General features: G+C 46.7%; 1 protein-coding gene across 1 annotated transcript; it reads right to left on the reverse strand.

Moving 5' to 3' along the window:
- Positions 1–29,451: 29,451 nt before the first annotated feature.
- Positions 29,452–55,273, reverse strand: Sec13 (secretory 13). The gene is made up of 9 exons (XM_055077574.2): positions 55,187–55,273; positions 55,015–55,126; positions 54,774–54,818; positions 54,433–54,700; positions 54,244–54,377; positions 51,760–51,893; positions 40,264–40,441; positions 36,196–36,282; positions 29,452–29,647 (listed from the first exon to the last, which is right to left on the reverse strand). The coding sequence occupies exons 2-9, from the start codon at positions 55,015–55,017 to the stop codon at positions 29,537–29,539; spliced, it is 960 nt and encodes a 319-aa protein (XP_054933549.1). The 5' UTR covers positions 55,018–55,126; positions 55,187–55,273; the 3' UTR covers positions 29,452–29,536.
- Between the last annotated feature and the right edge of the window lie 7,056 nt (positions 55,274–62,329).

A 62,329-nucleotide genomic window follows, 5' to 3' on the forward strand; every position in this document is an offset into this window, starting at 1 on the left:
GGCAGATTCCGCACACTTCGATCTTCTTCTTGTACAGAAGACATCGGTACGCAGTATTTCGGTAGTTGATGTAGTGTGGTACTTTTTCACCTTGAAAAACGATGATGCGCCTGGCACGCAGGACCCGGGGGCTATTACGCGCCAAACTTCTAATAATGTCTTCTTCTGTGTCGTAATCCGGAATTCCATGGATGATTCCCATGGCGGACTTTTCGGGCGCCGTAATGTAGGTAGTCATGCTGAATCTTTTCTCTTGTAGTTTGAGCTCTTTGATTTGGCTGTACTTGACGGCGTTGTCTTCTCTTGGTGTGCTGACAATAATGATATTTTGGCTGGTGTTGATTCGGATCGTGTCTTCTAGTTGCGTCGCCGCTTCCAGAGCGGCCGTTCTCGTGATGTTGTCGGTGATGAGCGCGGAGCTCCAGCTGGCTGTATAGAATCCGTCAAGCGGTCGGAGAACCACTTTGAAGTCCGGCAGCTGTGGAGGCTTCGGCACTTGCCGACGCGGACGGAACGCCGGCGTCTGTGCTACCGAACTAGTTCTTGTACGCGGTATGACGTTGGATTCGGTAAGGCTTGGTTTGCTTCGCTTTAGGTTCTTATAGGCGGCGAGCCACCTTGCCTCGTTTAGTTCTTCCGGGGCGATTTCAGTCCCCTCCACTTCTATTTCCATAGCTGCCTGATGAGTTGGTATAGATGCCGGGCTGCCGAACCAGCGTTAGGGTTAACGCGGCGGCCGGCGAACCGGGCACGAGATGTGGCGTTTTATGGATGGATATGGAAGCACTTGCTGAGACGTTGAGCTCTTCGTGGTCCGGATGACTTCCCGCAGTCGTGGTGATGGCTACTTCCAGGAAAGCTATAGGTTGACGGTCACTGTGAGGTGAAAAAGTCGGAGCTCTTGTCTTGTCTTGTGTCCCAGACAGTGGCGCCTACCCACTATGGGGTATTGTCCAAGAAGCAGGCGGTTTTCCGTAAGGTTAGAAGTATAGGGAAACTAGATTTGAACTGTAATTTAGACTTGCAATGAAAATATTGTTAAGAATTTTGATAAATAATTTAACGTAAAAATGAAATAATAGAAACTATACATAATTGTAGAAAATCAGCAAGGTACTCTTTTTGTCTCTCTAATAAAATTGTAAACTGCAAGAAAAGCATCCCTGTGGCTAGATCCCAGTGAAGTCGCCCTAAAAGAAAGAATGCTTGGCGAGGTTAGCGATAGGCCAAGTTTGGTAAATGAGTATTCTAATATTTTTCTTTGTCTTAGAAAGCGGCGGCATGAGAGAAAATAATGTTCGATAGTTTCAGATGCAGTGCAAAAAGAACATAGAGGGGACATAGCGAGACCAGACCTGTGTAAGTAAAAATTTAGAGGGGGTATACGACATGTCAATTTTGTAAAAGATACTTCCAATTGCCTTGAAGGACACCAATTAATATTCCATGGGAAGCCAAGATGGTGGAATTCAGAACACGGTGTTAGCATGGATATTGCAGAATTTTTAGATATAGCGAAATTTCTGTGCCGCGGTGACATAAGCTGATGTCGGCAAAACAGACGGGCCATTCAAGTGCAACCCATGATGTCCCGGTACCCAAAGCAAACATACTTTTCGTAAGTACGGAGGCACCATCGAACGAAATGTTCTTTGAATTGCTGAATTTAAAGATGCAGTTAGTGCTGTGCATACAGATAGCGAGTCGGTCCCGATAACAGCTAATGGGTCTTTTTGGGGGAGTTTTCGTAATGCTAATATAATCGCTAATAATTCTGCCTGAAATATAGGTGTGAAGTCGGGAAGGCGAAGGGAGTAGGACCATTGAAGAGATTCAGAGAAGATCCCCACTCCTGCCTTCTCATTGCAAACAGAAGCGTCAGTAGCTATTACGTTGTCAGTGGTTAGCTGGTGTAGGTGGCCGTGTAAGATATTAATTAAATCTCGTCTTGGTAATAGTTTAGCATGATTAGGAAATATGTCCTCGAACTCAGTTTTGAGGTCTGTAAAGGCATCATTTAAATGGTAAACTTGGCGTATGGATACATCCAATTTTTGTAACTGTGCTTGTACGAATACTATCTGAGGACTGTGGAATCTCGACCACGATACTTGGAAAAACTCAGCAGGTTCAGTGGCAAAAGCATATTGCGTACGTCTTTTTAAATAGTCATCCATTTTTCAAATTGTCTGAACCGTAAGTATGCGGAATCTGCAATCTAGGGTGGGTATATGAGCTTCCTGATATAAAACAGCGTTGGCAACAAATCTAGGTAGCCCAAGGCATGACCGCAGAGCTTCTCTTTCTAAGAGTATGAGAGGTTTAATTTTGTAGGCGGGGCCACCGGAAAATATCACGCAGCCGAATTCTAATATGGGCCGAACATACATTTTATAGATCATCAGTAAGGTATCCCTGCGTAGTCCAGAGCGACGGTGGCTGAGCCGGCGGAGCATAGCTACGGCTCGTTCTGCCTTTGTTTTAATATGTTCAATGTGACTGCGCCAGGTGAGTTTGCCATCGTAAATGACACCAAGGTACTTGACTTCGTCAACTTGAGGAATGATTTCCTGCCGGTATTGTAAAGATATATACACCTGTACAGTTAATGGGAATACTAATAACGCACTTTTGCTTATATTTAACGACATGTACAACCCCTCTAGCCATGTCTCCAGCATTCCTAAGTAATTCTGCAACGACTGTTGTAGTGAATGTATATTATTTGCGGACGTAAAAAATGCGATATCGTCCGCGTAAACATAAACATGTACTTCCGGACACAAATTGTGCTTAGCAAAATCGGAGTCGGAGCTCATGTGAGGTACTTCTACATTTCTTCTATTTCTTCTTCTCTTCTTCGAAAGTTGTAAAAAAATAAAAGCACCAAGTTCAGAAATCAATAGCTCTGCGTCAAGAACAGATATCACGGTTCTGTAAACGGCATCCATTAGATCGTTCAAAGCGGGCACATTCGATTTGTCAATTTGTCTTACGTGAATTCGTGACGTTGTATACAAGGGTTCTGCAAAAGCTGTATTTCCACATTACTAAACTTTTTTAGATTCATGTGCGACATATCGATTTTGTCCCCTTTAGATGTATTATGAGATGCAATTCACATAATTGTGATATCATTTCTCATTGCTGAGTTTCAGAGTTGTAAACTTGATAGCATCGTTTTATGAAAATTCTCGATTTTTGACAACTTTTTATACATAATTGACGACCTAAATCAAAAATTCGTAACACACAGTCACTAGATCTTAAGCTTTTTTTTTTTTAATGCAGCAAACCTCGCCAAATTTGGTTCTGTGGTTGCCGAGAAAAACGAATTATCCTTTTTCATGTATTTTGATAGAAGCCCCCGAGCTAAGGCTTCCTCTTAAGAGAACTGCTATTGCTGTGTGGCGACAATAGAATTAAACCCGGGACTTGAAATGATCCAGTTTGCCAAAGAACTCAAAGACATAGCTGCTGATATTAAAGATACTAAAGAGGGACGTCTTGTTCTGGTGGATCAAAAGTTAGAGGGAGGTGTTCACAGCGATAGAGGCGAAACAGAGGTATTCGACATGAAAGCGCGTTTGCAGAGACTAGAAGATTGGTCCAGAAAATCGGAGCGGACAAGCGAACCTAATACTGTATGGCCTACCGGAGACAGAGGGAAAAAGCAGCGAATGTCTGGAAGCGGCTGTCAACGATAACGTTATTAAGAACACTGTTGGTCTGTAACCGTTTATAAAGGCATTCAAGGAATAAACACAATCAGTGATATTCAGACTTCTCAATACTAGACAGAACATTCAGATATTACGAAAAGGCTATAAGCTTAAAGTTTCTAACTTTTCTATCTGAGAGGAACCCAGCTGCAATACGCGGACGGCTAGATACAAGCTCTAGGATCGTGCGACATCCAATTGCAAAAACGCGATATGGTAAAGTCTACGTTAATGATCGCATGTTTGTTTGGGATCACGAAAAAAAAAATGAGAAGGCACCGCTATGAAAAAAGCATAGAAAGAAACTGTCCGTCAACCCGAGGTCAAACAAAGTCGACACCCTAATAGTGCTCAATATAAGTGTGAGAAGCATATAGTAATAAAGTCGAACAGGGTTGTTACTGGAGCACAATGCCGATATAGTGGCCGTCACTGAAACCTGGCTCTCCACAGAGTCACTAAATGTATCCACCAAGCCACTCTGTTATTCGTAAAGGTAGGGGTGTGGCCCTGCTTCTTCAGTATGACACGTCATTTGTTGCACTTCCTGAAGTCCCCAATGCGGAGGCTGTATGCTGCAAAGTCTTGTACAATGACGCCGGCATATTTGCTGGCTGCGTTTATCGAATCCCTGTTGGTGAAGGCGTGCTTGCTCTGCAGGAGATTACGCAGTGCCACGTTCGTGCCGGCACTGGTGGGTGACGTCGACGTGGTTACCACGCGCCACACCTCATCCGCCGCACTTGCAGATATAACGTTAACCTTCACCAGGTCGTCGACCAGCCAGCCCGCTCGCAAGGGTCTACAAACAGCATTCTTAATCTCATAAGTGACCACTTCATGCAATTCAGATGCATCAAGCATCTGTGGTATATCGGACCACGCCATGCCTAAATTTTAGCTTTCTCTAGACGGTAACATGACAAAACTGAAGCTGGAGCGTACTGTCCACGACATTCGCCGAGCAGATGACGTCAGTGCTCTTACTCACCGAGCGCACGAACTCGGTGTCCGTCTCCAAGCAGCTTCTGAAATGCGCTGTGACGTCAACACTTTGTGGCATAAATTGAAGCCGATCGTGCTATTCAGCACAACCAATTTTATTCCTATGAAACGTTCCAGACCTCAAAAGAAATATTCTTGGATATCGTACGAGGTGCTTCAAGCGTAGCATAATGACTTAGAGATATGCCATTAACGCAAAAAGGCCGAATCCATTTCGAAATAATAAACTGACCTCCGCTATCGCCGACTTCAGATGAAAGCTGCAAATCATCACTACTTCAGCACAACGTTCCCTGACTTCATTGCTAACAGTTCACACAAGTTTCGAAGATACTTTCACTCGTGTTCAAGTGTGTCACCTGAAAGGTCTCTATAGAAAAAAAAAAAAAAAAAAAAACCTGAGCGAAGACATTCAACACTTTTTTCTTCTCAGTTTTCATTACATATAACGGCTTGCTTCGCCCCCCCCCCCCCTCCCGCTCTCTCCTTACAACATCGATTCATTGAACATACCCGACGTCGTAGTTCTTAAGAGGAAGCTTTAGCTCGGGTGCTCCTTTATAATTAAATGTAAAAGGAGAATTCGTTTTTCTCGACAACTGCACCGAATTTAGCGAGGTTTGTTGCATTTAAAAGAAAAACTTGAAATCTAGTAACTGCTCGTCTGGGATTTTTTATTTAGGTCGTCAATTTTTTACTAAAAAGTGGCAAACATTAAAAACTTCCAGAAAACGAAACTATCAGGTTCGCAATTCTGCAATCTACAGCAATTAAAAACAATATCCCAATTATGCGAATTGGATCTAATATTGCATCTAAAGCGGACAAAATTGATGTGTTACACATGAATCTCAAAAAAGCTTAGTAATATGGAAATACAGCTTTTGCAGAACCCTTGTACACAACGTAACAAATTAACGTAATATATTGTTACGGAAAGGAAGAAGCGTGCGTCTATTTACAGATGGCTTTTTAATGGCTTCTTCTTCTTCTTCGTGATTTGGGAGAGGGAAAATACGCTCAGTTCTGCAGCCCATATGGGAGCACGGCGCAGCGTAATGGGGAATTGGGGCGGGGAAAGAAAGATGAGAAGATAGAGGGGGAAAGGGAGAGTAGGTTTCAGGCAGCAGACGTCAGCATCATCCAGGGGCGATGGCCGGCGGTCGGGCAGAGGCCGTGCGAGGCCTAAGTCTATTGGCGATCTAGGAGCCCGTTTGTGTACACATATTCAAGCAGGCTTGCCAGTGCTGGGAGGTGGTAGCGGGCCGGGAAGAGCAGGTGTGTCTCTGAGGTAGCCGGGAGTCCATACCGTCGGTAGGTGGCAGTGACTGGAGCGCGCTCCTGGGCTAATGCAGGACAGGTGCAGAGTAAGTGCTCGCGGGTCTCGGCGTCACCGCACCTTCTGCAGGCCGGCGAGGCGATGCGTCCCTTGGCATGGAGCCTAGCTGCCGTCCACACGGAGCCCGTGCGCAGACGAAGGAGTGTGGAACGGTCCCGTCGCGAGAGGCCGTTCTCAGGAAGGAGTTTTGGGGCGCGGTTGGCAGCTACCCTGCTATACAGATGGCTGGATGTGAGCAGCTGTTTGAGTCTCTGCCTGGAGAAGTCCGATGCTGCGACTGCTCTGGTGAGTGGAACAGTCGGGTGGTGGGCGGCCTTAGCAAGGACATCCGCCTCCTCGTTTCCAGCGATCGCTACGTGGGAAGGCAGCCAGTGGAAGGAGATGGCTACCCCCACTGCAGAGAGGGCCGAGATTTTTGCTCTCAGGAGGGTCTCAGTGACTCCGTGTCGATGATGATCGGAGAGTGCCTGGAGAGCCGGTCGCGAGTCAGCACCGCCACTGGTTTTGTCGGGGGGTCCTCAGCCAGGAGGCCAACAAGCGTAGAGCAGCGATAAAAACTACCCTCTTCCTCGTCGTCTCTCAGGCCACCATCATAGTCCTCTTCTTCACACATTACCGACTGTGACATCACCCCCGTCGGAAAAAGCACCTTATTGGTGCGGCTCATCTGTCCGAGAAAGGTAAAGTTTGAGACGGCTGACGTGGATGATGTCAGAGAGAGGTGAAGGCACCGTGGCATCCAGCGGAGACACTTCATATGTGACAGCGGTCACCTGGCGAAGGATGCGGTAAGGGCCATAGTATCGCGAGAGGAATTTCTCCGAAAGACCAACAGGCCGAGTTGGATACCAGACTAGCACAAGAGCACCTGGTTCGTAATGCACGTCGTGATGGCGCTGGTCGTAACAGCACTTCTGGCGTGTCTGTGAAGCAGAAAGACGAATGCGGGCAATCTGGCGTGCTTGGGTCGCTGTGGTTATGACATCCCGAGTGTACTCTGTCGGCGAGTCGAGCGTGGTCGAGAGGAGTGTCTCGAAAGGCAAAGTTGGCTCACGGCCGAAGAGGAGATAGAAGGGGGAATAGCCAGCTGTGTCGTGGCGCGAGGAATTGTAGGCGAACGTGACAAATGGTAGAGCAATGTCCCAGTCGCGATGATCGCAGGAAACATACATTGCTAGCATGTCAGTTAATGTGCGGTTCAGGCGTTCGGTAAGACCGTTAGTTTGAGGATGGTAAGCGGTAGTAAGTTTGTGTTTAGTAGCACATGATCGAAGTAGGTCGTCTATGACTTTGGAAAGAAAGTATCTGCCGCGATCGGTGAGAAGTTGACGAGGTGCACCGTGGTGCAAGATAACGTCGTGAAGCAAGAAATCAGCGACATCTGTAGCGCAGCTGGTCGGTAGGGCTCTAGTAATGGCATAGCGAGTTGTATAGTCCGTAGCGACGGCAATCCACCTATTTCCGTCATTCGATATAGGGAATGGTCCGAGAAGATCAACGCCAACGCGAAAAAAAGGGTCGGCCGGTATATTAAAAGGCTGCAGCAGTCCGGCAGAAGGCACAGCTGGTCTATTCCGGCGTTGACACGACTCACACGCGGCAACATAGCGCCGAACGGAGCGGTTGAGACGGGGCCAGAAAAACCGTCGCCGAATTCGGTCATAGGTCCGCGTAACGCCAAGGTGTCCAGCGGTGGGAACGTCGTGCAGTTGCTGCAGTACAGTCCGTCACAGATGAGACGGAATGACGGTTAGGAGCTCGGGCCCGTCGGGGTGCATGTTGCGGCGATACAGGATGCCATTTTGTAGCACGAACATGTGAAGGGATGGGTCAGACGGATCAGAGAGCAGGCGTTCGATAATGGGGCGTAACGACTCATCGCGTCGTTGTTTAGCACCAATGTCTTGCAAGGCAGAGAGCGAAAGAACGCAGATCGGTGCGACATCCACTAAGCCGTCCGGTACATCGACGGGATGACGAGACAGGCAGTCGGCGTCCTGATGTAGACGACCCGACTTGTACACTACAGTGTATGTGTATTCCTGCAGCCGTAGGGCCCAGCGACCGAGGCGTCCGGTGGGATCCTTAAGGGAGGAAAGCCAACAAAGGGCGTGGTGGTCGGTTGTAACTGTAAATGGCTGACCATATATATAGGGTCTGAACTTGCCCACCGCCCAAATGAGGGCGAGACACTCGCGCTCAGTAATCGAGTAATTGCGCTCTGCGGGAGAGAGGAGGCGGCTGGCGTAGGCGATGACGCGGTCGTGCCCACATTGGCGTTGAGCTAAAACTGCGCCGATGCCGTAGCCACTAGCGTCAGTGCGGATTTCTGTCGGCGCGGAGGCGCCAAAATGGGCGAGAACAGGAGGTGTGGTGACCAGCGTGATGAGCTGCGAGAAAGCAGACGCTTGTTCAGAGCCCCAACAGAAAAGAACGTCTTTCTTCAGGAGGTCAGTCAGGGGACGGGCAACATGGGCGAAATTTTCCACAAACCTGCGAAAGTACGAGCAAAGGCCAATAAAGCTGCGAACATCTTTGGCACAAGTTGGTACGGGGAAATTCTGCACAGCATGAACTTTAGCGGGGTCGGGGCGAATGCCTGACGAATCGACGAGGTGTCCGAGCATGGTTATTTGGCGGTGACCGAAGTGGCACTTGGACGAGTTGAGCTGCAAGCCAGCGGTGCGAAAAACAGAAAGAACAGATGAAAGTCTTTCAAGATGAGTCGCAAAAGTTGAAGGGAATACGATGACGTCATCCAAGTAGCACAAACAGATGGACCATTTCAAACCACGCAAGAGCATGTCCATCATCCGTTCAAAGGTCGCCGGGGCATTGCACAAGCCAAAAGACATTACCCGGAACTGATATAGGCCGTCTGGTGTGACGAATGCGGTCTTTTCACGGTCCATTTCATCCACGGCAATTTGCCAATATCCAGAGCGAAGGTCTATAGATGAAAAATAAGTGGCAGCGTGGAGACAATCCAGAGCATCGTCAATGCGGGGAAGTGGATATACATCTTTCTTGGTGATCGTGTTTAGATGACGACAGTCAACGCAGAATCGCCAGCTGTTATCCTTCTTTTTGACGAGAACAACAGGGGACGCCCACGGGCTGGAAGAGTGTTCAATAATCCCTTTGGCAAGCATCTTGTCAACCTCGCTCTGGATAACGTGTCGCTCAGAAGGCGACACCCGGTATGGGCGTCGGCGAACAGGTGCTGCATCGCCGGCATTTATACGATGCTTCACGACCGTAGTTTGACACAAAGGGCGATCGTTCAGGTCGAAAATGTCGGAGTAGGACTCGAGGAGGCAACGGAGCTCTGCGGCTTGTTGGGTCGAGAGGTCAGGTGCAATCATCTTTGTAAAGTCGTCGGTCGGGGCTGATGTAGACGGCGGAGACTGAGCATTGGTCGAAGACGGCGCAACAGATAGAGCGGAAATGTGGTACTCGTGCGTCGGTGACAACGTGGCAAGAGACATGCCTCGAACTACTTGTGGGCACTGTGCGAAATTTAGGATGGGAAGACATGTCTGATTGTCCGCAACAGAAACGGTGTGTGGGAAGGAGACATTGTGAGAAAGCAGGACTGAAGTCGCGGGAGTAAGGACGTAGTCTCCGTCAGGTACAGGTGGGCAGGCTAAGACAGGGATGCAGGTTGCTGCAAGAGATGGCAGGCGTATAAAATCCGCGGAACAAAGCTGAGTTGGAGCTTGAGCAGGAAGGTCAACGGGAACAGGTAGGGGTAGGTCAAGTTGTACAACGCCGGCGGAACAGTCAATCAGAGCAAAATGGGCGGCCAGAAAGTCGAGTCCGAGGATCACATTGTGAGGGCAACGTTCGAGCACACTAAACAAAACGGACGTGTGGCGACCGGCGACACTGACACGAGCAGTACACATTCCAAGCACAACCGGAGTTCCACCGTCGGCGACCTGGAGCAGTCGAGTCGGAGCAGGAGTCAGTAATTTCTTCAAGCGCGTTCGAAGCTCCGCACTCATAATGGAAATTTGGGCTCCAGTGTCGAGTGCTGTAACGGGAAAACCATCCACGTCCACGTCCAGAAGGTTCCGATTAGTAGGCAGGGTCAGCAGAGGAATTTCAGGCCGGTTTTCTAGAGCAGCGTCACCTCCAGGAGCTGCCCCAGTTAGTTTCCCGTCGCAGAGCGGCGACGGTAAGCTGGGGATGGAGAGCGACGCAGCTGGGGCGAACGGGAGCGGCGACTATGGGGTGATGGTGATCGGCTGGTCGCGGTGGCTCGAGCGTTGTCAGTTGCGTCTTCAACCTCGGTGGAGAGGGATGGCGGGCGGGGATTCAGTGGGGAGCGGCGGTAGGCGGGAGAGCTTGGTCGAGAGTGGGCTGGCCAGGAGCTTCGACAGTGGCAAGAGATGTGGCCCACACGTCCACAGTAAAAGCAGATGGGTCTATCATCATGGGTGCGCCATTCGGCCGGGTTGCGATAGCCCGGATATGGACCGTATTGGCTCCGGTGAACAGGGGCAGAGGCAGCAGACGAAGCAAAGTCAGGACGGCTGGCGGAGCAGATGGACGGAAGACCTACATTGGCAAGTTCTTGGCGAATGACCGACTGAATGAGCTACACAAGCGGCCTGGAATCGTCAAAGCACTGCGTCACAGGCGTGGCAGGAGACGCTGCTTCGATTTCTCGCCGAACGATACGTACGACGTTCTCGGAGGAGGTGGGCTCACGCGGTGGACAAATGTCTTCGCACGTCGATGAAGCTGCGGTATTGGGTAGCCGCGTAAACTGCTGAACTATGCGGCGACTCTTCGCGTCTTCAAAGCGGCGACATTCGTTAATGATCTCATTGACCGTTGTTACGTTCTTATAAACAAGCAGGTTAAACGCGTCGTCCGCGATGCCTTTTAAGACGTGGCTGACCTTGTCTGCCTCTGCCATATTATCTACTTTGCGGCAAAGAGCGAGGACGTCCTGGATATACGTCACGTGAGATTCAGTGGACGTCTGTACACGGGTCCCAAGGTCCTTCTTCGCAGCACGTTGGTGGCCGACGGGCTTGCCGAACAAATCTCTAAGCTTCTGCTTGCACTGGTCCCAACTCGTAATCTCTCCTTCGTGTGTTTCGAACCAGACCCGTGCCGTTTTCTTGAGGTAGAATATTATATTGGCCAGCATAAGCGTGTTGTCCCACCTGTTGTGTGCGCTGACCCGTTCGTAATTCTGCAACCAGTCATCGACGTCAACGTTGTCGATCCCGGAAAACATGCCAGGGTCGCGAGGCTGGCCAGGATGACCGTCGGTGGCGACGACGGGACCGTGGTTGAACTCTCTCCTTCGGATGACATGGTGGCCAGGTTACGTCCGCTGCGGAGCTCCGTCTTGCGCAAGTGATTACCCCGCACGTCCACCAATGATGTTACGGAAAGGACGAAGCGTGCGTCTATCTACAGATGGCTTTTTAATGGCTGGGCCAACAAGCGTAGAGCAGCGATAAAAACTACCCTCTTCCTCGTCGTCTCTCAGACCACCATCATAGTCCTCTTCTTCACACATTACAGACTGTGACAACATAAAATGACATATCACAGTTGTCCACTTCCAATGACCTAGTGAACGCCGTTTACAGAACCGCGATATCTGTTCTTGATACCGAGCTATTAATTTGTAAACTTCGTGCTTCTATTTTCTCAAACTTTCGTATTTTTGAAAATATTTAACAAAATTCAGGCCCTAAATCAAGATTCCCCTTACAACAGTCACTAGAATTTAACTTTCTCTCTCAAATGCAACAGATTTCATTAAAATCGGTCCAGGGGTATTTTTGCGTTTTACATGCATTTGAATAGACCGCGTGGAGTTGGGCCCGAGCTAAAGCTTCCTCTTCACTAGATTCAACAGTCACTAGATTCAGTAGAGATACCAGCAGTAATAGAGGCATTACGTAATCAAGGAGTGCAGAACGCTCACGTAAATATATTTGAAAATATCTACAGAGGTTCTACTGCTGAATTTGAAAAATTATAGGCCCATTAGCTTACTAGCTTACTCCCAGTATTATATAAAATATTCACCAAGATAATCTCCAACAGAATAACAGCAACACTGGACTTTAGTCAACCAAGGGAACAGGCAGGTTTTAGGAAGGGATACTCTACAATGGATCACATGCATGTCGTTAATCAGGTTACCGAGAAATGCGCAGAGTACAATAAGCCTCTCTATATGGCTTCCATAGATTACGAAAAGGCATTGGATTCAGAACAGATACAGCAGTCATAGAGGAGTTACGTAATCAAAGAGTACAGACCACTTACGTAAATACCCTGGAAAATATCTAAACATATTCCACAGCTACCTTAATTCTACACAAGAAAAGCAGGAAGATACCTATAAAGAAAGGGGTCAGACAGGGATAAACAATATCGCCAATGCTATTCACTGCGTGCTTGGAAGAAGTATTCAAGTTATTAAACTGGGAAGGTTTCCGAGTAAGGATCGACGGCGAATATCTCAGCAACCTTCGGTTTGCCGATGACATTGTTCTATTCAGCAACAATGCAGACGAGTTACAACAAATGATCGAGGACCTTAACAGAGAGAGTGTAAGAGTGGGGTTGGAGATTAATATGGCAGAAGACAAAGATAATGATGAATAGCCGGGCAAAGGAACAAGAGTTCAAAATCGCCAGTCAACCTCTACAGTCTGTGAAGGAGTATGTTTACCTAGGTCAATAAATCACAGGGAACCCTGATCATGAGAAGGAAATTTATAGAAGAATAAAAATGAGTTGGATCGCATATGGCAGACATTGTCAGCTCCTGACTGCAAGCTTACCATTATCATTGAAAAGGAAGGTGTACAATCACTGCATTTTACCAGTGCTGACATATGGGGCAGGGACTTGGAGACTGACAAAGAAGCTTCAGAACAAGTTAAGGAGCACGCAAAGAGCGATGGAACAAACATTGCTAGGCATAACGTTAAGAGACAGAAAGAGAGCAGTTTGGATCGGGGAGCAAATGGGTATAGACGATATTCTAATTGACATTAAGATAAAAAGATATGGAGCTGGGCTAGTCATGTAATGTGCCGGTTAGATAACCGTTGGACCATTAGGGTTACAGAATGTGTATCAAGAGAAGGGAAATCGAGGACGCAATCGAGGTGGAGCAATGAAATGAGAAAATTCGAGGGCGCTAGTCGGAATCGGTTGGCGCAGGACAGGTGTCATTGGAGATCGCAGGGACAGGCCTTCGTCCTGCAGTGGACATAAAACAGGCTGGTGATTATATTTTATATATATATTTATAATATTTTATTCTAATATTATGATTATTATTGTGATGATGAATATTATTATTATGATAAAGATTCCTCTTAAATTTATTGTTTAGCGTGGACATCAAAAAGCAAATGGCCGGATAATATCCCCAATTACTTTTCTAAAGAGGTATGACGAACACTGTAGCCAATACCTCGCGATTCTGTACCGCAAGTAAATTTCACCTGCACAACTGCCCGGTGACTGAAAAAAAAAAATCCCAAGTGTCCTTAGCTGAGAGACGTGAAGGCGAAAGCCTTGTAAGCCTACTGTAATTCACCTTAATTCTCCTTAATGCATCTTAATCCATATGAATCATCCTTAATCCATCTTAATCCTCCTTAATCCACTTTAATTCACCCTAATCAACCTCAATACTCGTTAGTACACATTAATGCACCGTAATCGACCTTAATACATCTTAATTCACCCTGATCCACCCTAATCCATCTTAATCTAATCAATAATTAATTAACTTTGCTAATTATTAATCATCACTTATACACGGCAGGACATGCTTTGGCTCGCTTCTGGCCTTCCTTGGTTCTCGTGCCATTTTCTCTACCTCACAACGCGACCTTGAAACAGCCTTTCGCCTTAAAAGGACAAAGGTGAATTCTATAAATAAATCCAGTGACATCGACGGATCCTTCTAATTACAGGCCAGTCTCTTGTAAAATATTGGTACATATCATTTGGTAGACACGACTGTTTTTGTCGAGCTATATTACCACCTCAACAAGACACCTTTAGAAGTGGCTTCACAAGGGTCACATAACTAAGTGAAGTGATGCATGACCTCGCGCTGAACCTAAACAATCGAAGCCAGATAGACATCATCTTTCTTGACTTGAGCAAAGTCATTGATTGCGTAAGCCATGTTAAGTTAGGTGCAAAACTTGAGGCTACGATCGTGGTTGGTCAGATTACTGCATGGATCAAAAACTTCTCATTGCATCGAACGCGGTATGTTATTGTTGATATCATTCCTTCCAAGTCTGTATCGGGCACCTCAGAAGTTCCTGAAGGGTCAATGTCAGGGCCATTGCTTTTTTTAATCTTTATTAATGACATTACTGCTAACAATGCATGCGGCATTAAGCTTTTCACGAATGATTGTATTATTTATAAAGAAATTGGGAATTGTGCAGACCATTTAATATTAGACTACTCGACTTGGTGTCCAGTTGGTGCAAAGAGTGGCTAATGTCTACTAACACTACTAAATCTGAATGTATGTTCTTTGCAACAAAAAGATGCCCTCGGAATTACGCTCTCAATGGAACTTGCCTGAAAAAGGAAATCACCATAAATACCTAGATTTGACATTCACTTCCCACCTTTCGTGCATCTTACACATTGGTAATATTACCTCAGTCGCATTACGGAAACTTTTTTTCTTATATCAATCAATCAATCAATCAATCAATCAATCAATCAGTCATATTTATTTCCTTTGAAAAGGAGGAGTACGAAACTAGAAGCTCGAACAGCTTGACGAGGCCCCGACCTCTAACAGCAAGATGAAGGCCAGCCATACATAAGAATTGCAAAGTGCGCAAGATATAAAGAGTGACAAGTAATACAGAATGAGAGTAACAACACGGCAAACACTCACACAAGCAAAAATGGCATAACAATTAACAACATGAACAGCAGTGGTCAACAAGAACAGGAAAAAAACTATAGGCATATACTAGTCCTGCAAATAAATAAGCTGGCAAAAACGTTTGATAAGACAGTTTCATTTACAGGAAGAATCAAATCTTGTCGGTTTAATATGTTTAGCAGCGAAGGTAGTGAGTAAGACAAAGCTTGTTCGTCATAGGAAGTTCTAGGCGTGAGAGCGAACCATAGCTGTTTATGTGTGGTCTGACGAACGCTTATATTTATTCGTAGTCTTGCCAGGTGAATTGCATCATCAATACCTACTTTAACGAAACCTTTATAACACAACATCGACCTATAATTGCAAAAACAAAACACAGGAATAATTTCACCTTTAGAAGGAGGAGGTTCTGTGGAGTAAGTATAATGTACATCAGCAATGTAACGCACGTCTCTTTTCTGCAGCAAATGCAGCTTGTGCAAATCTGTCGCACCAGTTGTGCCCCACACCAGGATGCAGTATTGCATGATGGGTACAATTTGGCGGCAGCAGTTGCGGCGGCATGTCCTCCTTCTAAGAAAATCCTTCTTGCCAACAGGTTAATCAGTGGCCTGTGTTCCTGCTCGTCCTGGTTCCTGCGTCGTCTGTGGCCGCCGTGGTTTAATTTCCACGTGCGCTTGCACTCACTGCGAGTACTTTCAAGCGGCTGAGCCCTGTACTGCCTGCTGCGTCTGCGCGGACTGCATGTGACTTCAACGAGGACCATATAAGGACGCACACAACGGCACTGGCTCAATTTGGCGGCAGCAGTTGCGGCGGCATGTCCTCCTTCTAAGAAAATTCTTCTTGCCAACAGGTTAGTTTATTACTTCTGTACACTATCTAAAAATTAATTCTGCCGCAACTGCTGCCCAAACTTCTTGTTTCACTGTTCGTAGTGTATATACTTCACTATGCCTACCACAGTGGAACTGGCGAAAAAAATTGCATCTCTTAAGGCAGCGCTGAACGAGAAATTCGATGCACTGATCAATGATTTAGTGTCACGAATTAACATCAAGCTACAGAACGTAGGACTAGGTCAGCACGCTTCCCTCTGTGAAAGTGTTCAGTTCATGAACAAGAAACTCAACGCGATAAAACTAAAACAGGAAGAACTAGTAACCTCAAACAAGGCGCTCTTGTCACGTAACGAAGCACTCGAAAGAAAAGTGTCTGATTTAGAGCAATATACGAGAATGAATAATGTGTAAATTAAGGGAATCCCTACATCGCAGGGTGAAGACTGCGGAGTCATTCTGAAGCGAATTGGCGATGCTATCGAGTACCCTCTCTTACCCGCTGATATCGACACGGCTCACCGTGTTGCCTCTAAGTCAAATGAGAAGAGCATCATTGCTCGCTTCTGTTCACGCGATAAGAAAAAAAGAGTTCATCAGGAAGGCAAGAAGAGCTAGGCTTCGCACTGACCAAGTTGGTTTCACAGGTGGCACTAGCACGCCTGTCTATGTAAATGACCACTTGACCATTGATGACAAGAAGGTGTTCTCGAAGGCGCTGGCACTCAAAAAAGAAAATAAGTGGAAATACTTATGGACAGAAAACTGCCAGATAAAAGCCCGCAAAACTGATGATAGCAGGGTCTAAAGTGAATCCGTTGTCTGGGCAATCGCAGCATCTCCGAGAGTGCAGTCTCTGTCAGGAATGGCAGGATCGGGCACCGCGGTACTGGTTGCGGATGCGGTCGAAGCGAGAGCTCGGTCCTCAGCTGTGGGGCAAGGAGGGACAGGCGTCGACTACTTCTTGCTCTCTGGGAGGGCATTGGAACCAATCGACTGCTCTGGGGCGTCACCCTCGTCTCTCGCCCGCGCGATCGGCTCTTGCGCAAGTGTATCGTGCGCGAAACTTACCATGTGCTACACTGGACGACCTGCTGCATCCCTCGGGCTGCATATCACAGCACAGGTGCCTTTTCCGCGCGCTCTTGGCCTTCGCCGAGGACGCGGCACTTCAAAGCCGCCTGTAAACATGCCCCACCCACAAGCTTACTGCGTCGGCTGTCGCCGCCGGGCTTTTCTTTCCTTCTCACCCATCTTTTAATTCCCCCTTTTCCCCCTGTGCAGTGCGGTTGAGGTGTCCTCTGCGGAGAGACAGTTACTGCGCTGCACTTAATCCCATATTTCCCATCTCCTACTTTAGAATCTCTTTACGTCACCCTCGTCATCGCTGTCGCGGCCGCGTTTCCGAGAAGCAGACAAATCCGTATCTACCTCATCGAAGCACGCGAATCGCAGGATTCACTCGCACCAGTGTGGTGCACGTGGCAGCGCAATACACACTAATGTCACGCATGTGGTGATCGTCACCGTCACACACGCAAACACCACGCGCATGGTGGTTGTAATTCGAACACGCGCACAAACGGAACACCGGGGAATGTCGATACAATCCACCGTACACGACAGGTAGCGTACACGTGGAGAGTCACACGCACAACTCCAGCGCAAGTGTTGATCGTGAACGACCAGCCACACATGCACAAAGCCGCACACGTTCCTCACTCGCCAAAGTCCGGCGTGTAGCGCAAGCTGCTATGAGGTTCCATACAAGTGAAAGCATGTAAGGGGGAGCTGGCGAACGCAGTTCAATCTCGCGTGCACGAGCGAAGACCGCGGCCCGGATGCGTGCCCTCTTCTGCGTGCGAGGCAGCAGTTGGGCAGGGGGTGAGGCGAGGCAGGAGGGGCATTCTTCCCCAGCGGCTGCTAGGGTGCCTCGATGTCCTCCTCGCCCGCCGCTCCATACAGAGTGGAGACAGTCGTGGCATCTACTACGTCGTTGGCAGCGCGAATCGCAGATGCCGTAGGAACGCATTGCCGGCACTCGTGTGTCTTGAAAGCGATCTGCGAGGTGGCTAAAATGCGCGCCTGCGCAGGCCTCATCTTCAAAGCGATCTGCAATGTTTAAAGAGTGCGCGTCCTGCTGGTAGCTTCGTATGTGCTGTGCTTTCGACGTTTCGTTTGCGCTTAAGCGAGACATGCATGAAGGTAATTCACTTGTTGCTGCAGCGATTCCTTGCTCCAGAATTTTGACAGCGAGTTTCCGCTGTCATTGAGCGAGATGTGTTGTTTACCTGCGCGCATCACACCGTGCTGGTTAATTTAAAACACATTGGCGGGCTAGTCGGTTTGAATCCATGACAGAATGTGTAAGCACGACTGAACAAGGACGTAGAAAGAAGCAGATACACAAAGACAGTGCTGTTCTCTGTGTGTCTATTTCTTTCTACATCTTCGTTGAGTCACACTTGCACATTCTATCGTTAATTTAGTTAGTAAGTGAATGTTTACAAGTTTATACGGCCGATAAAACTACTATTCTTACTTCGTACAACTATCTAATAATTTGCTATCGCAATCGGTGCTTCACCTTTCGGGTGGAACTGCGAATTTTTTTTATAACAGTGTTTTTATTTCTACACTGATAAAGTGTGGTGATGTCTGACGAGTGGTCTCCGGTAGTCCGAAAGTGCGCTGAACAGAATAGTCCTATGCTAACCTAAACAAACAATAATTTTGCATTAGAAAGTGGTAATGAGATTTACTTGCAAGGATATAGTGTAGAGCGTGCTTGATGATTGCGAAACATGATGGAGCGTGTTTCAACTAATGTTCAAGATAAACAGCTTAAAAAATTTGAAAAAATTAAAATTTTTGGGTCAGAAATTTTATATATGCAACACCAAGTGACTCGAATTATGAGCGAGATTTAAAATTTGTATTCAGCTACAATGCCACTTAGTCAACGCGAAATGTTGCGAATGAACCCTTCGATGGTGCTTCATTTCAAAAGCTGTGTAGACGCTCATTTACTCGCTCGGTGCAATGTTTTATGAGTGAGTCACGAGATCATGTCCCTGCCTGCGAGGGCTGTGGTTATATGAATCTTTTTAATTGAAAAATATAATTCTGGGATTTTACGTGCCAAAGCCACCATACGATAATGAGGCATGGCATAACGGAGGACTCCGGATTCATTTTGACCACGTGTGGTCCTTTAACATGCACCTAAATTTAAGTATAGGCGAGGGTTTCGCATTTCGCCCCCCATTGAAACACGGCCGCCGCTGCCACGGTCAAATCAGCGACCTCGAGCTTAGCAGCGCAACACCTAAACACTGGTCTAATGCATCGGGTGACACTATAGCAAGTATACATTTAACATACAACCTTTGTTGTTCTCCAAGTGCTCCCATTTATGGAACTAATGCTAGAATAAAAAGTTACGGTGACGTTTCACTGCGTGAAAGCGAGTGAAGCGCAAGCGTATGGGTGCTATAGCGCACACGACACTATCGGCCCTCAGTGCGCCTAGACGCCTACACTGTCCGCATCGCAGATCGTATTCAACACAGGACTCGCGCAGCTGCGCCATGCGCAACCAGCCGCCGGAGCAGAACGCCCCGCAGTAAGCATTCGCTTACTATCTAAATTACCTATAGCATGGTGTCAGCGTGCACAGGCAGACACGAACACTTCACACTCTATGACCGCGGACACTCGCTGTCAAAATGCTGGCGTGAGAAATCATGGCAGCAGCAGCGAGCGAAGTGACCTTCGCATTGTCTACCGTGCAAACTGAGCGGCGAGAACATAGCGCGTGCAAAGCTACGAGCCGTCGGCCCATCTGAACTGTGCCCCCAAAGCAAATTGCTTTCAAGATAAAGCCTGCGCGAAACTGCGCCGTGGGACAGTATGGTGGTAGCACTGGCAGGGTAGCACAGTTCAGTACCGCATGGTGGCACGGTGGTAAGGGAACAGTTCTCGCATTTTCCCCTCGTGACAGCTGGCGCTTTGAGACGCTGTCAATGAGACGCTGCGCCTCTGGTCACAGCATCTGCGATCAGAGGCGGTGGCAGGCGCTGGACGGGGTTCTGAACTCGTTGTTTGACGAAGTGGCGCTCGAAGTACCGGTTGACTTCCGCATACAGGTAAGGCACGGTGGCAAGGGGGAGCATCCCCCATAACATAGTGCAACATAGTGCCGCAAATAACCACCTCCCAATGCATGCTTAACGTAACCTTGAATAGCAAGCAGGGTTGGTTCTTCAAAAATTTTTCTCTGTCCATCAATAGCAAACATTTCAGCAGCGCAATTTCAGGCATATGAGTGTCAGACTTCGTGTTCAAAGTGTTAGATTAAAGAGTATGAAGGACGCTTAATGATTTCTATCCTCAAATTTCTGTGTTGTCGTTGTCCATAGTGCTAATTAAATGTGCCGATGAAATTTGCAGACAAACCGGAGCCAGCACAGAGGCCCAGGCGCCTTCCTCGTTCGCTTGCTTCACTGCTTCAGACAAACACCGCCGATTTCACGAGCTAGGCAGTTACGCTTGCACGTAAAAATACCGTGCTACGCGAGGCATAGTCAGGGTGCTCGAAAATGCTCGAAAATGAATCTATTCTATGGTGAGAGCGTAGCAGATGGCAAGGTCGAGTCCACCGACTGACATCACCGGAGCGCTGTTGGTAGCGTCATAATCGGTAGTGTGAGAGGAAGGCATCAGCTTTGCAGTGCAGCATCTTTGGCGGTGGTACACGGATACAGGATACAGAAACTCCCATAACTAGCAATGAAGTCACAAGGGCCTTGCAAGGCATGAAACGGGGAAAAGCGGCAGAAGATGGAATAACAGTCGATTTAACCAAAGATAGAGGAGACAATGCTTGAAAAACTGGCGGCTCTATACGAAATGTCTATCAACTACAAGGGCCCCAGAAAACTGGAACAATGCAAACATTATACTAATCCACAAAAAGGGAGACACTAAAGAACTGAAAAGTTATAGGCCTATTAGTTTACTCCCAGTAGTATATTAAATATTTACCAAAATAATCTCCATTAGGCTAAGGGCAACACTGGACTTCCGTCAACCAAGGGAACAGGCGGGCTTCAGGAAGGGATTCTCTACAGTAGATCACATCCATGTCATTAATCAGGTTATCGAGAAATCCGCAGAATACAATAAGCCTCTCTATATGGCTTTCATAGATTATGAAAGAGCATTTGATTCAGTAGAGATACCAGCAGTCAGAGGCATTGCGTAATCAAGGAGCACAGACCGCTTACGCAAATACATTGAAAAATATCTATAGAGATACCAAAACCACCTTAATTCTACACAAGTAGGAAGATACCTATAAAGAAAAGAGACAGACACGGAGACACAATCTCTCCAATGCTATTCACTGCGTGCTTGGAAGAAGTATTCAAGTTATTAAACTGGGAAGGTTTCCGAGTAAGGATCGACGGCGAATATCTCAGCAACCTTCGGTTTGCCGATGACATTGTTCTATTCAGCAACAATGCAGACGAGTTACAACAAATGATCGAGGACCTTAACAGAGAGAGTGTAAGAGTGGGGCTGAAGATTAATATTGCTACACGGGTGTGGCATTTGTTTGCTTGAACGAGGCGCGCGGGCGCCATCACTCCAGAAAAGAGGAGGAAGAAGGAACTGGGTTCGCGCTGTGAATCTAACCGGTCAGCGCTGCAACCGCTGTTGTAAATATAACCTGTAAATAGTTGCTTGTCTTACTGACTCGTCCTTCGAGTAACAATATGCAGGAGACAAAGATGATGATTGACAGGGCGAGGGAACAAGAATTCAGGATCGCCAGTCAGCCTCTAGAGTCTGTGAAGGAGTATGTTTACCTAGGTCAACTAATCACAGGGAACCCTGACCATGAGAAGGAAATTCACAGAAGAATAAAAATGGGTTGGATCGCATATGGCAGACATTGCCAGCTCCTGACTGGACGCTTACCATTATCATTGAAAAGGAAGGTATACAATGAGTGCATTTTGCTGGTGCTGACATATGGGGCAGAGACTTGGAGACTGACAAGAAGCCTGAGAACAAGTTAAGGACTGTGCAAAGAGCGATGGAACGAAGAATGCTAGGCATAACTTTAAGAGACAGAAAGAGAGAGGTTTGGATCAGAGAGCAAACGGGTATAGGTGACATTCTAATTGGCATGAAGAGAAAAAATGGCACTGGGCAGGTCATGTAATGCATAGAGTAGATAACCGTTGGACCATTAGGGTGACATAATGGGTACCAAGAGAAGGGAAGCACAGTAGAGGACGACAGATGACTAGGTGGTGCGACGAAATTAAGAAATTTGCGGGAGCTAGTTGGAATCGGTTGGTGCAGAACCGGAGTAATTGGGGATCGCGGGGAGAGGCCTTCGTCCTGCAATGGACACAAAATAGGATTATGATGATGATGATAATGTACGTTATGCAAGAATGCATAGTCCTGGTTTTCGAACATTCGTGTTCAGTAATAACTTGCTTTTGTACATATTAAAACACATGTTGCTTAACTGTTGCTTGTTTCTCGCGGTACTCGCGACAGCACGAAGTCTTTTAAGCAGAGCGCGTTCGAGGTTCATGCACACCTGCACAGGTGTACCTCAATACACGTGCTGATAGAGTGTTACGCAGAATATGTGCACTTTGCTGCCCTCGGCACCGTGCGCTGGCCAGCCGATGCTTCATCCTGGAAGATGGGAAAGAAGCGGCTGCTTTGACTTAAAGGAAGCTTTAGCTCGGGCCCAACTCCGACGCGGCCTATTCAAATACATGTAAAACGCAAAAACAAAGACATTTGTTGCGTTTGAAAGAGAAAAAATTCTAGTGACTGTCGGATGTGTAATTTCAATTTAAGGACTGAATTTTGTTTTAAAATTTTTCAAAAATTCTAAGGTTTGAAAAAGAAGACAGAAGCACAAAGTTGACAAATTATTAGCTCTGCATCAAGAACAGATATCGCGGTTCTGTAAACGGAATCCACAGTCCACGGAAGTACCGCACTGTTCAAGAAAATTGATACCAAGAATAATATTGTGCGAACAACGAGAAAGAACAAGGAATTCCGACACAAACACTTTCCCAGCCAACAAAACACTCACAGCACAAACACCAAGGGGATGAAGCTACTCGCCACCTACTCCACGAAAGGTAATACAGTCGTTCCAAGAAAACATAACTTTGTGGCATAGACGGTTTTTGAAAGCGAAGCTCATCACAGACACAGTCGCCCCAGTATCAACTAACACCATGGTCGGTATTCCGTCAATCGACACATCCACTTTGTTTTTGAGCATCACGACAGGCAGAGTTATTTCTTGCAAAGACCGTCCAGCGACCTCACCTCCACTGGCCGCGGATGCTAGTTTCCTGGCGGCGGTGAGGAAGAACAGCACCAAGGGGGAGGAGAGCGATGGGGATGGTTATTTGGTGGCGTCAAACTCAGCTCAGATGCTGGCAAATCGCTGCGTCTGGTCTTGTGTGAGAAGTGGTCTATTGGAAGCAAATCAGTCGTCTGCAAGTCATATGAAGTACGGATTCCAGGTGGCGAGAACATCAGTGGTTGCCTTCATGATTGACGGCCTTGGCGACAATACCGAGCTATATGGACTGTGGAACCGCAGTTGTAGCACACGGGAGGGTCGCGGTTCATAGTATCTTCTTTGAAACGAATGCTAGGCTGCTGTGGGCGGGCGGCGAGAAAGTTTGTTGTCATGTGGATAACGTGTCTCTGCTGCTCGCTGAAATCCGTTATATTGTTCATAAGTCACGTCGTGGTAGTAGGGTCGATGCTGTTCTTGTCGCGGCCTGACAGAAGTCACAGGGCCTTGGGGGTAAAAACGTGGCTGCTCTCATTGTGGCCGAGCCTCATAAGTAGGGCCTCTGTCATAGAGACGTGGCTGCTGTCGGGTCGCGAGTTCATAATCCTCAGTGCCCCTCGCCGCAGGATACGGAGAGAAGGATGCCACGTTTGGCTCGAAATCTGGTGGTAGGTGGAAGCTATGAGTGCCTGGATTGTTAGGATCGGCCTGCAGCTATTTCAGCCCACTGCAGGTGGAAGCTATGAGTGCCTGGATTGTTAGGATCGGCCTGCAGCTATTTCAGCCCACTGCAGGTGCGTCGATCAATCCGGGGTGGCGACGCCCTTCGTAGAACGAGCGAGGACGACGACGCTAACCGACCATGCGCCGCCTTGGCAAAAGGGTGCTTTGCGGTACGGGGGCCCCAGGATCGTCACAGTCTGCCGACACACGAGGCGACCACGGAGAAAGGCAGCTCTGGACTGTAGAGGCGCCGAATGAGTTCAGCGGGCCAACTATTGTTACCCAACTCCCCAACGCGGACCTGATCTGCTACGGGTGGGGGAGTTGCCACGGGAATGTCGTCGTAGGCTCCTTTGCACGCGCCGACCAAGACGCAAGACAATGTGCTACCCGGGCGCGCTACCCGGGACGGCTCAGAGTTCTACGAAGCCCCTCTGACGTCGGCTCTGGACCATTGCACCTGTGTGTGTGTGTGTACGTGTATGTGAGCCCTCCTCCACCAAAAGGGCGGGTCATCTTCAATGACGTCGAACTATGACATCGAGCGGAGTGCTTATAAGCAGCGATTGTCGGCTGCTAGTGGGTGCTCGTCGTCGTGCTCTGTGCTTGTCAATGTACTCGTGAGCTGTGTGCTCGTTCGCTGTATGCGTCGTCTTGCGTGCTCCATTTTGGAGCCACGCTAGACTATGTAAATGTATCCTCATGTTCAAATGTAAATAATGTAAATAAACCCTGCTCGCATATAGTCCTGTCGCCCCAAGTTCCTCCCATCGTCCTTCAACCACGACTCCAAATCTTACAAATGGTGGCAGCGGCGAGATCGTCCAACAACTCCTACAACTGGTAACAGCGGTGGGATCGTCCGACGACTCTGACAGGATGTGCCATTTGCGTGTGTAGGCTGAGCTCTTCCCGAACTATTTGTAAGACCGTTGATGCAAGATCGAGGGGCTGGTTGCTGTCCACACTTGCAACTGTCGTCACATTGGCTAGCCTGCCAAACTTCAGCGTGATGCGCCTCGTCCTCAGTTGCTAGAAAGTGCGACAGTGCCGAATGATATCAGTGCCAGAAGCCAGGTTGTCTTTTGCGATGAGGAAATTTTAAACATCTTCGGCAATTCCTTTTAGGATGTGCCCGACTTTGTCTTCCTCAGACATTCCAGAGTCCACCATCCTACAGTTTTATTACTGCCTCAATGTAGGTCATGCAGGTTTCGCCTGGCACTTGCGCACGTTGCAGTAGCGTCCTTGCTGCCCTTTTCTTTTTTGTCGCAGAATACCAAATCGCTCCTTGATTTCCGAAACAAATATTCCCCATGTTGTGAACGTTTCCTCACGATTGTCGAACCACAACAATGCAGTATCCGTTTGAAAGAACACGACGTTCGAAAGCTGAGAAGTGCTGTTCCACTTGTTGGCGGCACTCACCCGGTGATAATGGATGAGCCATTCCTCAACGTCTTCATTCGATCTTCCGGCGAACGGACGCCCATCTCTCAGTTGTAGAACAGAACTTGTCAGCGCAGCAGTTGGAATGGGCCGTTGTTCGTCTGCGTCGTGGGACATATTCAACTCCGGTGGATTCGGTGGGAGTCCAGCAAGGCGATGGCTCTGTTGAAGAACTTGTAGTTCAGCCTCCGTCTTCGGGTGTCGATTACCTCGCACCTTCCACTACAACTGTTACAAAGAGTTGTGAAGAAATGGTTTTATTTACAAGAGATGGACGATGATTGTAGCATGATCGTAGCCCAGCTCGGCCTCTCAAACTCTTCGTTCTCCTCATCTTCTCTTTTTTCTTGTACGTGCCTTTCGTATCCGTTGCAATATTTTTTTGGTACCGAGCCAACTGCATTCGGCTCTCTAGGTCGACATGTACACACTAAATTGACATCCCGGGTCTAAACCTAATTTGGCAGGGGCTCAATAATTCTCTTGTGGTCACAATCTTAACCATACGTGTGTTTAATAATCTTTATAAGAATTTTACAAAATTTGACGTTAGAGAAATAGGCCAAATATTGTCTAGAACATACCCCTTGGTTTGGTCATTCAGCAGTGGAATCACTTTCACGATTCTCCACACAGGAGGGGTCCATGCATTTTGTATTAATTTACGGCATCTTAAGCCATTAGGAGTGACGTCAAAGAGAAGTTCAATCACCTTAGTAGTGAGTCCATCGGGACCTAGGGCTGCAGCTGGTAAACATGAAACAACTTGGGGCAATTCTGACACGCAATTCTGACATAGAAATTTCTTTGAAATCTTCTGATGTGCCCTGTCTCTGAGGAGAGGAGGGAAGAGAGGTAGCGAATCGGGTCACTAACCTCCTCGAAATTACATCTAGAGAGTCAGCTTTTTCACTGGTGGTTAAAACTATTGGCTCCAAGTTCAAGGGGCGCAGAATCATTTTTTGGGATCTTAAAAACCGAAATAATGCACGCTTATTTGATTTTGAATGAAATTCAAGATGACGGACATTGTAATTGTCTTTTGCCATAGATATTATTCTTTTAAATGTTCCAGCAATAAAGTTATAGTTGCTCCAGTTTTTCGGAGACTGGTTATACAAGTTGTTTCCTTGCTGCTTTACGTCACTTGTAGTTCTGTGAGCAATCGTCATTCCACCAATTTGTAGAAGCAGCGTCTTTGTGCATCTTTAACTGGAACTCTGACCTGTTGCACGAAGTATCCAAGATTGAGCAAATATCCTCAGCATTCAATTAATAATTTTTAATTGATTTGAAAGTGGTCTGCAAGCATTCTTTAAATGTATGGTAATACACAAACAAGTGGATTCAAGCCTCCACGGTGGACTGCGGACCTACCACTTCAAACACAACTAGAAAATGATAACTGTTTGTCCCAACATCCACTGTTTCCCATGTGGATATGGAAAGACCTGGACCCGAAAATGTAAGATCCAGCACAGATCTAAACTGTCTGTGAAGAAATGTAACTGAACCTGAATTTTGACACAAATAGTTATTACTTGTTGCCCAGTCCCATAGACTGGTCTGATCTGGATCCCCATGACACATGATGTGAGTTGAAGTCATCTTTGCTGCATTCTGCCAAAACTGAGTGTAGTGGGTGTGTATCCTGCACACCCGAAGGAAAGTATATATTGACCAACGAGAAAGGCCTACTGCCGGGGAGAATAATTTCTACAGTTAGAATTTGACATTCTGAAGACATCAGCTAGAATGATGATATATTTGCCCAGTGGCAAAACTTGCTTGAGACCATAATTAACAAGCCCCCACCTCCATATGGGTGATCTAGGCAAAAGGACCTAAAATTGCGCAAAAATAGTTTTTCAGGGGATAACCAAGTTTCTTGCAGTGGAATTACATCTTAAGAAATTTTAGAAGATAGAAGGTTTAAGTCAGTAGAAACAGCGAATACTGATCTGCAGTTCCACTGCAGCACCCTCATCTACCTTCCAGAGATGAGAGCACCGTAGCTGCAACAGCCTCCTCCAAAATATTACATTTCGGGTTGACTTCAGATAGGATTTTTGTTAGATTAACCGAGTATGAAATGGTAGCCTCAAGGGGAGAACACCTCCTTTTCTGTGACCTCACGTCAATTTCCATGTTTGAGGGATCCTGATAATCAGAGTTGCCTGGGCTAATAGTGACCTTGTTTGAGGAACCTGGAGCAGGCCCGACTTGCTTTATGTGGGTTGTGGATGCAATTTCCCCATCTTGCTCAGAGTGGGGTGAACAAGCATTCATGTCAGAGTCTATTGGCTGAGCAGCAGCAGTCGGTAATGATTGTGCAACTGTGAAGATACCCGTCCATTAAAGCATTCCGTGACGCTTTCTACAATGCGCGCCATAATTTTAGCCATAGGCTTTTCAATAGGTTGTGCGATTACCTCTGACAGGCTTCCATCAATGATGGCCTGGTGTCGTGCTGTCACACTCGCATAACCATGGGCTCTTCCCTTTACCGCTGCAATGGCCTCTCGGCATGAGCAACGCCTTTTGTCCATAACTTCCAGTATTTGGACTTACTTGAGTTCTAGCAGGGCAGTTTGAGCAATCAGCCTTGTGGGCTCCACCGCAGAGGCAGCACAAGTCCGATTAGGCCAAGCAGTCACTAGCGGAATGGCTCCCGCTGCAGGCACAACAACAAAGGCTAGATATACAACCACCCATGCTATAACCATAGCGCCAACAATTGTGACATTGTAGTGTCGCAAGGCAAACGGGTCCACACTGAAGATTAAAGGCCAGACTTTTATCTTAGTAGGCAAGACGTATCTGCAAACATGGCAAGTACCGACTCAGTATGGACATCTGTATTGTCCACCATTTTGTTGCTCCAGTAAACAGCAATTACCCCAGCTGCGAAGAGCTTTTCTAGAATCTCTGCCAAACTTAAATTGGAGTCCACACCACAAACTATTCCTTTAGTGCAGGCAAGATGCGGGAGATGAAGGCACTCACTTGCATCGATCCAAATGACGAGCTCTTAAGTAGGTCATACACAAACGCCTGGTCTGGCGAACAGCAAACAATCCCACCTCTGCCAAACTGTTGCACACCAGTGATGTGCAAGTAGTGATGCGTGGCCATTTGAAGTTCCGCCTGCACTGCCTTCGGGTTGTTGAGCCGGATGGCTCCTCTATGCAACGGCGCCACAGGAATGCTGCACGCCCCACTATGGAAGAAAACTTCAAGAGGCATTTGTGGTAGGGAGGCTGACCAAGGCAGAGATCGCCCTGGGCCGTCCGCTGGAGAATTTTTCAACATTTGTAGCACTATCTCCATATCAGACAATATAAACACTGCTTGGCACCTACAAAACTAGATTAAATCTGCCCGACACTTAGCCCGAACCCCCGACAGCTCACTGTTGCGACCCGAACCAGGGAAGGCAGCTCGTGGTCCGAGACGCTTCTCAACAGATATCTGCCTCATTAGAACGAGAGCACTATGCTAGCTTTCAAACCAGAAACGATTACACAGACACGGGCACTATCCTCTTCCTTTGTTTGCAACTGTTTCTGCTATGCACTCCAACTGTTGACCCCTTCATCTTCCCACGATCCTCCGACCCATTAAGACTCTACGCTTAGGGCTCACTCAAGTACCTTCGCCGGGCGTTGCAAAAAAAAAAAAAAAAAAAAAAAGAATGCCCTTTTGTTGCTCCAGTGCTCGTCAGGAACTCACTGGCACAGACAGTGTCATTGCCGAGATTGGCCACATGACGCCCACGCAGCACCAGAGCTAAAGAATGGATTGCAAAAAGAACGCTCACGTAATACAGCTTCAGAAATCGCCCATCAAACTTCACGAGACTGGCGACAACCAAACGTAGCTAGACTGCTGACCAGAAAATGGGCCCTGCCCAGGGTCAAAATTGCAAGACAAGTGTGGAGGCAACACTGGCATTACAATAAAAAAAGTGAGCAGCACAATTCTGAATAGATTCCAAGGCTGCGAATCGCGCACCAGTGTTTCATGCTTAATACAGCCATGTCATTTGAGGGCAGCATCAGACTGAAGGCACACTAGAGAATAACATATGAGGCCACAGGTAACCTCAAGTACAGAAATTTATTATTATGAACAAGAAAATTTTGCTCCAACAACGATGCCTGTACAATCCAATGTTTTCCAAGCTTAGAGGTTCCTCTCAGCACTTCCCACAGCAGCTGCAGGGGCATTTTGACTCTTGGCATCATCACTGATGCAGACCCATTTGCTGTCCACTGTCTCCTTCCACAGCGTCACCTGGACAAGATTACAACACTCCACAGTAAGTCTTATTTGCAGGAACAGGAACTGAAAGAAACTGGAAAAACATGAGAAGACTACCAATCAAGTTTACGCAATGCTCCGCAACATAATAAATGTGCCCGTGGTATTGTAGAAAAAGTATTACTAATTAAAATACAGGCATAGCAAACTTTCACAAGTTTCCACTCAGCTACCTTTAGCTTTTCCATAGAACTTTTAACTAAAAAAATCTGCATATCCCATGCACTTGGAATCAGTTTCAGCAAATCTATCGTGGGTGTTTGTGAAGAACGCTGTTCCTGTTCAGTTATCATTTGTAAGTACAGAACACACTACCCAGCTAGACACCCTTCTGAATTCATTTGGCAGTAGTATTTCCCCTATTCTAACATGCCCCCCGAATCAAACGCATGCCCACTTTCTAGGTGTGTGAAGCAGAAAAGTAATGTAGAAATGATGCTAAAGCTCCTAAACAAAGTAGAAAGCTAACATGTACCCAACATTTTAGTGAGAATTGGCAAGGCTGTAATATGTGTTGCACATTGGCAGCTGGTTTTATAAAGTTGTCTTTTTGTTGGTGCCAATTTCCCTCAACAGCAATGCAAGACCAACTAGCCCAACAATTGCATATCCTTCTAAAGTCAGCTCCACCTCAATAGATCCGTGTCAAGCGGCAAAGCATACACAAGCTGCATAGGCAGTTGATTTCGTTTCTGACTGCACCATGCAGGCAATTTATGGGCCAATTTTTTCCATGAAAAAAAAAAAAAGGCGCGTTAGAATTGGGTAAATACCATAATCAGGCATTGTGAGCTATGATTATTGGTTAAAAAAACATTTTAGGGGAGGCCAAAAATAGGCATTTTCGACGAGAAATTGCTAAGCTCCGCCGAGACAGATGCTGCCACAAAGGAGTCACTATTGGGCTCACCATAAGGCACGTACGTACAGACAGGGTAAGTTCAAATTATCCGGCAAATTGGATTGGAATAACGAAGCTTTGGGCCCATAGAAATTCAAGGGCCCTGGCTGGTACCCTCGGTTGGGGTCGGATTAAAGATGAATTAACTGGAGTTGAATTAACCGAAGTCTACTGCATTGCTAGCTTTGTTTACAAATATAGGTCGACAGCTAGTTTTGGGTAACATTTCTGGGAAAAAATGGGGGGGGGCCTACCTATATTCGAATAAATACGGTAATTATGACAACGATGACAGTGCCTGCTGTGGATCAGAACACAGGAAAAAGAGAAAGCTCTAGCTCAGGTCCAACTCCGCTTTCCCTATTCAAGTCTACGTAAAATGCAGAAACGGTTTTAGGAGAACGAAATTTGTTGCACTCCAAAGAACTTCTAGTGACTGTAAGAAGCACAACATTTGTTTAAGGTATTCAATTTTTACAATGATTGCCAAGAATCTTTTAAGCTTAAAAAAATTTGAAGTTTATGATGTGCAAGTTCCTGCCATACACTCTAACTGTTGATCGCTTCATCTTCCCTTGATCCTCCTCCCATTAAGAGGAAGCTTTAGATCAGACTCAACTCTAATGCTGCCTATTGAAATTTGTGTAAAGCTCAGAAATGCTTTTACGAAACAACCTCTGGACCGATTTGAATAACATTTGTTGCATTTAAGAGAAAGTAAATTCTAGTGCTTGTGGCAAGCAGAATTTTGCTTAGGCCATTATTTTCTTAAATGCGCAAGGTTTCTATACCTAGCCAACTAGGAAACCCGTTCGTCCATCACCTAAGACAATTGCTTTCAAGATGGGGCCCGCATCCGCCAGCGAATGTACCTTCATGCTGCCTGTTGCTTCAACGTGAACTAAGCGGCAAGACCACAGCGCACACACAGCTATCAGCACTCGGCAGCACACACTGTCCCCATCGCACGTAGCTTTCCAGATAGGGGCCGCACGGCTGATGACAGTTGATAATGCTTCGACGCGAGAGGAGGCAGTGTTATCGACCACGTCTACATACGAGGCCTGCCAAATGCGACATTGTTCAATCACATCGCTTACACCCGCTCCCCTCTCTACAAATTGTCCAAATACCTGCACCAGCTCCTGTCTCCACTCATCGGAAAGAGCTCCACGCATGTGAGCAACTCCTGCGACTTCATTGAAAAAGTTTGTGACGTGTGTTTAGATGACGACGAGATGTTGGTTTCTTTCGACATGGTGTCACTGTTTACCTCAATTCCAACTGGCATGGCTGTGGAAGCATGCACTTCTGCTCTGGAATCTAACAGGACTTTGCCAGACAGGTCACCCATCTATGTTCCCGACCTTGGAAACACGTACAGTAAACCTCGTTAAACCGTACCCACTTAAACAGTAGTTTCGTTTTAAAAGTAGTAAAGTCAAATCCCCAACTCAGCGGCCATTGAACATAATGTGTTTTGTATCCGCATAAACCATACCAGCTTATTGCGTACGCATCGGTTAAAACGTAGCGTTTCAACTTTTCGTCGCGCAAGCACGGCAGTGCGCCGTCTCCATCGGGCGGCCTGGCAGAACAACAAGCCTCAGAGATCGGAACAACGGCCTCCAAGCGCCCTGTGCGTTTGTGCGTGAAGCCACATCAACATCAACATCATTTTGACGCCGTGCCAGAGGGCGTAATGGCGTCGTGCAAGCGAGGACTCGCATCATTCCGAAGCTCGAATAAAAAAAGACGCCGGGTGCTCAGCATAGAAGAAAAAATAGACATCGTCCGTGCTATCGAATGTTACACGAAGAAGTCGGCGCTGGCACGCAACATGGATCTGCTGTTGACTAGCATGTGGCATTTGGAATGCAAAGAAGTTGCTCGGCAGCGCTGCTGCGACCGCGAAGAGATGTCGGCTACGAGGTTCGACTTTTCGCCATCGTTGCCTCTGTTGTTGCCGAAGTGTCGACTAGCGACAGTGATGAGGACGACACGGAAAGCAACAGCACGGGCGATTCAGGCCCGACAGTGGCATAAGCTGTGCGCTACGTCAGCCTCATGAATGCAATCGTTGCGACGAGAACCGGGGCGCGATAACGTAACTCTATTCCAAACGAAAAGTATTCCAAACTCACCCGGCACCCGTCAATGAAAAAGGCGCCCCGGATCTTCTGCAGCACTACCGCGTGCATGCATGGAGAAAAAGTAACACCAACGAGGAATCTGCCATGCAAGTGTTTGCCGAGAAGAGGGGGCCGCAGCTGGCACGCAGCTTCACTAAGTTTGAGGCCGCTGTCGTGCTAGGCCGCCGCGGCATAAACGAAAATAACACTGTCGCGTGAAGTGAATAAATACTGCATGTTTTTTCCCCTTTCATCGCACTCTCTCTGAGTTCCGTTTTCGACAGGTAAGTGGGCGATATCCTGCTAATCCGGTTTAACAGTACGACCGTTTAGTACGTACTTTTTTCGAGCTCCGGCCAACTACGGTTTAACGAGGTTTCACTGTACTTCTGCTTCGACAAGGTCTTCTACAGGCAAGCCCACAGTACAGCAATAGGTGCCTCAGTCTCTGTTACTGCTGCCAATCTTACGATGGAGTGGTTGGAAAGTCGTGCTCTCACGTCCTTCAGTCCTAGGCCAAGTTTTTCTGCTCTATGTGAACGCTTGTTTGTGTGATTCGGCACAGCGCTTTGACTTCGTTTACTGCACACCTGGACAGTCAGGAAAAGGCCATCCAATGTACAGTTGAGACGGAGGTCGACAGCAGACTCCCATTTTTGGACATGCTTGTCACCAGACGCGATGGATCGCTCTCGTTTAGTGCATACCGTAAGGACACTCACACTGGCCGCTACCTGAACTTTCAATCCATTCATCCTGCCTCCCTGTTCGACCGTGCGAACAGCATTTGCACTCCAGCAGAAAGTCGTTCCACCGACTTGGACAGCGTGCGAGGCAATGTCGGCAAGCAGTTATTCCACGTCTTTTTTTACTGCTGTGGAACGCCGCCTGTCCAATTCAGTCTGACCGGCTAATCCACGACCAAGAAAGCGTGCTGCCATACCCTACATTCCTGGTATAAGCGAAACCTTGTCTCTCGTTCTGTGTAGTTATGATGTTGAGGTGGCACACGTGTCTGCGTGTAAGCTGAGGACAGACTTCCGAGAGAATTGTGTGTCTCTCAGACAGAATTCCGAGAGACAGCGGTAAGGACAGACTTCCGAGAGAATTGTTTCCTGGTGTAGGTGTCGGTGCAGGTGTTTCCTTGCCGTCGCAGTGATGTTCCGTATAAAGTCCAAGGGTGATAACATCGTCGCAGCACGTAGTATGCTGCATGTGAGTGAAAGCACGCGAGGAAAGCTGACAATTGCTGCTCAATCTGTCACGCGCGAACGAGGAAAGCGGAGAGCAAACGCGCCGTTTTCCGTCACACGAAAGGCCATGGGGGGATGGGAGAGAGGCAGATAGGGGGCGGCAGCATTGTGCTCCAGCAGCAACTGCTCATTTCGCGACCAGGCGCAAGGGGAACTGACGATCGCGGCTCAATCTCATGCACCATATGTGGAAGTAATGGTGGAAGCCAGTAGGGAGGCAGCACGGGAGAGAGGGGCTGCTTTGAGTCCGCCAACAAGTGTCTACTTTGTACGGTCGCACGCGCCATGTCTCGAAAGCGATCTACTGACTGCTCATACCTTTGTGCGCGCTGTGTTCTCGCTGCTCTTGGGTTGAAGCGATAGACCACACGAAGGTCACTTCCCTCGCTGCTGCTGCTGTGCTTGCTCACACCAACCTTTTGACAGCGAGTGTCCGCACTTAAGCGTAATGTGTTCATGCTTGCCCGTGCGCACTGGCACCATAATTCAGTTAGTAAGCGTATGTTTATACGGTCGATAAAGCTACTATCCTTACGTCATATAGCTGCGCACTAATTAGTTATAGCAATCCCTTATAGCTTCACCTTGCGGGCGAAACCGACTTTTTTGTAAACAACAATGGCGGCACCCATGCAAGTGTGATGTGGTGGTATTTTACGAAATTTTAGTGCAAAGCAATCACATTTGAGCACATTTTGAAGCCTGCTAGCCTTGCGCGAGTAGGCAATATGTGGGGTTATGTTCCGGCAAATTTCGTTGGTGCGGGATTGTAGTACAGCGACATTTCATTGTCGAGAGGTACGAAATGCATTGAATCCTACGGGCGTTCGCCGGGGATACAACAATATTTCCTTGTCGCAAGAATTTCGTAGTCACGGAGTTCGTTATTGCAGTTTCGACTGTATACCAATTTATATCTTAAGTAAATTTGTCACAATGGTTACAATGGTTCTGCAAAAGTTCTACTTGCAACTTAGTGGTATATTTGAGAGCCATGTATAATATAGGTAATGTATAATTTTGCCCTATTTACATGTACTATTAGATGCAGTTTACACAACTGTGATATTGTTTCTTTCACTGCTGAGTCACAGAGTTGCAAATTTCATAGTTTCATTTCTTGAAATTTTGCAATTTGCACAACTAAAACAGTGCCATCCTCAATCGAAATTTCGCTTCGAACAGTAAATACATCTCAAATTTTTCTTTTAAATGCAGCAAACCTCATCAAATTTAGTGCAGCGGTTACCAAGAAAACGATTTCTCCATTCCCCTGTATTTTGATCGAAGCTCCCGAGCTAATATACTTTCCCCTTAAAAACCAGGATAATGCAACAACAACAAATTTATGAGCAGAATTCTACTAACAATGGTCGCACTTTTCCAGAAAAATTTTCGGAATATCGGAGGTCTGTTCATAATGCGGAGTAAAATTTTGAGAGAGAATTTTTCAACGGCCACCTCTAAAAGTAGGAGACACAGTATGATACAGCATCCAACGCGCTGGAATGTCAGTCAGATCCAATGAGCAAAACGAGAATAAGGTAAAAGCAGGAGCCACCGTTTCGACGAACGAACTTGTCTTTTTTGCTCATCGTCTTGAATTTCCATCTCGCGCCTTGCCCATGTTTGCAGCCAAATCTGAGGAGTTTCGTTGCACCATAGCGCCGGATCGGGTGACCGAAGTGTGACAAAAGTAGGTGGCCCGCAGTAAGATACCACATCCAATAAGGCGTCCAACACGCTGGAACGTCAGCCGGATCCCAGACGTTTTGCCGTGCTGCAACGCCAGATCGGACAGCCTGGCGCACGGCAAAACGCCACCGTGTCAGACGCCAAATCGTACTACGTGCCACCTACTTTTGTCGCATGCCGGGGGTTGGATGCGGCGCTATGGCACACTCCTCAGATCCGGCTGCCATTCCGGCGTGTCGGATGCTGTGTCAAGACACCAAATTGTACCATGTGACTCCTACTTTACGGCCGCAAGTTTGGGGTGCACTCATTATGCAAGGAAAAGAAAAGCACTTTCTGATTATATAAGTGGGGGGTGCGTTCATTATGCGAGTAAATACGGTACTACACAGACGCTCATGAAAAAGATTACTGTGGTGCAGTGGTTACCTTCTCGATCTACAAACCAGCCAGTTTGGACAACAAAACAGTTTGTCAACATAGCTCGTGGAGAACATCATGCCGGTGACAAAACCCACACAAATTATGTGCAGGACTAACCTTGTTGTCCCCTCCAGAGACTGCCAGGATGTTTCCCGTCACAGACCAGGACACATGCCAGATGACATCATCAAAGGTTGCAAGAATCTTTAAAAAAAAAATGACGCGTATGCGACTTATTATGGCTCGTTGATCAACGGAAGAAAAAAAAAAAAAGCCATCAACTTGTGCAATAAATATGAGCCCAGGTAAGCACACTTGCATGCCTTTACTTTATATATGGACTTGTTAAAGATTCCACAAGCCAGCCTAAAGCTCCTCCATGTTCTTGTGCACGGATTTAGCTTTTAGCTTGCCCGAGCATGTCACTGCTGTTGACACAAACAACTACAATATTTTTCTCATGTGAAAAAGTGGTTGAAAGAATAAAGTAATGTCTTATTTTTATTATTTGTGACAAGCAACAACTGCTGTTGAACCTGTAGTATGAATGGGAGCTGTGATAAGGGAACTAGGACTAAACACAGATAAAAGCTACCACGTAACAAACATTTACCTTATCATACACTGAACACAAAGTACATAGTCAATAATGAAGTACTCCAAAAAGTCCCCGAAATCAAATATCTAGGTGCACTTCTTTCTTAAGATCTTTCATTTAATCAGCATATTAATAACACTGAAAAAAGCTGCCAGCATGCTTAGCCTCGTAATTCGGAATCTTAATGGCGTGGCTCAAATACTGAAATTGGTGGCACATTGATCACTAATAAGACCGCACTTAGAATATGCGTCCAGCTTGTGGGACCCCCATCAAAAAATGCCTCATTGATAAAATTGAAGGTACACAGAACTGTGCAGTGAGGCTTATATTAAAACAATAGTTCTGGGGAGCTAGTGTCGCACAAATGAAGGCAAGAATTGGAATAAAACCTCTTGGCAGAAGGAAATCGGCTTAAACTAATGCATGCAATGAATAAGAACAGCGATGTGCGCGAGCTGGGATGAGCGAATAGTGATGAGCGCTCGTGTTTGTCCTTCTCTTGCTATTCCTTCATCCTTTTTACCTTTTCTTCTGCACTTCAGAGCTTTGCGCTGCAGAAATTGCACCATAATGCGTGCAATTTCTAATAACACACACGGGCAAATTTACATATATCGAGCCTCCCCGCTACCTCTCAAACAGGAGGGATCACAGCTGTAAAATTAGAGAAATTAAATGTACAATTTACATGAAAGTCTCTTTATTCGCAAAAACGTTATCTGAATGGACCACATTACGAGCGGAGGTGGTCACAGCTGACAGCGTTCACTTCGCTGAACTGATCAATAATTTCTAACTGATAGAGTTATCCTTGCACTGTGCTGTTCTTATGGCTTGTATAGCACATTCTGAAATTGCAAATGCCTCGTTTTTATAGTCATCATCTCTTCAAGTGTGTGGGCTTATTTGTATGGTTTTTAATTATTCGTATCCACTCTCCTGCTGTAATGCTTCGGCACTGCAGGATGTGTTGTAAATAAAAGTCGGCCATTGCACTGCCACACTCCCCTTCCCAACTTTCTCTCTCTTTTTTTAATGCTTTCCGGTGATATGCGTTTCTTGCGTTGCTCCCGAGAGATTTGTGTCATTGAGATTCTACTGCATTTGAAGTGGCTAACTTTGATAAAGCTGTTGAATTGCATGCATCTTTAAACATTTCTGCATGTCATTTTACAGCACAAGTTACTGTTGAGTTATATTGAATGCTTTTGTGCTTTTTCTTCTTTTTTTTTTACGTGTGCATGTTGTGTGCATTATAGGTACTGTGCATGAACTGTTCCATTGCTGCTTGGGCTGCTAAAGCTTGCAGTATTGCGAAATAATTAGAAAATCTGGGGCCATATTCTGTAGCGGTTCGCTTTGGAACCGATTCGGTCTGGCTGTTGCCATTGGTCGGCGCTTCGTTGTCGTCATCCCTGGTGGGCGAGACGACAAATTTTGTTGACGTCACACAGGTTGTCAATCATCTGGAAAGGAACCGGTTCCCTGCGATGAGAGGAACCACGGAGAAGTGGTTCGCTCGAGGGTCAGCGTGGTGGCGAGCATGATGTCGAGGGTTGCTAGGGCAACCGTGGCTGCCAGCTAGTCTCGCGCCAGCTGACGAGCCGGCAATGGCGGCTCCTTTGGTTGTGCTGCTGGCGAGCGCCGAAAGACAACGACGCAACGCATTCGGCATGGCCGAAGAAGAGTTTCGAAGGCATTTTAGGCTCTCCAAAGACATAGTGCGACGTCTTTGCGATGCGCTGGAAGAACATCTCGGACCTCAAAATATTTCGTGGTGTCGACACTAAGATGAAAGTGCTGTGTGCGCTGCGGTTTTTTGCCACCGGGAGCTTTCAACAGTGCATCGGGAATGAACAAGCGATTGCACTGTTGCAGCCTTCGGTCAGCCGGATCATTACAGCCGTCGCCAAGGCCATTACGGCTGTGGGCAAAGAAAAAGGATGGGTTAGATTCCCATCCACGGCGCAACAGAAAGCCGCCGTCAGCTGCTGGCCCAACACACACGACGCCTTTGCTAGATAGGGGTGCTCCTCGACAAATGAAACGAGTATTTCGCGCTGCCTCGCTGAAACAGGACCCAGCCGCCTGTCCTTGTGCGACGACATCGTTTCGGTTTCGGCGCGTGAACAGGTCCAAAACGTAAACAAAGCGAGGCAAGTTGTTTGCATAACGTATGGCACACCACCTAGCGACTAATTAAGAAACAACACAAATAAAATTACAACTCCCAGTAGCCGTCTGCGCCGCAAGCTCACATTTATTACTGAAAATTATATTTGCAAGTGTTCTATACAAACCAATGTTTTTTATCAAACCAGCAACATCCTTGAATTGCTATACCATCCCCCAAGTACAAACAAAAATGATGACGTGGTCTTGCGGCAGACCGCCGCTCGTTGATTGGTTCCCCTCACGCCACCCCGTTCCACTCTTTCTCCGAGTGACGTAATCCAGACGTAACAGCCAGACCGAACCGGTTCCAAAGCGAACTGCTACACAATACGGCCCCTGCTCCAATGCAGTGTTCCACTTTCCAAGTAGCCATTCATATGGTTGTGAAAACAGTGACGCAGTCAGAGAACAGGGCTGGGATGATGTAACCGATTCTATGCTATTGCCTCTTTTTGCGCTTCATCAGAGCAGTGCTCTGCTTGCATTACGAATGGAATCGGGTGACCATGAATGATGAGAGTGGCAAAGAATCGAAGAAGTTGCCACGTTATTAGACTGCTAGCACACTGTGATGTGAAGAAAGGTTGTGCAGCATGTGGCACACAACCTAACAGGACGCCGACTATGCAGCTGTGCGAGCAAGGGGCACACAGTCGGCGAACCTCACCATGCCAACTTGGCTTGGCCGGCTTGTGACCTCCAAGATTGCACCGTCAGCCGATGCAAGATCAGAGGCCAGGCCGAGCTGTGCCAGTTTACGTAGTGTGCCACAGTGAAAGTGGAGAGAGAGAGTAGTGGATGCACTGGTGTGTTGCACTCAGTTGCACACAAGCAGCAGCGCAACCACAGCCATCACACTTCCCTCACTGCGCCAGCTTGCATGGCACACTGCAGTGAGAGACAAGTGCAAAGGCAATGGTGAGCCACAGATGGCTACATGCAGCGGTGAGAAAGAAGCATTGCTCGGTCACATATTTTGGGAATTTTTAACTGTTGCATTGAACAAGTGCCAAACGCCGCAGAAAGTGATACAGTGCAGGAAACAGTTAGGCATCGGTTTCAGAGACACTTCTAGCTTTGTATATCCATTGACAGGTCACTTTTACCTTGTTAAAGCGAGGTACTAAATACATTCGTCTTTATGGGGATTTCAAGGAACACTACATTTACTTTGTTATATATACTATTTCATTATAATGAGATTCAAGTGTATTGGCTACAAACATTATTTAACAAAAAATCATTTTTGGGATTAGCAAAGGCAGCAGAGGGCTGTATCAGTTGCTTTCCTAGGAAAATGCTATTGTCTGACCATGAGCCTTCTTTGCATATCGAAAACTATTAGTTGGCACACTTGTTTAAACTGCTACAGCGGCTACGCAAGGTGCGACAAGTGCAAGGAGGCACACCTGGAAGTTCCACGTGGCCAAGTCAGTGCTTGTCCAGAGGATGACGCGTCGGTCCTGGGAGCAGGAGGCAATTGTGCTCTGGGACTCAAGACCAGGTGACGGGGCCCAAGCAACGTCGCGAACCCAGTCGGAGTGAGCCTCCAGCTTGTGCTCTTCCACCCATTTGGACTCGGCCTCCCTGCAAAGGGGCAATTTTTTTTTATTATTTTCTTTTAGTGCACCTCCAGGCACACACTAGTAAAGCGAATCATTCTTACAACTGCAAGAAAACAAATTCACGTCTAATGTGTTTTGTTGACGCTCAAGTTTTGCTAAGATGGCATGTTTTGGTCAGCACCCTTGCCTCGGCTGTTACTTCACAAGCTGGATTGCATTGTGCGTAAACAAATAAAAACCACTGTGATTTTAACCAAAGGGAATGCTATGTCTCCATGCTGCATCTATTATTCCCAATAACTGATAACATGGCATGAGCCTAGTCCATGCTGTGGCTCACTTTATGCTCACATGTTTGTAGTACAATCAAACAGTGCTGAAAGACTGGATGTAGTAAAGGGACACAGCACATCACATCTTTTAGAGCTGTTCAACCCACTTTTTAAACATGCTCCAACCACCCCAGTTCAGCACATTTATGCCCATATGGTTTTTCATATTTTCTGTATGAACCAAGGACATAAAAATGCCAAGTGTTACAAGTACAATATGAACCAAAAGAATGAGCAAGACTTGGGAACCAACAATGAAGCAGTAAGCGCAAACGTTGGACTGAAGCACCGGACCTGCGTGGCTTGACCTTTGGCGAGCCCTTCTGCGCATGGAGTACTACCACAGCGTCACCTGGTCGTTTACACTGCGCTATAAAGCCGAGGACGGACGCTATCCTCTTCAGTGGGTCTTGCAGCGGCACGATGAGCACATGGTTGAAACTTGTCTGCACTGTCTTTCAGATTGCCGCTTGCACCAAATCCAGATGTCTCCAGGAATGTGCTACGTCTGCGCATGATCCCTTTGGCCCATCCTTCGAAACGTTACTCAGGACCGTCATATCGGAGGATGTGATACAACCATCGCATCATCGTTGGACTGAAGCACCGGACCTGCGTGGCTTGACCTTTGGCGAGCCCTTCTGCGCATGGAGTACTACCACAGCGTCACCTGGTCGTTTACACTGCGCTATAAAGCCGAGGACGGACGCTATCCTCTTCAGTGGGTCTTGCAGCGGCACGATGAGCACATGGTTGAAACTTGTCTGCACTGTCTTTCAGGTATGCCCGAAGTACAATTTTCCTTGTTATAGAAGCGATGATCGATGTGTAGTGCTGCTGCCTGGCCCACTGATGAGAGCGTTTTCTATTTTTTCTGTCCGTAGAATGTTGTTGATGTTATCTGGTGACGTCGAGACCAATCCTGGTCCCGATAAGTTACAGGAAGCGCTATTGCAATTGCTCGCAGGGCAGGAAAAAATTCGTTCCGAAATATCTTCTTGGACAGCCAAGTTTGCTTCCATTGAAGAAAGGCTAAATAGGCTTGAGACGTCAGTACTGCCAGTCGCGGAAGTGATTCCGCGAGTTCAGGAACTTGAAAAAACTGTCACTCATCTTAAAAATGTGGTATTGAAGCTGGAAAGTCGGTCTGATGATCTTGAAAACAGGTCCCGCAGAAATAACCTTGTTGTCTATGGATTACCCGAACCCCATTCTGAGCCCTCCGGGCAACTACTTGACGCGTTCACAAACTTGATATCTGATAAACTTGGTGTTCAGTGTACAGACATTGAACGTTGGCACAGGCTTGGGGTGCGTAGAGGTGATAAGCCACGTCCTGCTATTTTCAAATTTTTAGACTACAGGTCAAAGATTGCAATATTAAAGAATGCCCGAAAGCTAAAAGGTACAGATATATATATAAATGAGGACTTCTCTGAACGGGTTCGAAAGATACGCAAAGCTCTTTGGAGACTTTCTGTAAATCAAAGGAAAAATGCATCTACCGTTCGTCTGCACTATGATTCCTTGCTGATAGACAATGTACGCTATGTACTGAATGAATCAGGTGATTCAATGATTAAAACCAAAAAGCAAACCTCTGCAGTACATGAAACTTGACTGCATTCCGATGCTAATTTCTCGCTTGTAAACGTTAATGCCCGCAGTCTTCTTAACAAAATTCAAGACTTTCACCACCTCGTAGCATTTTATCATCCTTCTGTGATTTGCGTGACTGAAACGTGGCTTGGTGAACACATCTTAGATTCTGAAATTTTACCACCAGGTTACAGCGTCCTCAGGAAAGATAGAAGTGACCGGCGCGGTGGCGGTGTGGCACTCTTCGTAAACCAAGACATTGAGTTTACAGCATTGCCTGACGTACCTAACTGCGAATCAGTATGGTGCAGAATAAGGCTTTGTGGATTCACTTTGGCTGTAGGAGCTGTTTATCGACCCCCTGACACGGATCTCAGTGTCTTTTCCGATCTTACCGATTATATAACCAAACATAAACTTAACTGTTGTAAAATGTTACTTGCTGGTGATTTCAACACCCCTGGCATAGATTGGCCAACGCTATCTGCTGGTGGCCGTTACAAAGCCATTTGTGATTACTTGATTAACATGTCTATTTCTTTCGATCTAACGCAAATTGTGAATTCCGCAACCCGAGAAAGCTCAATTTTAGATCTTGTCTTCATAAATGAGCAACTTAGACAAAATGGTTACGATAGTACTATCGTTGAAGGCCTCTCGGACCACAAGGGGGTCATTGTTTATTTGAATTTAGCAACTATGCCTAAGCGCCCCTCACATCAGACAGTATTGAACTTTGAACGTGCTGACGACAACTCCATAACTGAGTTGCTCGCATGCTCTTTTGATGAGTTTTCGAGTTGCGTAAACCATTCCTCTGTTAACGTGTTAGTGAACCGTTTTTACTCAATTGTCAATCAATGTATAACTGATTACATTCCAACCAAGTGTATAAAGCGCAATCCCAAGCACCCTTGGTACACACGTGAAATTATACACCTAATTCGTCGCATCAGGCGTCTGCGCAAACAACCCTATGCAAACAATCCAATGAAAGCTTCATTATTGACCACACTTAAAAACAACTTAAAATCTGCTATGTCAAATGCGAAAAGTTTCTATTTTAATAGCACCTTGTCATACTTCATTAAAAACAAGCCATCAAAGTTCTGGCGAACCATCAGTCCACCAAGTCAGACCTCTCCTTCATTCATAATTGCTAATCAACCATGCTCAGATAATCTTAACATTACTGAAGCTTTTAATAATTACTTTAAATCAGTGTTCACCTGTGATGATGGACGCACCCCCACGTTCTGCACTACTCTTTCGTCATCACCTTTTCCTAGTATGGCAATCACTTCAGCTGGTGTACATAATCTTATACTCAAGATCGATACTATGAAAAGTACTGGGCCAGATAATATACCAGATATGTTTTTACGGCGATATTCTGAATGGAGCTCTCGGTACTTATCCCTAATTTTTTCGAAATCTGTAGAATCATCCACTGTTCCAATACTCTGGAAATGTGCTAAGGTTGTTCCAATTCACAAAGACGGTAATAAGCAGGAAATATCTAACTACAGACCTATTTCTTTAATATCAACATCTTGTAAATTATTGGAACACATTATTCATAAATATATCATTGAGTACTTATCTGAACATAATGTTCTTTCGCATGCTCAACATGGCTTCCGTTCCGGATTCTCCACGGTAACACAACTTCTAGAATTCTCCCATGATATTGCATCCACACTTAACCTTAGAGGACAACTTGATGCCATTTTTATTGATTACAGTAAAGCTTTTGACACAGTGTGCCATCAAAAGCTTCTCATTAAACTCAAGGCAATAATTCATGATTATAAATTACTAGGTTGGATACAGGACTACCTAAGTACAAGAACCCAGTTTGTTGCATTTAACAATGTTCACTCATCTCGTGTCAATGTAACATCCGGTGTACCACAGGGGTCTGTCTTGGGTCCTTTGCTGTTTGTAGTCTATGTAAATGATGTCGTTGAAGTAACCGCGGGCACTTCTGTCAAAATAAGACTATATGCTGATGACTGCGTCCTTTATTCTACTATAAGTAGTAATCATGATCAGTTAGAGCTGAATGAAGTCTTCACCCGTTTTTGCGAATGGAGCAGAACATGGCAAATGTCACTTAATTTTAAGAAAACCGTTTCAATGACTTTTTCGAATAAAAAACAACCATTACAATTTACATATTTTAATGAAGCGCACAAGCTTGCAAGCGTCCACACGTTTAAATACCTTGGTGTTACTTTCTCCCCTGATCTAAAATGGCATGCTCACATTAACTGTATAACCAACAAGGCGTTGAGAAAACTGGGTTTTCTTAAAAGAAACTTACGAGATGCAACTAAAGAATGTAAATTAACAGCATACAGATCACTAATAAGGCCTCTACTTGAATACGCGTCGGTAGTGTGGTCGCCACATCTTTCCAAAGACATAGACATGCTTGAGTCTATTCAGAAAAAGGCCATACGGTTTATATATAATCGTTATGACCGCCATTTCTCACCGACATCACACGCGAGCAAGCTACTACTAAAGCCACTGGCCCATAGACGTACTTGTGACCGTGTTATTCTGTTACATAAAATTGCTCATGGGAAAACTTATGTCAATGCACCTATTGTTTTCACTAACCCTTCTTCTCGGCCCACCAGAAGAAGTCATCATCTTAACATTGTTCCTTTAAATGCAATGATTGATTGTTTTAAGTTTTCCTTTTTTCCGCATACAATTGTGATTTGGAATGGCCTTGAGGGGTCCTTGCGCGAGTTACCAAGTGATGTATTTGCCAACCTATTACCTAATCATGTTCATTAATCAACTAGCTATTCCTGATATTGTTCTTTCTATTGTTTGTTTTCTTTTTGCCACTCAAATGTATTCTTCAATTGATTGACATACGTATGCACTCACTCCTGCAATATCTTGCTATGCAAGATGGCAGTATATGTAAATAAATAAATAAAATAAAATAAACTTTTTCTTCCAATATCCATGCACCATAAAAATCATCATGTGGAGCATCTTTAGTGATAACGCCTGTTCTGCAGACATTCTAACACCTATTGAAACAGCATTTACTAGCTATTCTTCAGCTGCACTGTCCGCCCAAGTACACTTCAGAAAACACGTGAATAGTGTTGCTGTCTAAGTCATTCTTTGTCTGGCACATGCGCTGACTTGGGTGAGGAATTTTCACAACTATTTATTTGTGCGCTCCTAATAGTTGCTATAAACACCATTGTACATCCTCTTGTGTTCTACTTGGCGACACAATGAATCAGTACCAACTAGCTTGTTCAGCACTTCACTGAAGGCACCACCCTGTTAAACGCTCAACACGACATGACTGACAATATACTAAACAAGGCGTTATTTACTTTACAATTACAGAGGAATCACCAGACAGTGCACAAAGGATCATCCTATCATGCTGACCTATCATGCTGACAGCACCTTAGAGTGACGCATTTATTGATCTCCACCGGTGAATGAAGACATTCTTGCCTGACCCAAAACACTGCCCCAGAAGGCTGGAACTTCTAGCACGCTTCTTTGCACAGTTCCCAGGCAAGCTTTACAATGTCAGAATTGCAAGCCACACTAAAGCTGCCAGAAAGGTTTTCTTTCTTGTAAACTTACAGCAGCTTCGATTTGCATTAAAGCTCCAGCACCTCGCAGAAATTTCGCCTTACTCAACAGATTACTCTTGCTCTAGTGCTGTACATATTGCAATGTGGTTGGCCGACTCGTAGTGAATACTTTCCATCATATGTATTTCGCATTCCTGCCTTGTTTACTGCTAATTTTTTTGCGCAACAGTGTCATGTTCACGAACATACATAATGGAATGTGCCATTATACTGAAGCTTGTGACGCAATGGGCATTAGTGTCTCCTCAGCTTGACTCGTTTTGGGATATTTTGCCGCATGTTATGTGGTTCACATTCTGAATAAATCGGCAGTGCAGCAGCGTCATGCTCGTGAACACATGTGCTTATTTTTGTTTAGATTAGTGACGTGAAGCACGGCTTTGCTTCACTTAATCAAGTCTCCCCACTGCGGTCTTCATTACGCAATCTTACGCCATGCAAGCGCAGTCCGTCCAAGCAACACACGCTGTCATTATGAAGCATGCCAGATTGGAGAGGAGGTGACGGCGGGACTCGTCCCAGAAGGCGAGACATTTGTGAAAGCGCAACCAATGCAAGAACTAGAGCTGCACGGGTGGTCTTGCGTAGCTGCGCAAGACCACCCGTGCGAGACGCAGTGAGACGCACTTTCGCTCATGAATGACTACGTAACATGAACATGTCAAGGTTACACATTGGAAATGAACAGACGGTGGTCGCAAACTCGGAGTTAATGCTAGGTTTGAGATCAGCGTGTATTCACGCGACACACGGACGTTGCCTTGCGAAAGCGTCATCGTTTCCGATTTGAAATGTTGCCGATGCTCTCTGCCATAGGTTGCAGCAGAGTGAAGTTAGCTTTTATAAACTGTAAACACGGGAAATCTAGTAGTTTTTCTGTTTTGTAATGCGGCAGCGGCAAACTTCCGCGGCATAGACGGCCTCACTGCAAATAGCTAGCGCGATCAGAGCTGCTTCAAGTCTCGCTGAAAGGCTTAAATTTGCGAGTAGTTGGCGAGCTTCTTAGGCTTGCACAGTGTCACAAGCCCAAGCGAACGACCTATTCTTAATTAATCTCATGCTCCTCTGCCTGAGGTAAGGAACTGCACTGCAACGACTCATACATTCATAATTGCTGCGTCGACACGACTGCCTCCATTGTAGCCTTGTTATCTTGCAAAGGTAAGCAAAAGTAACTTTTTCAAGCGCACATGCAATAACCGCATTGTATGTAAGGTGAAATATGAGTGGCAGTAGAATGTCAGCTGTTTGATGAAAGATAAACAATTGCTTCAAACCGGTACAGAAGTTTCAGCCAAGTGCGGTATGCGCGGAAACGGAATGCCCCCACGCTAACAGCAGCGACCCTAGCGGCAGCTCTATCCCTGTATAAAACTGCGGGCGAAGTTTCATGACCAGAAAAGCATTGAAGGACTCTGTTGGAACTGCCGATTGGCTGTTTTGCAGCGAAGTTGACTTTAACCCTTTCGCTGTCATGGACGTACCGGTACGTCATCGCGCTTCACCCCCACGGTGTCACTGACGTACCGGTACGTTCTCTATCGTGCGTTCAAAATTTCGCGCCTCAACGCAAAGCAGGCGCTCCTGGATTGGCCACGCCATCTGTTGACTCTTTCTACAAGTTCGTATATTCGCTCCGACCTGTGTCAGTCCATGTATTGAAGAGTACGGTGCGACTGCCACTCCCCACTTTCTCTTTGCTGAGTGGCGCGGTGGCTCCGCGTTCGCTGGATCATGCGTCGCGCGCGTGTGGTAATGGGTTCAAGGGTTGTTCTGTAATCTCCGCTGGTTTGAAGGTTTTTATTTTTCTTCTGTTGGTGTGCCTGCTACGGCGCGTCAAGTTCAGGCGCACGTGCCGTTGCCTCTCCAAAAAGGGTGACTCGATTGCTGCTTTCACTCTCTCGCCGCACCCTCGCTTCCGACTTGCAGCAGTAAACGTAAAGCCCTTCGAACTTTCTTTAGCCTTTTTCCATCTCCCTCTGTCTTCTTGATCACGCAACGTCCCATTTCTCTCCGTTGCGCGGGCGACTGAAAGCGCATCCTCCCTGCGCGTGGTTACTTTCGGATGGCTCGGCGCGCGGGACCTTCGTCTGCTCATGGGAGCGGTGGCTGAATTCCGATTCAGAATACGAGCCGAGCTCGGATTCGGACTCTGACAAAGTCGCATGAGAGGAAGAGGGTTCCGCATCGTCAGATTCGGATGTTGAACAGATTTTATAGTCAGGCTGATGATGATGTTTACTAACAACAGCTGCAGAACACTGAAATGTGCATATTACATTGACTATGTTATTTGTATACCAATCATAATCAAAAATAAATTGCTATGTTCATTCCCTGTTATGCTCGTTCCCTGAAACCAAGCCGACACTGGGGGTGCGTCACGGCCAGAAACGTCCGACAGCGAAAGGGTTAAGGGGCCCGGACAGGGCTTGACAGGCTGAACTGCAAGTATACATTTATCAAATTTCAGATTTACTAGTGGATGTGTCCCTTCTCCTTTTATCGCTTATGAAAAGTCACAATTCCTCGATAAAATCTGTTACAGATTACTCACGTTCCAATGATGCCTGCGTAGTAGAATATATGGAAAGCTGTCTGACTGAATTCCATGACACAGACGTTTGCGTCCTATGGGACCAGTGCACATGCCGAACAAGTGAAAGAAAGTTACAGAAACCATGGATGACACAGGATATTACACATCAGAAGCATAAAATAAAACGATTAGAAAAGCAGGGAGTGCAACGGGGACTAATCAAGTTATTACAAGAGAATCTTGCACATTCAGTGTATGATTCCAAAAACCACTATTTCAGCACTTCTTTGCCAAACTTTATGAAGAATGCACCAGAAAAGTTCTGGAATTACACAACCGGAAAAAAGCCCATTGTGTCTCGGATATCAGTAAATCGTTCTACAATCACTGACCAGAGAGAGTTATTGCGCATCACTTTAAATGCCCATTTTCAAAGCATCTGCTCAAATTCCAATCCATACACCCCTACAGCCACACAGTTTCATGACGCATGGTGCCAGGAATGGGGTATGGTTCTAAACAAAGACAAAAAACAAACTTCCTTCACATATCACGCAAAAAAGTTCTTTCATCACCCTTGGATGAAGTCTCCACCATCTGAGCTAATGAAAAATAACAGTGTCCAACCCCTTGAAACAACAAGAAAAAATATTTCTTTCCTTGCTAATAAATAACAAATTGGCACTTGATCCTCCATTGTTTCTAATTACACGCTCCATGCATCACCATCAACGCGGTTCACTAGCCCCTTACTCTGCTGGCACTGACACATTCAAATTTTCTTTTTTCCCACATACCATTAGAAAGTGGAATTCGTCAACAGAATAACTGACAACGCACTGTGATGCTGCGTGTGTTTTTTCGTTGCTTTTACTTGCTACTGTTGAACCTATGTTATCCATTTCTGCATTTTATCTGCTTGGATCTGTAACATGATCTGCAGTATGAAACAAATAAATACATGTGATACATTGCATAAAAATACATAGATGCAGAAGGAGGCCTCAAAGTCACGAGACAGAGCGAGACCTCCTGTTAGAACATGCATAGTTGAACAACATTGTGGTGAACCATGGTAAACGCAAGAAAATAAATTATACAAAATGTTGATGAGAGTTGGAAATAAACATACCTGAAACAAATTTAGCTTTCTTCAGCGCCATAGGGAAGAAACCAATACATCATCTTCATAGCAATGTGAGAGTAGATTGTCGCCCGTGTTTGTCATTTCTCTTTCTCGTCTACGTCTTTCGCACACTTTTTCGTTAAGATGGAACCCCACTAACTTACCCAACTCTGTTTTGTCTCTGCACCACTAAATTTATGTCACCACCGCATTCAAACCGAAGATGCGACAACATTACGGAATGACAATGTATCTGATGGGAAGATAATACACAGAAGTCAATGGGCTTCAGGTTGGGACCATAAAAACATGAATTGGCAGCAGAGAAATCGCAACTGCAAGGAACATAATGGGATTCCACTGAATGTGCAAAGTTCAGTGATTCCCTTAGCGGCATACATCGATTGCACAAACACATATATGCATAGCAGTACAGAGCAAGCTGGGGGTGCCAGGATACAAACTTCACAGGTGCTAAATCCACGGAGGCATAGGTCAATACTGCGCTGTTCAAAAGCGAGGACTTCCTCTGGTGCTGGCTCAGACAGTGTGCCACACTGCACATAAGGTTGCATAGCAATGCAACGTTGCAGTGAACACCCACGTGTTTTTCAGGCAGTGCGGGAGTGAAAACATATTGACACCTGTACTTATATTTATCGGGCGACCACGTTTCGCCGCCTAACAAATGTTATCGCACAGCGCAGGACGCGCCTGCATGTATCCGAAGTTTCTGGAAAGTTATCGATGCTTCTATACGCTCTCTGTTATCGCCGAACTTTATGTTATCTGATTTCATCGCCTGACGCGAATGGTGTAGAACTTTGTGGAAGGCACCCGGGTACGAACGATTAGTCTGGAACATTCGATGACTGCTCTATAAAAGCCGACGCTCTTGACCCGCTGATCAGATTTCGGCGATCGCCGACCGTGTTCGCCGCTATCGTTGTGCTATAAGTGTAGCCTCTTTTGTGGGCACAGGTTCACCCAATAAAGGTTAGTTTTGTGTTCCACAGTATTGCTACTGTGTTCTTTGACGTCACGACCACGTGACAATATGTACAAGGCATGGAAATCCCTGCATGATGATGACGATGCTTGTGGCCACATCCATTTGAATCGGAACATCAAGGGCAATGCCGGATTGGGCCATAAAATAAATAAAAAAAGAAATAGGAAATGTAATGCGCCTCTGCCGGCACATCTGCCGCAGTGCTTGCTCACACCACCACTGCTTGAGCCGCCTCTTTGCAGCGCGCACTGCACCTCTGCGGAGAGGCTCCCCAGTGATGCGGAAGCCTAGCTTCATCGCGAATGCATCGCTGCAATCGTCCCCTGCGAAGCCCTGGGTACGGGGTGCAATGGGATGCAACGGGTGCATGACACAAGGACAGCATGGCCGAAAAACCACGGTGCACCGGGAAACAGTTTTCACCAACAATTAAGCCAACAAGCGAACCTCGACAAGATTTAACTGAGATCACAACTGTACATGAGACTGATAAAACATCTGTGTGCCGCATCAGTACCACATAGAGATAGGGCTGGGCAGCTATGGCTGGCGAGGTGTGTGCTTGAAAAAAAGGGTGCGGTCCGGTCCATGCACAAATATTTTTCATATATATTTTGACTATAATTTAGAGGTGCTGCCCTTCCACAATACACAGTAACTTGCCCATGGGAGCAATTTACTCTCATGGGCAAGCGATAATAAGTTCTGGCAAAGAGTCAAGGAACTGAACGATTTAAAAAATTTCAAGGTCCCATACTCGTTATCTCCACTGAAGACTTTCTAATCGCCAAAAGGCAACTTATACAACTGTGGCCAAGTAAACCTAGCAGTATGGCTCTCAGCACAACCATAGTGAGCACTCTTCACAATAATGTCTTGGCTATCCTAGATGACGGGCTGTTCTGGCTGTTCCAATTTGCACAAAATCTTTGTCTTTTTGGCATTCAGTTCTGTTCTGACTCGATACCCTTGAAAGAAATGTGCACTGCTAAAGCATTACAAGTGCAACTTCAACTATGACATAAGTGTCAGTTTCCGACTGCAAATAAGGCTTTGCTAAAACTGGGATTCAAGTGAACACTTACGAGAACTTCCAAATTTTCACCAGGTTATCACAGCCACCAGTGACAAACCGCTTCAGGGCCTTTGAGTCCTCCAGGGAAATTTCAGCCGACGGTTTGGCCTGGGCAGGGGCCCAGCTGACGGCATTGCAGCCAATCTGCAGAAGGGGACCCCACGTGCTATTTGGCAGGGTCGACACTGAACAACACCGCAGTGCGCTGACCACATCCAGCTCAACAAAAGTTGCCACTCCCATAGGGAGGAAATGCTAATCTACTTCAGCATGAAGGCACGATGTATCTAAGCTCACATAAATGCAGACTGAAGGCTTGACAGACACTGATGGCGGTGCAACATAAATAGCCGATAGGCTTTAGTGTTGTAGCGACATTCTTCGTGTTAGTGAGCAAACACTGAAAAAGCTACCATGTGGTTGCACGGGCAGAAAAGCTTGCTGATCAAACGCCTGTCAAGTGCACATAATGCCTGACATAGCAACACATAGCTTACCTCTGCAACATTGATGTACACGAGGAGCGACGAGGGCATTAATTCTCAAAGTGGTCATATTAGTGCAAACCATAACAAACAGCCAGAGGAACTGTAGCTGTTGTAAGGCACTTATGGTACAAGGATGGTATACGGGTCAGAAAAACGAAAACACTGCCAACAATTAAGGGTAAAGTGCTTGTCAACAAAAATATGCGAGCCTGAGTACAGGGCGGTCCTTTATGAAAGGGAACACACGAGCGTGTGGCCTGTGCTCTGCGGAGGCTGCTTAGAGCGCCAGCAACAGACAGCAAGGGGAAGTGCATCCGCTTGTAGCGTCATCTATTGGCGGTCAGAATAAGCAGACATGGCTGATAGGCAAGTGGTTATCAGTGGCCCTTTATGTGGCCCTTTATATATAAGTGGCCCTTTATGTTTTGCTAATTAAGCTTACTATGCATCCCATCTGCACTGTGCATAATTGCCAACAAGCCCATCAGCCTGCTCTGCTGTATGAGCTCCTTACTTATTGCTACCGCTTTATTTTGTAAAAGCATACCTGTGATACTAAGCCTTACATAGCGACTTATACCAACTCCAGAAGGCTTTACCAAGTTCACATAAAGCTTCATAGGGAATCTACTGTAAGCAAATAAATTGCTAATTTGTTTGATTAAAAATATAGATTGTAACTAACTAGTGAACTTACCGAGAACAGAAGAGGCATGAAAATATTCCAATTACTGATAAGAACATATCGTGGAACTCTACAGCATCATCTGACAGTGTGATGCGACAATATGTCATCAGTGAGGGCAATTTCAGCACTTTATTTTCATACATATTTCTCAAGCTTTCATTGAGCTGTGCTGCTAAAACAGCACAAATCCAGGATAGCCATTCAAATTTTTAAATTGTGCTACACTGCCGTAAAAAACTGCGAAAAGTGCCGACAATGCAGAACTCAATCTCACTGACCTTCAAATGTGCTACCCGCCTTTGGCACAGGCAATGCCCCACACCCTAGAAGTTTGCACTTGTAAATTTTGTGCATGCAGTTGTAGCAGAGCAAGATATTTTCTGCCACTACAACCAGTTACGCACATTGGGAACGTCTGCATGCAGTTTATCCACTTTTAAGAGCTGCATAAAGCCGACCAGAGTTCTGCAGACATGGTTACTGTCATTTAAGTGCTGTCATCTACTTTCGCACTATATTTTACTGTAATCCTGTATGATGTGCTAGTATGGACAGTACAGAAGCACACATATTTGATATGTACCTAATAAACATACATTTCAACCAAGTCAATATTAAAAATGACAAGCAAATAGTAGGCAAGTTCATTTTTGCTAGAATTTTATAATGTTAGTACAAGCCCACAAGAGAACTCAATAAAGGCAAAAGCAAAATAGAATTTATGGTACATTCGACTGGTTCCAACCGCGCTCCACTTGGTTTGCAGCGATGTGGAGCCCTCTCAAGACTGGAGCCAGAGAAAGGCTGCCCCACCAAATGTGCTAGGTGCTCCCAGAGCAATTGGAGTAGCCTTGTGCAACCAAGTTTGTGGGACCTCGGTCACACTCCCAGGCTTAAGGTAGCAGCTCCGCCGAGTGCCGAGCTCAAGTGTGGCAGTTTGAGTGAACCAGGCAATATGTTCCAAAGCTGAATGTGCCGCGAGTGCACGAAATCGACGAGTTGAATTTCCATTAGTGACAGCTGAGCATATTAACAGACCAAAATTGTTTCCAAATCTGTAGCTACCGTGTTAATTCAAGAGAATACTCACCAAATCAACTTTGCTTTTAATTTACTGACGTGCCCTGTTAACCTCGGGCACCTATGTCGCATAAATGAGCAAAATGCAAGCAATGCCCACCACACAGTAGCATCAAGCCCTTTATGTACTGCAGCAGGGCAACAGCACTCGAATAGAGTTTGCGACGAAAAACTCATCATGTTCGTCTCAACTTCGTTGACCTAACTTTGAAGGTAACAAGGAACCTCACCAGCTTACCGTGTGAGCATTGTTGATTTTTTGGCTTTCCCAGGAGCCGTCTCCCGACGTGCTCACGATGGATACGGCACCGTCCGAGCTGCCACAAGCTAGCATCAAGCCAAACTCGTGGGGAGCCCAGCAGATAGAGTTCACTGCAGTGAGTGAAAAAGCATCAGACGGAGTGAACTGGGCACGGGCCGAACTTACCCGAAGAGTCGTGGTTCTTGAACTCCTCCAACTTGGACCAGACGCCGTCCGTCTCCTTCCACAGGATCACCTTCCGGTCGTACGAGCAGGAAGCGAGCACCGTTCCGAACATCGGGTGCGCCCAGGCTATTTGCCACACGGGCCCCTCGTGGCCCTTCAGGTCAGCAACCAGCTTCTGAGTCCCGTTGCGGATGTCGAAGACCTTGACAGAGCGGTCGGACGAACAGGTCGCCAGTCGGATGCCGTAGTAGTCCATCTGGGCGTCGTGCTGAACACAAAAGTCGCGCTCTAGCCAAACACTCACGCAATAGGCGCAAAATCACAGGAGAAACTGGCCTTACAATCATGTCCTCGTGCGCGGTGTCGATGGTCTGCAGTAAAGACACCTGAAAGTAAAATGAATTCCGTTATTACGCTTGGACGGTGAGAACTGGTGACGTCTGTCCAAATAGCAGTTGCCCTAAGTTTTGTTAAAACCTCGACTTATTAGCCCTAGTATGGAACGCTAGCTCGCACATCCTAGTGCTATTCTTCAATCCTGAACGCTCAGAATGACTGGAATGACGGTGTCAGCAGGGTTACCATGTTTTCTAGCTTGCAGGCACCGGTTCTCCAACTCCAAAGACTGTTCTTCTCCAAGCACACGACGCGTTGCAGGCGCGCTCCGAAGCACCGCCACCGGCGAGTCGAGGAACTGCGAAGAGTACAAAAGAGCCGTGACGAGCGACAGTCGAACAGTGACGGCTTTACGTACCTTGGTGCCTTGTGCCGGACGCCTGCCCGTGCCCGAACTTGGGATGCAGGCAGCGCGACACGACCGCTGTTCCTCAGCGATGGAACATTTGAGCGTGCTCACGCAGGAACGCGGCGCGTTCTACTGTGGTAGCTCGCGGAGATTCCCGTCTTCTTCTTTCTCGACTAATCTGTCCATGCTTCCTTGCTTACCTTCGACAGTGGCTCATACACACTATAGAAGAGTGCCAAAAAATCGGGCCATTTATGAAAAATGATTATACGAGCCTCAATAGAACCACAGTTGAGAAACGCACGGCAAATAATGTTGCGACGATACGCGTTAATTTTTATCTGTCCAAAGGATTTCATAGTGGGACACGCTGATAGCGGGCACTGTTTCGCAGAAGCAACACTTTTGATTCTAGTGTGTACTACAATATGCCTAGTTCATTCAATAAACCAGGCGCTGAATTCGCTCCAGTTTAGCAATTTCCTTATTAATGAACCGGTCCCACATTATGAAGCATACTCTAGGACTGGGCGTGTGAGGGAACGATAAGCTTTCTTTTAACTTTCTACGTAGAATTTAAGCAATGTTTTTTAATGATTTGTTACATATGCTGTTAATAACGCATTAGTGTGCCATTTGAGGGTGTATATACTGTTAATGGTGCAAGGCGGGGACACAGCTAGCAAAGGAGAAAATCAAAGCCCCCTTCTTAAAGAAACATGGATGAACGGTAAGCTTCCCGCAATGCAAACTGAATCGTAGTCAAAGTCCTAAGCGAAGGACCACGCAACGAAACCACGAAATATATACTGAGCGACCCAATTGCGTGATTTGATTGCTTGTTTAGGATTGTATTTTTTGAACGTTGAAGTTAAATAAAGATACATTTCGTTAAGTTGCATAGCCTTTATTTTAGAACATGTAGCCATTGATTACACGTACGCACTCGCACTTTCACAGAGGACTCTTTGCACTGTGATCGCTGTGGTACGGCCAGAAGCTCTGTCATTTCGTAACGTGACCAGGGGGAGGACACTCCCCGGTTCCGGTGGCACAGGAAATTGGCGCCATCTCTGTAATGGGCGACGCAAAAATCCGTTTCCCTTGCATGGCCTCGTAGATTGTCGCGCGCACGCGCGCCGATCCTGGTGGCCAAGCCCTTCCCCCCGCTCAACTCCTCTCCCTACGCCCTCTCTCGTAATACCCTCTCAACTCCCTCACTTTCGACTGTCTACGCGCCCGCGCCGCCGTGCCATCCCCGCCGGCCCGGCTGCTGCTTAGTCCACTACGTAACGCTTTATTTTTGTTATCTACTGTCATCGAGATGCGTGCGCTGCTGTGCGTTGACCGACGTGGCTAGTTTCGTCAGTTCTGTGGTCCTCGATAGCTGTCTGCTTGTGCTCCGCGATGTTTCACCTGTTTCACGACTCGTACCGCTCGTGCATCGTGCAGTGGTGCACAAATACCTCAAAAAGAAGTCCTGCAAGGTTGTTCCGGGTGCCTAAAGACAACAGGTGAGCGCTCAGACCCAAGGACATCAGAAGGCGCATGTACACGAACATAGCCCTGTCCATTTGTGTACTCCATGAGGCTCCGGACGTCGTTGCGCCTTGATTGTGCTACACTTGCCTCTTCCCGGTAGAGAAAGCTGACAAATAGATGTTCCTCCTCATTGTCACCTGGTCTGTGACTTGTGTTTTTCTGTGCCAAGTCTCATTCTGCAACTTCAGTAACTTGCCCAGCTTTCCAAACCGCCCTCAGTGCTTTTTCTGTGTATCACGTTCTACAAACCAACTAACAGCTGATAAATTACTGTTAGTGTTTGTGTACTATCTCAGTAACCCCCGATGGGAAAACCGCGCGAACAACCTTCATGTGTAGGCATGATACGCTCTTTTTTTCCTCTGGAAAGCATGAGCATTGCAAGTGTCCTACATGCAGACTTTTGCAGTTCGTGTTTATTATGCAAGGGAGAGCCCAGTAGGTACGACTTAGTGCCTTAAGCGACGTAATTTTATTGCTAAGCATTGCATTCGGGTAGAACGAAAAGTCGTGTTGGCTTGTTTTACCTGGTCTTTGATTGAGGAATAAGCCTTTCTGCGAATGTTTTCTGTGTGCTGCTGCAAAAGCCGACTATCTTCTGTTCCCCTTGCCACCGTTACTCAAGTTGTGGCCAAGTGCAAAATAATGTGATAATGCGTGTTTCAGTTTTTAGTACAATGTTATTTTTTTCTGCCATGTTTTTTTCAATTTGTTCAGCAGTAATGAACATGTCAAGCATTTCATATACTTTCGTGCAGATTTATAAGTAAGCTTTTTTTTGGTATGGCTCTCAATCAAACAATGTTAGCATTTTATTCTATCTTTCAGGTGTTTTGCGTGTCATTGTTTTTGCCATTACTAGTGAGTTTTCCCTTTTTATAGTTGTCATGACTATGTCATACACGTCGTCCAATTTTGTGCAATATCTTAGTGCACATATCAGGAGCTCGTCTACATTTAGGTCTTGAGGACGTTATATAAAATCTTGTATTTATATGTGTGTACATGAAATGGCCTTCGCGTTTTCTAGCACTTTCTTTTGTTATTTCACCATCTGTGAACTTTTGTCTTTAGTACTCTTGTAATGTCATGCACCTCTCACTTTTGCTCATTTTTTGAGCGTGTATCACACCACGTTGTAAGAAAAATCTCTTTTCGGAAACGAAGTGAATAAAGAGAGACTAAACATCTGTTGTGTTGGAAGTGGAATTTTTTTTTATGTCCCGGCACATGCTGGTATAATATAAGTATGGGCAAGACTGCGAGCGTGCCAACGCATAGCCCACGGCGCACCACGCGCCAGCTCGCAAGCAATGCCAATGCGCGGCGTAGCGCGCGCATTGCTTGCGAGCTGGCGCGTGGCGCGCGTTAACAAGCGCGCTATAAAAAAGAAGAAAAAACGCGCCGCTTACGGGTAAAAACAAAAAAAAGTGAGCGGCGCGCGCGGCATGGGGGAAAGGGAGTGGAGCGGGTCGGCATAATAAAAACAAAAAGGAAAGAAAAACGTTTGGGAGAGGAGGTGCCGCGCGGCTGCTGTTGCTGTTGCCATGACAACGTAAACAATCATGTGCGCCGCCATTTTGCTTAATGCGTCGCCCATTGGTTAGGGCCGTAACTGAAGGGGACCTTGGCGCTAGCGTCGAAAGAGCGTCTGCTCGAAAACGGCCAATGGGATGTATACGGAGTGTCCCCCCCCTGACGTGACATCCTGCTTGCCTATTCTAGTTTGTTCCAGGTGCAGTTCTGCGCGGGCAGGCTTTGGGGCAACACGCGGCAGCCCTCCCTGAAACGCTGCTAGTAAGTAAGTGGTCCTGATCCCTTTTGACTCGGGGCAGGCGTTTGTCAACGCCACAGGAGATGTTGAAAGTACAAAAAGGAAAGAAAGTAAGATAGAGAGAAAGAACATAAAACACAGTTTTGTCACAGTCTGTGAGTCCGTCTGGTTGGTCCGGTAAACGGTCCGGTTTGTTGTATTCTCTGGCTCCAGTCGCCTCGGATTTCACCCCGACAATCCAATCCGCCAGCCATGACGGTTCAAGTCAGCGCGTCCCAGCTGCGTCGCCGCCTGGCCGGCCTGGTCGGCCGTCTCTGTTAGGAGTTCGTGTAGCTGAGGTGGTCGGCATCAGCAGCCACTCGCTGTGAGTGGGCGGCTCTATCCGGGCGATGTCTGTCTTGGGGTTTCCTTCACCTATTCGGCTCGCTTGCCCAGTCGTTCCCACTGTTCTAGCCGGATCTTCGTAGTCTCGGCGCGTGCAGTTCGGTCCTCCTCGGTGAGACTAGTCAGCGCCTGGCCAGCCTGGCTCTCAGCCAGGGTGCACGATCGGGGATCTGCGGGAAGTCTCGGGCATTGTTGTAGCACGTGGAGAAGGGTTTCTTCTGGTGCACCGCACAAGCGGCACGTCGGATCCACGCCGAATAGTTCGTGGCGGCGTTGGTTTGTGAGGAGAGCGCTAGTGCGGGCTTGTAACAGCAGGGCGCTGCCTCTATCTCCTCGGTAGTCTGGTGATGGGCACGGTTCCGGCTTGTGTTGGTAATATAGTGCCAGGCTTTGCTTTTTTGCCACTGTCGTGCGCCAAATCGTTTTTTCAGCATCATTGATTTCCTTGATGACTGCCTTGCGCCAATCTGCCTCTGTCTTGTGTCGTGGTGTTTTGAATTTTCGCTGTATTTCGTGCCTAGGGACGTATATTTCCGAATCCAATTCGTCTTGATGTTTTTGTATCTTAGGTGTAGGTACACGGTCGTCCACTGCCAATTTGAACACGGCTCCGGGCGGCCGGCGAGGCCGGCGCTCCGCGGAGCGCCGCTCGTGGGCGCAGCCACAGGTGTGGCCTCAGCTGCGTCGTCTGCTACAGCGCGCCAGCACACACTAGACGACGCGGCTGAGGCCACGCCTGTGGCTGCCAGTGCGCCGGCGCCCACAAGCGGCGTTCCGCGGAGCGCAGGCCTCGCCGGCCGCCCGGAGCCGTGTTCAAATTGGAGGTCTCCTCGATTTGGCTGCACTTTCTGCACTAGTTCAAGGGGTGCAGCACTCTAGCACTCGATTTGCCAGTGCAGCTAGCGCCACCTGCACTTCGGCACTCGATTTGACGTCGTGCTGCACGAGTTCATGTACACTTCGGCACTGTACACTTCGGCACGTAATGCAAGGCTTTTGATAGCAGACGACACATGCGGCTCCGTGGCCATGCGGGTGTTGGTAGACTGCATCGACGGCGCCTGCTATTAGTAACGCAGCACGGACGCCAGTTTTCTTCAGGATGTGTACGCAGCATCTTGTTAAGGGCGCTTTCCGGGTTCAACTGCTGCTAAGTGCACTGAAGGCCGGGATTTTCCCTCAGAGGTCACAGTCGTTTGTATTAATTTTCACGAGCTAACCGCTACCTCGACGTTAAGTTTGCGCGAAACCTCATCCGTCAGTCGTTTGAAACGTTGTGCCATATATGATTCAGAAAGGTGTGGAAACCACGCTTGGTCACGCTTTCTGAATAATGACACACCAACAAAATAACACACCAACAAAAGAAAAGCCACAGCCACCCAGTCGCAGCAGACGAAGGCCTGTACGTTTCTGCACTTTTGTCCTCGATTTGACCGCTGCACCGAAAGCGCTAGCGTCGCGCTACACTCACACTTCAAGAACTAGCGCTGCACTGGCACGACACTTTTCTGAACTAGTGCAAAAGGTGCAGCCAAATCGAGAAGACCTGGAAGTGGACGAGCGTGTACATTCTGCGACTGTAATTTGTGTTTGCCATGAATTAGACTACCGGCATATTGTAATTTGGATCTCGCCTCCCTTGCCTCGTACGAGGACCAGCTCATTTCCCCGCTTACTGATGCATTTGCAGTGGCTATGCTGCCCCCTAGCAACCCTTTCTGCAGCTAACGGCAGGCGGCGACACAAGTTTGTGCTTGCGCCATACACTCTTAGGCAAAGTTACACCCTTTGGCTTGCCCCTTCTGCCACACAACGATAATCGTTATCTGCCTTGATGCGTTTCCTTTCTTTAACGCTGCGAGCCCGGAACTTTCCAGTAACGAACGGCATGCGCGTTATCAGAGGGGGCACTCCAAAGGGTGTAAACTGCTCTATGCTGATAACGCGCGCGCCATTCGTTACTGGAAAGTACCGGGCTCGCAGCGTTAAAGAAAGGAAACGCATCAAGGCCGATAACGATTATCGTTGTGTGGCAGAAGGGGCAAGTCAAAGGGTGTAACTTTGCCTAAGAGTGTAGCGGCAGCAGCTCGCGCAGGCAAATTTGCACTTGTTTCTTAAAAACCAGATAATTAACTGCGCCAAGTGTTATACTAACGAAGTCAACGCCAAAATGCGATCATTCTGCAAAATTTGAGCAAGAACAACGCTGCGGTGAGCGCAAAATCTTCTTTAGAACGCACGCAGCGAAATATTCGGGATCCTGTACAGTTCGTCTGGGTAGCGTTGCGTTCAACCATATTTCTTTTAGAAAGGGGCGTTGATTTTTTTTTTTTCAGATCCTACACACTTACGCAAAATTACACCATTTTGCCACACAATAATCGTAATCTGTCTTGTCCGCCTTTCCTTTCTTTAACGCGGCGAGCCCGATACTTCATACGCGTTATCAGCATGACAGAGCATTCTCGACAGGAAAGTGCACTCTTCACTCTTAAAACGGTTGCACCCTTTCGGGTGTATATTTGTCCCACAACGATAATCGTCATCTGCCTTGCTTGCGTTTCCTTTCCTGAAAACTCGGCGCTCGCTACTTTCGATTCCGTTGAGAATGCGGCGTCACACTGATAACGCGCATGCCGTTCGGGACTGGGAAGTACCGGGCTCGCAGCGTTAAAGAAAGGAAACGCGGGCAAGACAGATGACGATTATCGTTGTGGGACAAGATACACCCAAAAGAGTGTAAATTATTCTACACTCTTAAAACGGTTGCACCCTTTGGGGTGTATATTTGTCCCACAACAATAATCGTCATCTCCCTTGCTTGCTTTTCCTTTCTTGAAAACTCGGCGCTCGCTACTTTCCTGTCGAGAATGCTGCGTCACACTGATAAGGCACATGCCGTTCGTGACTGGAAAGTACCGTGCTCGCAGCGTTAAAGAAAGGAAACGCGGGCAGCACGGATGACGATTATTGTTGTGGGACAAGATACGCCCCAAAGGGTGTAAATTTTTCTAAGAGTGTAGGAGTTAGACAAAAGGTACACCCTTTAGGGTGTGTATCCGCCATAGAACACTCTACTCTAAAAAAAGTTTGCACCCTTCGGGGTATATATCTGCCACACAACGATAATCGTCATCTGCCTTGATGCGTTTCTTTTAACGCTGCGAGCCGGTACTTTCCAGTAACAAACGGCATGCACGTTATCAGCATCACATGGCATTCCCGACAGGAAAGTAGCGGGCGCGGCGTTTTCAAGGAAACGCATCAAGGCAGATGACGATTATCGTTGTGTGCACTCTTAAAACGGTTGCACCCTTTGGGGTGTATATTTGTCCCACAACAATAATCGTCATCTGCCTTGCTTGCGTTTCCTTTCTTGAAACTCGGCGCTCGCTCCTTTCCTGTCGAGAATGCTGCGTCACACTGATAACGCGCATGCCGTTCGTGAC

This window comes from Dermacentor andersoni, chromosome 2 (genome assembly GCF_023375885.2).
Source record: "Dermacentor andersoni chromosome 2, qqDerAnde1_hic_scaffold, whole genome shotgun sequence".
Lineage (NCBI taxonomy): Eukaryota > Metazoa > Arthropoda > Arachnida > Ixodida > Ixodidae > Dermacentor > Dermacentor andersoni.

Excerpts from the sequence above, each read along its gene's own strand:
- Sec13 (XM_055077574.2), bottom strand. Across the intron at positions 51,894-54,243 it reads AAATCAACAATGCTCACACG|ATTGGCTGCAATGCCGTCAG; the intron begins GTAAGCTGGTGA and ends CCCCTTCTGCAG. Across the intron at positions 36,283-40,263 it reads TGGCCACGTGGAACTTCCAG|ATTCTTGCAACCTTTGATGA; the intron begins GTGTGCCTCCTT and ends TTTTTTTTAAAG.